This window comes from Camellia sinensis, chromosome 11 (genome assembly GCF_055761805.1).
Source record: "Camellia sinensis isolate YWXY chromosome 11, ASM5576180v1, whole genome shotgun sequence".
Taxonomy (NCBI): domain Eukaryota; kingdom Viridiplantae; phylum Streptophyta; class Magnoliopsida; order Ericales; family Theaceae; genus Camellia; species Camellia sinensis.
The window spans coordinates 46,270,957-46,343,045 of record NC_138971.1 but is presented as its reverse complement, the minus strand read 5'-3'; the positions used below and the strand labels follow the sequence as shown (position 1 = coordinate 46,343,045).

At 35.6% G+C, this 72,089-nt stretch overlaps 2 protein-coding genes across 3 annotated transcripts; one reads left to right on the top strand and one right to left on the bottom strand.

Moving 5' to 3' along the window:
- The first annotated feature begins 27,878 nt into the window (after positions 1 to 27,878).
- HSFA8 (heat shock transcription factor A8) lies at positions 27,879 to 34,675 on the top strand. Of its 2 annotated transcripts, none has more exons than XM_082893850.1 (3): positions 27,879 to 28,441; positions 33,195 to 34,284; positions 34,410 to 34,675. In XM_082893850.1, exons 1-2 carry the CDS (start codon positions 28,220 to 28,222, stop codon positions 34,137 to 34,139), a joined length of 1,167 nt encoding a protein of 388 aa, XP_082749976.1. In that variant the 5' UTR covers positions 27,879 to 28,219; the 3' UTR covers positions 34,140 to 34,284; positions 34,410 to 34,675. The 2 variants fall into 2 exon arrangements, with proteins under 2 accessions (XP_082749976.1, XP_082749977.1); XM_082893851.1 differs by lacking the exon at positions 27,879 to 28,441 and adding an exon at positions 31,768 to 33,092.
- An 8,936-nt stretch (positions 34,676 to 43,611) lies between these two features.
- LOC114280620 (vacuolar iron transporter 1) lies at positions 43,612 to 51,135 on the bottom strand. Its single transcript, XM_028223008.2, has 4 exons — positions 50,700 to 51,135; positions 50,031 to 50,116; positions 49,826 to 49,940; positions 43,612 to 44,066 (listed from the first exon to the last, which is right to left on the bottom strand). Exons 1-4 carry the CDS (start codon positions 50,933 to 50,935, stop codon positions 43,766 to 43,768), a joined length of 738 nt encoding a protein of 245 aa, XP_028078809.2. The 5' UTR covers positions 50,936 to 51,135; the 3' UTR covers positions 43,612 to 43,765.
- Positions 51,136 to 72,089: the final 20,954 nt, after the last annotated feature.

Here is a 72,089-nt window from a genome sequence, read left to right as displayed (position 1 = left end):
TTTATTACCTCATTTTAATTACCTTTCATTCCTTAATTCATTGAGTCCAAAAATGATCTTTAAGTCCTGTAGTGGAGAGAAATGCCAAACCAAATGTTATTTTAGACATGAGAGAGATGTCATGTCGTTGGTAATGAACCCCCAAAGGGATTAAAACATTAAGCACAACAACCTCAATCTCAAGCTTAAACAAACAATCAGTTTGAAACCACCCTCAAAGCAAAGGAAAAACCAAGAAATGGGGGAGGTTACAGAGATGCTTAGAGGTGAACACAATTATGGAAAGCAAGAAATAAAGGCTATCAACTCAAATAGGTTGGTGGCTAAGGCCTAAACCACCAAGCCTATGAGGACCATTACACTATAAGCATACTATACAAAGCATGAATGAAGCTAACAGATAAAAATAGTCCTAAAACAGTCCAAAAAAGTGCTGGAATGAAGACAAAAAACAACTACAACAACTAGCTAAAATATTGAAGAATTCAAAGTAGCACATAACCCCTCCACTTTTAGGACTTCAAAACATGATTCTTTTTCCTCTAAAAATCAGTGGTAAAAAGCTCCAAAAAATGTGATGAGAATGTGGGAAACACAAGGGCAAAGGCCTTAGAAGCAAGGTTCAAAGAAGGGTTGTCAACCCCTCTACCTTTAATGGCCTTAAACCACAAGTTTCAGCCCAAAAAGACAGGTAATCAATAGCTCAAAAACAGCAAGAAAATATAGAAAACAAGTAGTGTAAAGATGGTACAACAGCACTAAAAGGTATACCTCTTAAAGAAGAATAATCCCTTGAGTTACAAACCACCAATTTCACACTCTCAAGTGCCTCAAGAGCTAAAATTCAAGCCCAAATCACCTCAGCAAGTAATTCTCTAGCTTTGGTTTACAATGTATAAGCAAAGGCTATGTAAGGTGCAATAGAGAAAGAGAGAGAATTATAGAGAGAGAGAATTTTCCAAAATTTTGCTTTTTCAAAAATATTTTCTCACTCCTAAATTTTTTCAACCTCTCTAACAAAAGAGAGGTCATCTATATATAGAAAATCATGTGCCTATCTCGAAAATATCTACATACATACAACTGGAATGGTGCATGCACATAGGGGAACAGCTGGCAGAAAATATCTGATTTTTTGCACTAGTGGCTGTCAGGCCACATTAGTGGGCAGCATGCCACACTAGTGGGTCTGCAAGTCCCTGGATGCAAAGGCTTGAAAAAACACTATTTTGGTCCAAAACAAGGCACAAGGTTTATAGGTTCAACACTGAGGTTTCCTGCTGAGGAAGTCAAGCATTTGACAAGCGTACATATTCATCATTGAGTGATCAATCAGTGGTGCCCAAGTCTTAAGGGCTGTCAAAAATGGGGTGTCTATAAGAGGCAAATTGAAAATATTAGAAATTTGGAGACCAAAATGTAAATATATGAAACTTTAGGGGTAAGAATGTAATTTCAAAAAAAAATTGGGGTCAAAATGAAATTATCTTGAAATTTAGAGACCAAAATGTAATTTCTAAAAAATTTGTTGACATGGCTGTTTTGCCGACTGGTTTGTCTCGTGTCACTGACATGACTAGTGATTAGGCAACTACGTGGCGCTAACTGTGTACTGACATCATCTTTGTATTATAATGATGTCATTGGTTGTGTCATGTTTATCAACATCACCTGAAAAAACACACAGTAGCCTCCAAGGGAGATAATGAAGAATAATTTTTTGACACCAAACTTTCATGTAGCCATGTGGGTTCATCCGAAATTCGTTTGAGACATTCTTTATATCATCGAAAATATCTCGACGAGAGGAATTTCCTGAAATTCTCAAAACACGAATTCCAACAATATGATTTTTTTAGAATTTAATTAATCGAATTAAATCGAAATTGTTAACAAATCTTGCAATACAACATACGAAATAAATCCAAAATAGTTCCCTACATTAAAGTAAACACTTAAATTCACAAATATATTCAAAAATATGAAGGTCCAAAATTTTCATCCATGCTTAGATTAAGGTAATCCTATTCAAAACCAGTTAGTAGTCCAAAACTATTAATTTCAATTTGTTTCGTTCATTTGTATTTTGTTTCTTCCTTTCTCATTCGGGTAAATCTGTAGAGAAAGTTAGCTATAAAAGAAAACAAATAACAAACAAATCATATAAATTAGTAAGAACCATAAGAAATAAAATTTTTATTTTATTTTTATAAACTCCTAACAACTTAAGCACTAACAATCAAATAACTTATACAATAACAACTAATTAACATAAAATAAATTGTATGAATAAATTACTAGACATAAATAACTCAAAGCAATCCAATAATTCTAGGCAATTAAATTAATTTTAATTCCAAGAGTTATTAGAATAAATTAAAATAAAACCTAAATTGTTTTATCAAAAACTATTTATAAAAATCTATTTTAAGATTGTTGGTATTTTTCTCAATAATAGAAAACTAAATTATACAAAATAAAAAAAAAAATCAAAGATAAAACAATTTTGCTTTTAATTTTAAAGAAAACATAACATTAGAAAATAGATTACAACATTAGAATATATTACAAGATAGATTCACATGGACTTACAAAATAATATACAAGAAATAGATTAAATCTAAAAAAATTGATGAACAAAAGATAAATGATGCAAATCGAAACCTGTGGTATACACAGTTTCCTAAAAATAGATTCTCTACCTCACCAATGAGTGCTAGAGGAACACCAACGTCTATTTCCTAAGATACAACGTTCGAAACTAGCAAATCCAGAAGCACTTTTTGAATAGCTTCGACGAATTTGAAAATGAGAACACTCTCTCTCTAACAAGAACCAAAGAAAGGGCTAGCAAAAAGAAGACAAGAAAAATTTCTTTGATGTAAAAATCATCTCAAACTTTATTATTTCAAAATACCATCTATATTTTCCATCTCAAAAATCTTTTCAAAATCATCCTACCAAGTTGGAAGGAAAATGCCTCTATTTACACAAGTAGGGGAATCCCTAGTCGTGAAAGCTATGGCATTAATTGCCATTAACCAAGGCCATCAAATGTCATCAAGTCTAGCCACTAGGGCTAGAGTTAAAAAGGTACAAAACTCCAAAAGCATTATATAAATCATTATGTGTATATAATTTGTAAGTTTGAGAATTAAACCAGATGAGTTGCAAATGGATACAGGTGTGGGTCACAACCTGATCGAAGCCTAGTCTCAACCATATGCACAAGCTAACACAAAACAGCCCGGCCCAAGCTTAAGACTAAGTCCAAGTCCAAGGCCAAGACCAAACCCAGCATATGCACAAGCACAAGCCTAGGCCTAGTCAAACCAAAACTTTAAGCCCAACTTATATTGATGCCCACTTTATGAGACAATTCTCATTCAGAACATAATGGTTTTGGCTCATTATTTCTGTATTGTAATCTTCTCACTTAAGAAAATATAAATCCACTTGGACCCACCTCAATCGACAGTTGGATCTCACTTTAATCTAGATAAAGGTGTTGAAAAATCATTATTTTCCAACAACTAATTTTTGCATAATGAATAAATTAAGTTTTATGTTAATCATTTCATGACACTACAAATTTCTCTTTGTTTTTCAGTGAGATTTACTTGAATGGATAACCATTTTTAGAAGCTGAAAAACTGATTCTAGATCATGGTCTTTAGGATAAATGATGATGTGTTATTGTTTTGAAATATTTTATAGTAGAATTTTCTACATTATAAATGTTGGATTATTATTAAAATTTTCAGAGTTTCTAAAATAGAGTGGCATCTTGTTAGGCAAAAGTGTTTAATTTGAGAAATATTGCTAGACGATGAAAACCATAACACATAGTGGCTAGTTTTTTGGTCTCCTAATTATTCGAGACTATTGAATAAATACCCTTAATTTGATTCATTACTACTTTGCACTATTTGTGGCGAATGGACTCCTAACTATCTGGTTCATTACTTTGCATGATTTTGGCTCGATAAACTAAAATTGGATGATCGACAATCGGTAACAATTATACCATCCGAATGGTGTAATCTGGACCGTTAGATCTATTACTAGCGGCTAACTCTTGGTAAGAATCGCACCTTATTGCTTATAATAGAGAGCGAAATTTGAAACATAGGATTTGATCATTTCATATGGCACTCGATCCAACAAGAATTTGTCTTCCATAAATAGAGTTCCAACACTATGTTTTACATATGAGTTTATATCGATAATATTGTATTGTATTTTGAAGAAAAAAAATTTATCATTTCATTTTGTATTCATGATTCAATCCAAATGCTAGAAAATATTACCTAAAAGACAACCATCCTTGAAACATGTCTTGTAGCAAATGTTCAATCTCAATTATATTTCTTATTCTTCTATTTTATATTCGTGCTTGCGTATTTGATTCGCCATAATTGTACTAACAATGTGTTAACATCCTATAATCTTAACAAAAATTACAAATAAAAAATTAATTCATCATGATCATAAACATATCATATAACATTTATATATTGATCAGCTTAAACAATTTTTATTTGATTCATATGATCAACTTAAACTTGGAGCAAGAATGATAAAATTGATAAATTATTTGATAAAATAGATGCCATTTTTTTATATATATAAATTCATATTTTATAATGTTGGAAAAATAATAGTTTTTTCTTGACTTTAATGCAGTATTAAAATGGGTGCCAATCTTCAATTGAGGTGGAGTAAAGTGGGTTTAGATTCTTTGTAATAAGATCTTTACACCACAAAAACAATGACCAAAAACCATTAAAGTTTGAATGAGAAATTGACTCATTAAGTTGACCTCATAAAAGAGGTATTGGAAAAGATGTAAAACCTTGTATCCCACATTGATTATAGAGGAGAACATTAATGGGTATTTAAATCCCATTTTTTCTATAAGGGTGTAAGCCCTTTAGGGCATCCAAATTTTCCGAAAAAAAAAGGGAGTTATGGATGCTTCAATGATGGACTTTGGTCAAGACTATGGTCCAAGTTGGTAATGCTAAAATTGCCACACGTGCGTGCCCGCCTGCCTAGACCGGGCCAGGTCCGTGGGGGTTAGGCTTGGCCCACCCATATTAATCTTTTTAGGCCAAGTCAGGTTGTAGGCTACAGAATTATACACAGTCACATGTGTATAACACTATGTAACTCCTCTATAATGGTGATGGATTAAATCTATCAGCTTTGCAGCATTTGGTTTTTAGTTTAGCAAATTAATTCTCAGAATTAAATCATGCATTTGTAGTAGGAGGCTCCTCCTCTCTCCTCCTCAATGTGTATAAAATGAGACCCCTCTCCTTCAGTTTTCGAACCGGAAAATTGCTGCCTTTTCCTGTCTTCAAAAGTTTTCCAGTTTTTATTTTTCATGTGAGAGAGAGTGCTGCAAAGTTCTGTTCGCTGAAGCTACTCAGTCGGTGCATTGCATAGCTAGTCCAACCATCATATCCTGAAAGACAGACGTCAAACAACCTCTAGCGCCCAGCCGGTGAGGTGGCGAATCTGCTTTAAGAAGACTGTCTAGTGCAAGCTTCGGTTTGCTTTCTTTTGCTAGTTTATTTTATTATGAATTTCTGTCAATTCCAGCATGTTCTTGTTTTGAAATTCAATTTGTTTGTTCAATATGAATCTATTTGTTTTATTTAATTACACAAAATGTACAACACACTTAAAATAAATTAATGTGTTTATCATGACATAAGATATTTAGATTCATATGAAATTTGTAACAATTAGATTTCATTGTGCATGCTACTGTTTGTTTCCAAATGGGATTGCTGAGCGGAAGAATAGGGCACTTTAGGAGATGATGAATGCAATGTTGATAAGTTCTAGATTGCCACAGAACATGTTGGGGGAACCAATTCTCTCCGCGAATTACATTCTAAATAAAGTACATAGGAAGAAGGTGGACAAGACCCCGTATGAGTTATGGAAAGGCATCAAGCCTTCTTATAAATTCTTACGAATGTGGGGGTGTCTTGCAAAAGTGTCGGTGCCTATACCCAAGCGGGTTTGGATAGGACCGAAGTCAGTGGATTGTGTATTCATTGGATATGCAAATAATAGCAGTGTATATCGATTTCTTGTGTATAGGTATGTTATTCCAGATATACACAAGAATACTATTATGGAATCAAGAAATGCATCTTTCTTTGAAAATGTATTTCTGTGTCTTCTCCAAGAAGGGATTCAGAGTTCCATGAAATGATTACATAGCTGATCAAACAGATGATCACTTAGATGATCAAGTTGATGATCAAGTTGAGGATGTAGATGAGCCAAGAAGAAGTAAGAGGGCTAGGACTGCAAATTTTTTTGGTCTAGACTTCTTGACTTATATGTTAGAGGGAGAACCTCAAACTTTCCATGAAGCTGTGACTTCACCTAAAAGTCCTTTGTGGAAAAAACCAATTAAGAGTGAGATTGACTTTATCTTGCAGAATCATACATGGGAGTTGGTTGATCTACCCCCAGATAGTAAGGCCTTGGGGAGTAAGTGGATCTTTAGAAGAAAGATGAAAGCTGATGGGTCAATTGATAAGTATAAAGCTAGAGTAGTTATCAAAGGATACAGCAATGCGAAGGCTTGGATTATTTTGATACGTATTCACTTGTGACGAGGATTACATCCATCCGCATGGTGATTGTGATAGCAGCTTTACGTGGTCTGGAGATATATCAAATGGATGTAAAGAAAACTTTCTTAAATGGAGATTTAGATGAGGAAATCTACATGGAGCAACCCGAGGGGTTCTCAGCTCCAAGACAAAATAAGAAAGTATGTGAGCTTGTCAAATCATTGTATGGTTTGAAGCAAGCTCCCAAGCAAGGACATGAGAAGTTTGATAATGCTGTGTTGTCAAATGGGTTCAGAATCAATGAGTGTGACAAATGCGTGTATATCAAAGACACTGACAAAGGTTATGTCATTTTGTGTCTATACGTAGATGGCATACTCATTGTTGGTAGTAATGATGAGATGATTTGAACTATCAAGAGATTGCTAAATTCTAAGTTTGACATGAAAGATATGGGCCTTGCAGATGTAATTCTAGGTATTAAAATTACCAAAACATCTGATGGTATTGTACTTTCTCAATCTCACTATGTTGAGAAGATACTTGAGAAATTTGGTAAATCAAATACAAGTGTGTCTAGGACACTGGTAGACGTGAGTCTACATTTGACCAAGAATAATGATGAGAGTGTTTCTCAGCTAGAATATTCTCAAATCATTGGAAGTTTGATGTATCTAATGAGCTGTACAAAGCTGGATATAGCCTACTCTGTTAGCTGGCATAGTAGATACACAAATAATCTGAATGTTACTCATTAAAGGGGCATTATGCGGGTGTTAGGTTATCTATGCTACACCCGGGGTTATGGGCTACATTATACCAGATACGAAGTGGTACTAGAAGAATATAGTGACACTAATTGGATATCTGATATAAAATACTCCAAATCCACTAGTGGTTATGTGTTTAGCCTCAAAGAGACAGCAATGTCTTGAAAATCTTCCAAGAAAACGTGTATATTGAGATCAACGATGGAATCTGAGTTTATTGCTTTGGATTAGTCAACTAAACAAGCTGAATGGCTTCGCAAGTTCATTAAGGATATTCTACGTTGGTCGAGACCTGTGTCACGACCCAAACCCGCCCCCGTGGGTTAAGGACGTAACCGGCCAATAATCATGATATTACCTACGGCCTCAAACCAAACCAAACGTATTTTAACAGAGTTAATGGGGGCCAAACGGAAGCAATTTAAAACTTTGTCCATAGAGCTGTGCTTATATGCACGTCATAACATTCCAGACATATGTACGTTAATAACTCACGACAGAAACATAGTGACATAAGTTCTGTACAAATAGGATCATTCAAAACTAAGTCAACCCATCACAGCTATGTATAGATATACACAAGTCGTCGCCAACGTGACAAAATATAAATACATAACAAAGGACGAAGACAGGTCTCGTACGTGAGACACAAGGGCTGACTCTCCAAAACCTTTGTTGCTCCTCACAGACTTCACTAAGGCTGGGTTTGGGCTTCTCTTGGCTCACCTACAAACACATGAATGAGCGTGAACGAAAGCCTAGTGAATAATATCAAATCAAATACATAAGTTACGTAACAATGTAGAACAACATGTTCCAAACGGCCTTGGGCCCAATTCATATTTCTATTTAACAGATATATAACTATACGAAATTCAAATCAAGTGACTGTAGTTCCAAACATTCTGGCCTTTGGCCCATTCAGATTTCCATTCATATCAGAACGGCCTTCGGCCCATTCATTTCTGTCAAAACGGCCTTCGGCCCATTCATTTCTGTCAAAACGGCTTTTGGCCCATTCATTTCTGTCAAAACGGCCTTCGACCCATACATTCGTGTCAAAATGGCCTTCGGCCCACTCATTCATGTCAAAACGACCTTAGGTCCATTCATATATGTCAAAACGACCTTCGGTCCACTCATTTCTATCAAAACGACCTTCGGTCCATTCATTTTTGTCAAAATGACCTTCGGTCCATTCGTTTATGTCAAAACGACCTTCGGTTCATTCATATATGTCAAAACGACCTTCGGTCCGTTCATATAGGTCAAAACGACCTTTGGTCCGTTTATTTTTATCAAAACGACCTTCGGTCCATTTATGTTTATTAAAACGACCTTTGGTCCATTTATGTTTATTCCTGTCAGACTTTTGTCCACAATCCCAATTAGCAACTCATAAAGCTTATAAGGGAATAATAATTGGACATTCACAATCATTCAAATATCGATATTACTCACAGTGATCGGCTTGTGGATTTGCCCTGGAGCTTGACCCTACATATTTCATGAATACAAAAAGGGTCACTAATAGTTCAATCCGTTCTTTAATTCACATATTCCTCTTTAGGCTTTATTCTTATCTCATTAACTCATTTACAATGCTTAACATATGCCTAAGAGTGCTTACAAGTGAAAGAGAACAGAAAAAAAATAACACAGAATGCATTTTCAGAATTTCAGAAAACAGGGTCCCCACTCGAGCGGACCCTTAAGCCTGCAAAAATGCTGGTTACCTCAAATTCCCGCTCGAGCGTGAACTTGGCCGCTCGAGCGGACTCATGTCTACATAGCTTCCCGCTCGAGCGTCAATTCACCCGCTCGAGCGGGCACCATATCTGCCAAAAGTGCTGGGAGCACGATTTTCCCGCTCGAGCGACACTTCCCCCGCTCAAGCAGACGTAAAAAATCTGGGATTTCCAGATTAAGTTCTTGAGCTCCAACACGATTTTCCAGCCAATTTTTCATGCACTCTAAGGCTCAAAGTTCACATATAATCATACTAACATGACACCAATGCAAGATTATAACACTATGAAGCTCAATTTCTTGATTCATCTACATGCATGCCCCAAAATGTGTCAAACTCAACACTAACATAACAAATTCATGCATTCAAGCTCATATCTTCTCAAATTGTACATGCATGATATGAATTAGCCACATTCTCAACTTAGATAGCACAAATGATGATTATAACATGAGCTTCAATTAAAATTGTACATGGATTATACATTTTCATGCTCAAACATGCAAATTCAAGGTACTTTCTTACATGCATGCACATAATGGCCTTTAATTCAACAAAACCAATTCAATTTTCTTATAATCAGCTAACTCATGTTCTTGGCCATTAATAAATCTTGAATTTATAATTTACAAACTAAAATCCATGAGTTTACTTACCCAAGAGTTCAATCTCCCAAACTATAACAAAATCTTGGGCTTAATCTTGAAGTTCCCCAAATCTTGAGCCAAAATCACCCAAATTCTCTCCCTCTCTCTCTAACAGCCGGCCCTCTCTTTTCTTTTCTTAGAGTTTGATCAGCCTAAATCATCTAAGGGAGAGAAATGAGGTGTAATGCTAAAACACAACAAATCCCACTAAGTCAATATAATAAGAATAAAATAATTGGGCACTAATTCATCACTTAACTCAGCTTAATCTGGTCCGAATTAATTTTTCAATTAAATTTCACCGTAGGCTCTAAAAATTATGCCAATCACAATGGCGAAATCAATTTCGGGTTCTGTAGCCGATAAGGCCCTCAATTTAATTTCCAAAAAGATTATTCAAACAGATATTCCTACGGTGAACAGATAGAACTTCAAAATCACATATATTCACATAATTGGCACACAAAATTATATCAAACACATAATCATATTTAAATTAAGGACCGATTAGCATATTACGGAACAGGGGTATCACAACAGTGAGAACAAAATGATGGTTAGAGTAATTCTTGTGTGAGGTCTGTTGTCTTGGTTTACGTAAACAGTAGAATAGACGAAGACTTCGTGTTCACTGGACAGCCAGTAAATCCAATAGACTTCACTATGAGGGGTTCAAAGCCAAAGGCTACCTTTTCTGATGCCGGGGTTATTCCACTGCACTCTCTCCGAGTCTTTGCTATTAAGCGTTGTCCGTTTGTTATTATTCGGTCAATTTTTATTCGTGTGGGAGATTGTTGTAAAGATAATGATTTTTTGGTGACTTTAATGCAATATTAAAGTGGGTGTTAATGTTCAATTAAGGTGGAGTAAAGTGGGTTTAGATTCTTTGTAGTAAGATCTTTACACCACAAAAAGATTGCCAAAAACCATTAAGTTTTGAATGAGAAATTGACTCATTAAGTTGGCCTCATGAAAGAAGTGTTGAGAAATGTGTAAAACCTTGTATCCCACATTGATTGTAGAGAAGAACATTAATGGGTATTTAAATCCCATTTTTTTTAGGGTATCCAAATTTTTCAAAGAGAGTTATGGATGCTTCAAGGATGGACTTGGGCCAAGACTATGGTCTAAGTTGGTTATGCTAAAATTGTTACACGTGTGCACCGCCCATCCTACCAAACTATGCCGGGTCTGAGTCCGTGGTCCATGGGTCATGGGTTGAGGATCATGGATCTTAGATTTTGGACTTGGGCTTGGGCTTGAGGCTTGCTGAAATGGATAAAGTGTGAGGGTTAGGCTTGGCCCACCAATATTAATCTTTTTAGGCCAAGCCAGGTTGTAGGCTACAGAATTACATACAGTCACATGTGTATAACACTATGTAACTCCTCTATAATGATGATGGATTAAATCCATCAGTTTTGCAACATTTGGTTTTCAGATTTGCAGATTAATTCTCATAATTAAATCCTACATTTGCTGCAGGAGGCTCCACCTCTCTCCTCCTCCATGTGTATAAAATGAGACCCCTCTTCTTCAGTTTTCGAACCAGAAAATTACTGCATCTTCCTGTCTTCAAAAGTTTTCCAGTTTTTATTCTTCCTGTGAGAGAAAGCGCTGCAAAGTTTTGTTCGCCGAAGCTACTCAGTCAGTGCACTGCGTAGTTGGTCCAACTGTCGTATCTTGGGAGACAAGCGTCGAACAACCTCCAACACCCAACCAGTGAGGCGGCAAATCTGTTTTAAGGAGACTGTCAAGTGCAGGTTTAGTTTGCTCCCTTTTGCTAGTTTATTTTCTTATGAATTTCTATAAATTCTAGCATGTTCTTGTTTTGAAATTCAATTTGTTTGTTTAATATGAATCTATTTGTTTTATTTAATTACACAAAATGTGCAACATATAAACTTGATGGTTTGATTACATTAAATGTTTCTTCCATATATTCTCATCATGGGTATTATTTACCAAGTGCTTTCTCTCTATATAAAAATAATAAATTAATAGACAATTAAAATTAAAGGATATTTATCAATAAATCCCATCTCACAAACAAGTACTCCAATTAGTTCCAAGTTTTTTTATTGATCTATTAAGTCCTATTAGTGGAGAGTTTCTTTCCATGTGGTCCTATTTTTTATTTTGGTAGTGTTTTGATGGACAGCTATACCCCTTTATTAATATGACAGGTATTATGTGATAATCCAATATGACAGGTATTAATGTGACACTCCAAAATATTTAAAAACTCCTCAGTGTACTTTTCCTAAATGTGACAACGTGACAAGTATGATGTGACACTTCAAAACTTTTACTCCAAAAAAAATAAAAATTTCTTAGTGTACTTTTTCCAAATCTGACAACGTGGCGGGTATTATGTAACACTTCAAAAAAAATAAAAACTCCCTAGTGTACTTTTCTCAAACATGACAATGTGATGGGTATGATGTAACACTCTAAAAAACATAAAAACTTCTTAGTTTACTTTTTCCAAATGTAACAACGTGGCGGGTATGATATGACACTTCAAAAAAAATAAAACTCTTTAGTGTACTTTTTTCAAACGTAACAATGTGGCGGGTATGATGTAACACTCTAAAAAAAATTAAAAACTCCTTAGTGTACTTTTTCCAAACGTAACAACGTGGCAGGTATGATGTGACACTCAAAAAAAATTAAAAGCTCCTTAGTATACGTTTCCCAGACGTGACATGTGACACTCTAACATGACAGGTATGATGTGACACTCTAAAACTCCAATACTAATTCTTCTTAGTCTCATCACTTTTTTTGCCCTAATTTTGACTCACGTATGTATGGCTCAATGTCATCATTTCAATGATGCTTTCGACCTCTATGGTTTGCTTACACGTTGCGATTAGGTTTCTCGACGATGTCAATGATTAAGAATAGTCGTATGGCCGTTGCTTTCGATAGTGGATAATCTGAGAAGGTCTTATAGCCAGGTTTGAATTCAATTTTAGATTTGGGGGTTCACAATGTCTAGAATTGAAAAATAATTATTTGGATATGTATGTACCTGTAGAGTTAGGTGTAATTGTTGGATTGATATAGTTTTTGATTATATACAGATTCCTAGTTTTCTTTTTTACTACGATTGTTTATTTCTAGTTGGGTTTAATAAGGAACAAAATAAAAATTTCACAGATAGGAAAAACACAACTTTGTTGAAATTTAACAGATTAGAAAAATCAAGTTGGTTAATTTCAACAGATAGGAAAAATTAGTACAAGAATTTCAATAGATAGAATTTCACACAGATGAATAAAAAGTTAGAATAAAAAATTTCAACAGATTAGATGTTAATAAAAACTAAAAGGCTAAATTAGAAACAAAATGTCCTAAAAAATAACAAAATGTATTTCTCACCACAATAGTTTACAAAGAGTGTACTTCTCATCAAAATAAATAAATAAATACCCAGCAGACTTAATGCCTTATACCCTTTTTAAATTATATTTTTCACCAATTTTCTCAATTAAAAAATAACGTTACTTAATGCATAAATAAATATTATTAAAAGACAATCTAATTGCACATGTGTGCATGAGAGAAAGTTAAGATTTTATTAATAAAGGAAGGATTTGTGTGTTCATAAAAAATGGTAAATTAAACTTATTATGAGGCCTCAAAATGTAACAACAGAATAACACATAATATATACCATATACGCGGAAAACTAATAAGGTAACGGTCTTTCACTAATTCTCTAGTAAACATTACAAAAGGTGTCACATGCATTATACATTCATAAACCATAAATTCGGAATCTATAGCGTATGACACATAGAGCAAAAATAGAAATGAATGGAAATACAAACAAGTTTATGCCTTAATGGTTACATATTTCCAAGACGATACTTGGTTACAACAAAACTGGGTCAAGCCCAAAACAAATAAACAGCCAGAGACTTGTACAAAAGATATTTACAATGCAAAAACATATAACTCTTCAGCTTCAAGATCCTTCCAAACTAAGTCCTTGGCGGAGGCATACCATCAACACCTGAAAGTTTGTTTCCACATAAGGTGAGTTAAGGCCAATAGAGAATAACTTAACACACTGTATGATACTTAGCAAAGTCATATGGTGAATGCATATGCATGCCATTTACCAAGACATTACATTTTCTCTTTCAAAATAATGCAATGCCATGATTATAAATCAATTCGTAAAACTTAAATAAAAAAACAAGATAGTGGATACACAACATTGGAAATCTCTAGGTACATGTCTGCCAGTAGACTATACAAGCACTACTAAAGCCATTTTACTAGTACTAACCCGAAGGATCGACACCTAACCGCACGGATTTTTGGACTTTTATCAAGGACATATAGACCAATATAGATAACACCACAATCACACCCCCTAACCAGATTCACCAATGTGTTCACCCATTTTTCTCAAAATAATATATTTTCAATGTATAAATATGAAACAACGTTCAATGCAAAATGTATGAGTAATTGGTCTCAATTAACCTATTCCTCATGTAATTTCAACAACAATCAAAGTTATTCTCTACTGATAGCCCAAAACAAACATCTTTATACAAAAGATAAATCTCTTCAATAGAGGAGTGATAATACATATTTAACTCCATTCTTATCATCAAAAGGTATATTCATATTATTATTGCAAAAACTCAACATATTTCCCTTATTTCCTTAGTTCAAAACTAATGATTTCCCAGATTTCCAAAAAAACACATATTCCTTTCAAAACACATTTAATGGAGAGATTTTCAAGATTTCACCCCAATTTAATAATATGCTCATTTCCACAACATTTCTCATAAACCCATTTGAAAACCCATCTTTTATACTCTCAAAACCAAACCCAAATCAAACCCACAACTCCCAAATCACTATACTTTCAAGGAAAACATAAGAAGGTTAAGAATCATAAAAAGAGGTTGAAGAAAATCCTTACTTCGAGATTAGAAGGAGAGAAGAACACGATCCAAAGTTTGACGGAGCCGAAAACTAGAACTTTTCTGATTAGAATGTTCACCTCTACGAGCTCTACATTTTTTTCCAAAGCACTACGGTGGCGAGACCAACGGATTTGATTATATAAAGGTGTTTAGACAAGAACTAGAGAGAGAGAGAGAGAGAGAGAGAAAAGATCTGATAAAGTTACCTTTTAGAGAGAGAGAAAGAGATAAAAAAAAAGTGAAAGAAAATATCTTTTTTTTCCGTATCGATAGATGCACAGGTAGCTCGAGCGATTAAAACACCGCTCGAGCGTCAGATTCAAAGAACTGCTCATGAGACCAAATCATGGCTCGAGTGCACACTAACATCCTCCCAGTAGTTTAGACCTACAAAGAGATCGCTTAAGCTAAAGAAATACCGCTCGAGCGTTAGACACAGAATACTGCTCGAGCGACCAACCCATGGCTTGAACGAAGAACACCTTCACTCCCAAAAGTTCAAACTGCAAACACAAATACTAGGAGGAACCAAAGACCGCTCAAGCGAACTTAACAACAAACAGACAGAAATTCATTTGAAATTGTAATTCCCAAATTGTTCAAAACATGACCAACAACAGCAAACAACCAATCCCACATTACAACAAGGAGACAAGAAATATAAACAACATCCATGTGTACCAGATCCCAAACCAAAGAATATAAAAAGGTCGGTCTTAACCCGAGCCACTATAATCTCCCCTCCTTAGGAAATTCCGTCCACAAAATTGAACTAATACAATGATAATGCAATAACCATCAACAATAACGATAAATCATGCTAACAAACAATATAAAAGACATAACAATCCATCCCGATCATATTGACCTCAAATTTCCAAAACATTCATAATGTTTATATATATTACAACACAAGTGACATTTAGTACAAAAGATTCAAATATCAACAAACAGGTCTAGGTACTTCTCAAGGACTTCAACCTCACACTCCTAAGTTGCCTCCTTGACTCGATTGTGTTGTCACAACACCTTGACCAATGGAATACTCTTGCCTCTCAAGACTTGATCCCATGTATCTAATACCCAAACCGATCTCTCTTCATACGAGACATCCTCATCTATCTCTAAATCAGTCCAATCCAACATGTGTAAAGGATCAGGCTCGTACTTTCAGAGCATACATATATGAAACACATGAGGCGACAACGCTAAACGATAAGCTACTTCCCCAATCCACTCTAGAATCTTAAAGGGTCCAATGAATCTAGGAGATAACTTCTCACTCTTCCTAAATCTCATCAAATCCCGTCTCAATAAGATTTTAAGAAACACGTGATCCCCCACCTCAAAAGACAAGTGTCTCCTCCTTCGGTCGATATAACTCTTCTCTCGACTTTGAACCGAAACCAACCTTTTATGGATAAGCGTGACCTTCTCTATCACTTCTTGGACTAATTCCTAACCTAACATATATGTGTCACCCACCTTAACCTAACACACAAGAGATACACAGTTGATGTAGGCCGAAAGGTACCACATTAAGGCCTCTTCCTGGACTATAAGTTACATTTATAGTCTTTGAATTTTGTTTATTTGGCGAACATGATGTGTTTTGTGCACTTGCACAAATTTGGCAAACAACATGCAAATTCAGGCAAAAAGTGACACAAAAGTAGATTCTCCGCACAAGTAGTGAAAATTCTCAGCCTGCCAGTTCACCGTACGTGTGGCCCACCACCATTCGAGTGGAAATTATGGGTGCACGAGCAGCCCACCTAGAGGCATGTGCCCAAAATTTCGAGCTCATTCTACTGAGAATAAAAATAAATAAATTAAATAAAAATAAAAAATAGGGTGCTCTATGGTTCCGAGATATTTCAAAAAAGAGGGGGGCTGGGGTTTGGAAATGAGGGTTCTCAAGCTTCAACAACATTTTTCATGGGGATTTCTTCTTCTTCTACCTCTTTCCACTCCTCCATGAGTGGCTAGACTTCTATTTCTAAGGTTTTGATGAAACCCTAGCCAAGTAAATAGGGTTTTCTTTTTGGTTTTGACTGTGTAATGGTTTGAACAAGTTGTATGGTAGTCAAGAAGTTTTTAAATATATTTTCCATTATTTCTTTCAAGTGTTCTACTTTCTGTGATTGTTGAATGCTTTCCATACAATGGTTTTATTTTCTTTCATATTCAAGGTAAGAGATGAGCCATACTACAAGGGATAAGTCGTATTGCTACCCTAGTTTAGAGCGAATGACTCATGCTACTTGAAATGGTTCATGCCTATACATTGAACATGATAATTGTCTTGATCAATGCTTTGGACTTGTAGTTGCGAAGTATTATATGATTTGAACCATAACATAATTGGTTTTCAAATTGAGACATTATTTATGTAACTAGTGGTGAATTCATTACCCTAGGTTTTTTCCAAAATCAGTAACTTCATCTTTACTTTTAATTACTAGTTTAATCTCTTAGTTATTTTAATTATCATTAGTTTATGAACAATTATCTCTTTGATTAAAATTAATTTAGGAATTTAACAATTAAATTAGTTTAATTTCACATTTGTCCTTGTGAATTGATATCTGGACTTACCATTATTCTAAGAAATTTGGTATAGTTTAGTGTTTATTTTTTATGTGTAAAATGACCAATCAATGATTGGCCATACAGGGCCTCAAAAGGTGCCATTCCAATACTAACTTGAAAGCTATTATTATAGGCAAACTCTACCAAAGGAAAATGCCTCTCCCACAACCCCTTAAAATCGAGAACGCAAGCCCGAAGCATGTCTTGTAAAATCTGAATGGTGTGCTCACACTACACGTTAGTTTGAGGATGATAAGCAATGCTAAAAGTTAACTTAGTGCCTAAGGCACTCTGTATGCTCTACCACAATTGAGTCGTAAAATGTGGGCCCCTATCCAATGCGATAGTCACCAGGACCTCATGAAGCCGCACTATGTCTCTAACATATAGATCGACAAGATAGTCTACCGAGTCACTCGTGCACATAGGTATAAGTGTGTAGATTTGGTTAACCAGTCGACTACCATCCACACGGCATCATTACCCCGTTGGGTCCTCAGAAGACCCACAACAAAACCCATTGTGATATGCTCCAACTTTCACTTGGCTATAAGTACAGGTTACAACAAACCCGCTCGCCTATGTTGCATGGCCTTCATTTGCTGACAAGTAAGACACCTCGATACAAACAAGGCTACGTCTCTCTTCATCCCCCTCCACCAAAACTAGCGGCTAAGGTCATGATACATCTTTGTGCCTCCTGGCTATACCGCAAGGCATGAATAGTGGAACTCTCAGAGTATCTCCTCCTTACACGACTCTAACACAAAAAGATGGTCAAGGTATCTAACACTCGAGTCAGAATACACGTTCAAGCCCTTCTCTAGCTTCCCATAAGATATCTTCCCCTAGATGGACTTTACCTTGTAATCACCCTGTTGTGCTTCTATAATTCAGCTCACAAGCGTAGGTTGTGCAACTATGGTAAACATGGTTGCCGACTTAACGGACTCGCTAAGATACAAGTCAAACTCGCCAATAGCACCTAACATCTCGCATTCCTAGATGGCAATACTAGCTACACTACTAATGAACTTCCTACTCAAGGCATCGGCCACTACAATGGCCTTCTCCAGATGATAGTGCAACTCAAAGTCATAATCCTCCATAAATTTCATCCACTTTCTCTACCTCATATTCAAATTTTTCTGTGAAAACAGATACTTCAGACTTTTATGATCGGAAAATACCTCAAATCTCTCACTATAAAGATAATGTCTCTAGATTTTCAAAGCAAAAATCACTGCTACTAACTGTAGGTCATGAGTATAATTGTTTTTCTTGTGTGGTTTCAATTGACGTGAGCCATATGCCACTACCTTCCCCTCTTGCATCAAGACACAACCCAAACCTTCCCGAGATGTATCATAATACACTAAGTAACCCAAACAACTCTCTGGAATAATCAACACTGCAGCAATGGTAAGTCTAACCTTGAGCTCTTGAAATGACTTCTCAAAAGTCTCATTTCGCACAAATTTAATTCCTCTTCTTGTCAGTCTACTCAACGGGTAAGGCTAATCTAGAAAAATCCTTCACAAAACGACGGTAATACCCGGCTAACCCCAAGAAACTCTAGATCTCAAAGGCATTCTTAGGTTATTCCCAATCTTGCACAGCCTCTATCTTAGAAGAGTCTACAGTCACCCATTTCCCAGATATGACATGGCCTAAGAATTTCACCTCCTTCAACCAAAACTCAGATTTCCCAAACTTAGCATACAATTTGTGGGCTCTAAGCAACTCAAGTACAATCCGCAAGTGTTTCTTGTGTTCCTCCTCAGAAGGTGAGTAAATCAAGATGTCATCAACAAAGACAACCACAAAACGATCTAAGAACTCACAGAATGTTCAGTTCATCAAATCCATAAACAAGGCCAGTGTGTTAGTTAGCCCAAAAGGCATCACTAGGAATTCATAATGGTCATACCACGTACGAAATGTCGTTTTCTAGATAACCTCCTCTTTTACTCTCAACTGGTGATAATCCGATCTCAAGTCTATCTTAGAAAAACAACAAGACCCCTTCAACTAGTTAAACAAGTCATCTATACAAGGTAGTGGGTACTTATTCTTAACAGCTACCCGGTTCAACTTCCGGTAATCAATACAAAGTCGCGATGTGCCATCCTTCTTCTTGGCAAAGAGAGTTGGTGTTCCCTAAGGTGAAGTACTAAGGCAGATAAAGCCTTTATCTAATAATTCTTAGAGTTTAATCTTTAACTCACTCAACTCGGTGGGTGTAAATCTATACGGTACCATGGAAATTGGTGTCATGCCGTGCCAGGTACTAAATCAATAGAGAACACAATCTCACGGTGAGGTGGTAAACTAGTGAGATCCTCGGGAAAGACGTCCGAATATTCACAAACTACCCTCGGTAACTCTACTCAGACCACATCACTCTCAACACCCAAGAAAGTACCAAGAAGGAGGCTAAGCTTGCCCCGACCATGCAAATCATACACTGGCAACAAGGCTCTATCAACTCGGTTCCCTAGGAAATAAAAACAATCACCACTTGAGGTGCACACCGTGACTCTCTGATGGTAACAGTCTATAATGGCCCATAGGATGACAACCAATCCATGCCCAAAATGACATCAAAGCTCAACATATCAATCAACACAAAAGCAAAAGGAAGTCGGCGACCAGCAACCTCTATCTCACAACCCCGACACCCCTAGTCCAACACAATCTTACCGCCAATAGGTGACTCTACCCTGAATGGAGATGCTAACTGAGCCACTTCTAACCCCAATGCTGATGTGAATGCAGATAAAATGAAAGAATGTGATGCACCAGTATCAATCAACTACACAACAAAAAGTTACCTCTCACTACCGAAAGGTGCTGGCAACAAATTTGGCATGCTAATAGCATACATACGCCTTGTAGGTCTCTACTCTTCCTGCTCACTCCTCAGAGCATAAGTCTAATACACTAACTGAGCCGAAGAGGCTCCCTGATTGGCCCTTGATGCCTGTGTTGACGATGTAGGCTGATGGCTTTATGTTTGCCTCGAACCAGATGCACTAAATATGTCACTCGACTGAGAGCAAAACCTCTTCACGTACCCTGACTGCCCACACTGATAACAGGTAGGTGGTTGCCCTCTCCCTTAACTTTGGCTCTGAGGACAAGCCACAGACAGTGTAGATTGTTGCCTTCCTCCTTTCTACGAGCAAACTAAAGACTTATGGCCCAACTGACCACACTTGAAACAAGTGATCCCACTCTGACCACCTATCCCTAACCCATAACTCAATACAGGAAAAATGGATCTAGAATGTACTCTCTAAGACTGCTGTGGAGTAGAACCCCTCTGCCTCTTAATGTCTTGAGTCTCTTCCTAAACCTCCTGACCCCTCTGTCCAGAACCCCTCTTCAACTCCTCCTCCGACTGAACCACGGCCTTTAGATGAGTCGTTGTCTCCACAAGGCGTCTGCAGTCCCTAATCATGGACCTAACCACTTTGAAAAGAAGTCCAATCCTCAACCTCTTCTCGAACTTAATGCAACGACGTTCTGCTTAAGCTTCAGAAACTGCTCTCTCAACTTCTCCCTAGCAGTGGGGGTAAGAACTTGTCCTAGAAGGCGTTGACAAAGGCCTCCCAAGTCACCCCAATGTGCTCGCGCGCATACTTCCACCACTGACTCGTATCTCCCTTCAACTGGAAGGATGCGAAGGTCACTCTCAACCCGTCATCCTCGATGCCAAGCATCTCGAACATCTTCACCATCTACTCTAGCTACTCATCTGCCTTCAATGGCTCCTTCGAATGGCCCAAAAACTCATCAGAATTAGACCGGAAGAACTCCTTCTTTAGAAAAGATGGCTCTGTCTCAGCAACATGGCCTAGACTTGATTCTCAGCTCCTAGAATGTCCATGGATTCCCTTAAAGCTTCGTCCATCTCATTGGCTAAAGCACCCATGGCCTGCTGCCAACTAGTTCGACCACATTGGCCTAGCCAACTCCTTTCTCCTACGGTGGAATATCGTCCGATAACGACACCTCTTGCCGTCTTGGCCTGCCACGCCTACCACCACCACGTCTACGTCCTGACATCCTAATTAAGGTAACACAAGAGATTAGCACATTTACAAATGTGCCGAAGCTAATTCACTTGCGTTCTAATGCGATAGACAACAATTAATTCACTACACATAAACACGTAGTCACTTAAACACATATCAATTTCCTTTCTACATAATGATCGTCCTATGACATTGCCAGAGTTTCAGTTAGAAATAGCAATGATCAAGTGCTCTTCTAACAGAACTTCTAAAAACTTGTAGACTCAATCAATATCTTAGAAATTAAATCCCATACCCATCTAGTTACATAAGCATGTTATCACATAGTATATCAGGTTTACTTTTAACACAAACTAGCGAGATAACCCATTAAGGTAAAAACCACATCCCACAATCCCAAAGTATTCAAATCCGGTAACTTTGATACCAAGTTGTAACACCCCGAAATAATAGTCACAATTCATCACATTACAATTATTAAATAGCAATAATACCATCTCATGATAATTAACAATACATATCTGAATCTGATCACTTTATATTCACATGATTCAATTTTGTAAAAGATGGCACATGCAACTATAAATTCATAAGCCCTAACCCTAAATCTACAGCATGTGACACAATTTAATGGTATGAAATAAAAGTTAAACAAATATATATATATATATATATATGTAAATGCCCTAATGGCTACAACTTTCCAAGACGATACTTAGTTACAACAAAAATGAGTTTTAACTCAATACAGTTTAAGCTCTAGGCTTGTACAAAGCATAATTACAACAATAACAAAAAAGAAGCTCTTGGTTCTAAGTCCTCCCAAGCTATGGCCTTGGCGGAGGTATATCATCAATACCTAAAAATGGTTTTCCACATAGGGTGAGCCAAAGCCCAGTAGAGATCCTCTAACACAACGTATGAATCTTAACAAGGTTATAAAGTGAATACATATGCATTGCTCGTGCCAAAACATTTTATATCTCTTTCCAAAAACCATGTAATGCCAGATTATATCACATTTCATGAAATCATTTCCTTTACAATAGAAGACAGGGCAATGGATACAACATTAGGAATCTCTAAGTATGTGTCTACAAGTAGGTTATATAAGCACTAACAATTGTCATTTTTACCAGTACTAACCGGAAGGCTCAACACCTAACCGCGCGGGTTTTTGGACTTTCACCAAGGACACACTGGCCAACAATAATATCACAACCACACCTCATACCCAGATTCACCAAGGTATTCACCTATTTTTCTTGAAACAATATACATTTTCAATGTGTCAAGTATACAACAATGCTTAATGCAAATGGATGAGAAATTAGTTTCAATTCTCTTAATTCTCATGCAATTTCTACAACAATCATAGATATCCTCCACCGATAGCCCAAAATAGATATCTCTAAACATATAGATAATTTCCAATAAAGATAAACTTTCCAAAATTTCAAGATGAGAGTGATAATGTGTATCCAACTCCACCACCATCATCATCATCATCATTATCATCATCATCATTATCATCATCATCATCATTCAAATTTCATAAAATCCGTCATTATTTCCATTTCTTCATTTCATAAAATCCGTCATTATTTCCATTTCTTCTTTCCAAAATCAAATATTCACATTTTAGGGCAAGATCCCTTTTTATTTATAAATCAATTCCAATGATAAAAATCCACCATTTTATCACAACTCAACCACATTTACAATCCCATAATCATATTCAAGAATCCCTTTGAAAACCCTTCTTTTGATTTTTTTTTTTTTTTTTTATTACCAAAACCCTAGATTTTTGTTCAAAAATCCTCAAATCACAATATCGTTTAGAAAGGCAAATAACCAAGTTAAAAACCACACAAACGTGTGGAGAAATGCCTACCTCAAAGCTAGAAGACACGGGAGAGAGTGAAGAAACTTTGACAAAGCCGAAAATCAACTTTGCTCCGATCAAAAGGAAGCTATAGGCAAGCTCTGCCCTTTTTCCTAAAGGACAATGGATGATAGTGTATTTGAGGTTTAAAGATGGTTTTCTAGAGAGTGTGTAGATCTAGGTTTCAGAATGTTTAGAAAGAGAGAGAGGTGAGAAAATGACTAAAAAGTGACTTTCTCAGACTGATATACGCGCAGACCGCTTGAGTGCAGAAATGGTCGCTCGAGCAACCAGACACAACGAAGACACCGCTCAAGCATAGGAATGGTCGTTCGAGCGCACAATGCACCCTTCCCAATAGTTCAGACCTATAAAAGTTCATTCGAGTGCAAGAAGCGTCGCTCAAGCGCAGATATCAAACTCTCAGTAGTTTTTTAAACTGTAAAAGACCGCTTGAGCAAATAAACAAAATTTTGGGCAAAGACTCCTTTGAAAGACAAACCCCTAACCTGTTCCAGATGCATCCACAAGGCTTACACAACCCAATTTAACAAGGAATAAGATAAATAAGAAAATGAACAACTATTAAGGATAAGGAAACCCGGATCCAACATAATAAACGGGTCTGGTCTAAACCAACATCGTTTTATATATACATCAAGAATAAACTTTAAAAATAAGTTTAATCAAAAAGAGAGAAAAAAAAAATCCCAGTTATGTGTCTTGTTTCCTAGAAAGAGATTGATTACATGAACATTGAATAACTTGTTTTCATTGGTATAAGCTTGACAGCAATTGAACTTTAATTTTGTTAAAAGTAGGATCACTGACCTTGGTGCTTTACCATTAAAGTGCCATTAGATCTTTACTTATAGTAATATGTAACAATAACCGAAGAATCTTGAGTGTGTTGTTTGTTATCTTCTTCGTTGAATTCTTTCAATCTTTCCCACAAATGGCACCAGTTGTAAGACCTAAAAAATTCTCTCACATGGATTGTCGAAGAGATCTAACAAAGAGATGAGCTTTGCCTTGTAGATCTGCAAAAATAAACACGGTTGATGCCACCCAACCTAGGTTACTGACTGGGGACACTCCAATGATAAAGTTAGTTCTCATTTATGAAACAGAAGCAAAATAATCTGAAATGTGAAATGTGTGGTGTAATATGGGGAATCAAGCATACCTCTTTTCTATGGTGATGCTTTCCTTTCATAGAGGTGGGTGTGGCTTGCCCTAGACATTTGCTTGATAGGCCTCCTTGCTTGGACTGGGCCCCTTGTTAGGACTAATTTAGGTTACCCCCATTAAGTTGGAATTTTTTTTTTTTTTTTACCACATATGTCACCCATAAGAATTATTGGAACATTGAAAAATAATTTGGATTAAGTAGAACATAAGTGGATGAAGAGAGATTTATGAATAAATGCCCTTAAAAAAAATGAATCACATATTTTAAAAAATACACTTGTTCATTTTTTCAGAGACAAGCACGATAAATGAAAAATTATGATTATCAGTTCAATCCAGTTTTTTTCATAGATGATATTCATTGAGGGGTTTACAAAATAAACAATTTAAATTATCAAAATAAAACCCATGGTGGGCTCCATAAGTCTCTCAAATTCTCACACTTGAGATAAACCTAACCCAATTTGTTTTTTTTTTTTTTTAAAGAATTTACAAATCAGTGGTTACTAGCTTAAAATAATTACATATTCATAAAAAAAATTATGACTTCAATCTAAAGTATATAAAGTTTAAAGTTATAACGGTTCTAGTTTAGACTCGACCTTTCTCATGTTCTTAGACCCGGAATCCTATATATTTAATTGTTGTTTATAACCTTTTCACCTTGTTGTTAGATGAGTTTGGTCGTTGGGAGTTGTTGGTTATGTTTGAAACAGGTTGGAAGTTGGTTTTTCAAAAAAGTTGCTATCCAATCCATATCTTCTTTGCTCGAGCGGTGTTTTGGTTGCTCGAGCGGTCTTTGAGATCTCCCAGTATTTTTGTAGGTCTACAAATTTTCTAGGAGTAGGGTGATCTTCGCTTGAACAGTATTTCCTGCGCTCAAGCGGTCTTCTGCAGTTTGTAAAATTTTTGTGAGGGGGATATTGTGCACTTCAGCTGTGTTTTCAGTTGCTCAAGCGGTGTCACTTATTGTGTCTGATGCTCAAGCGGTAGTTTGGTCACTCGAGTGGTTTGTGCATATATCAATTCAGGGAAAATGAATTTTTGTCACTTTTTTATTTCCTCTCTCTCTCTCTAAAACCTTTCAAAACCTAATTTCTTCTCATTCTCTCCCTAGTTCTTACTTAAAACCTTCCTATACACCCTCATCCATTGATTTCATCACCACTGTGCTTTGGAGTACAACTTAGAGCTCTTTGAAGGGGTCAATCTAATCGGAATAGATTTCATTTTCGGCTTCACTGAACTTTGACACTTGCTCTTTTCTTCTTCTAATCTTGAAGTTGAGATTTCTTCAACCTTCTAGTATGATTCTTAACTTAGTTATGTGTTTCTTGTCATGTATTGAGATTTGGGAAATGGGGATTTTGATTTAAGGTTTAAATTTTAAAATGTAAAAGAGGGGTTTTCAAACGAGTTCTTGAGAAAGGTTGTGGGGACGTGTTTACTGCTGAGTTATGTTGAAATGTTAGAAATACCTTCTTTAAAAGTGTTTTTGAAAGTAAAGGGTGTGTGATTTGAAAATCATAAATGTTTGATTTATGAAAGAAAAATGAATGATGTTGGGTTTTTAAAAGGATGAAACGAATATATATGTTGATAATGAGGGTGGAGTTGGATATATGTATCACTCCCATTTGAAATATTATGAGATTATACTTGTGGAAATTTATATATTGAGTGGATATATCTGTTTTGAGCCATCGGTGGAGGATAGTTTTGATTGTTGTAAAAATTGCTTGAGGATTAGTTTAATTGAAACTAATTACTCATACATCTTGCATTGAGCATTGTTTCATTATTAAACATTGAAAATGTATTGTTTTGAAAAAAAATAGATGCATACCTTGGTAAATCTGGTTAGGGGTGTGGTTGTGGTTATTATGTTGGCCTGTATATCCTTAGTAAAAGTCCAGAAACCCACATGATTAGGTGTCAATCCTTCCGATTAGTCTTGTAAAATAGCTTTGGTAGTGCTTGTATGGCCTACTAAGCAGACACGTACATAGAGATTCCTAGTATTTTGCATCCACTGCCTGTTTTTTAAACTGAAAAAGTATTGTTTATTGAATTGAATCATATATAATAGAGTCATGGCACTGTTTTGAAAAATGAAGCACGATATTTTGGAAAAATGGCATGGCATTGCATTGTAATCACCATATGATTTTGTTAAGATTTAAATGTTGTGTTCGAGTATCTCTACTGAGTTTTAGCTCACCCTATGTGGAAAACAACTTTCAGGTACTGATGATATGTCTCTACTAAAGACTTAACTTGGAAGGACCATGGAGCTAAAGGCTCTTTTTTGTTCCTATTATTGTAATTATCTTTTATACAAGTCTCGGGCATTTAATTATTTTGGACTTGATCCACTTTATTATAACCGAGCAATGTCTTGAAAAGATGTAGCCATTAGGACATAAACTTATCTGTATTCCATTTTATTTTTAATTCGCTCATACATGGCATATGCTATAGATTCATGATCTAGGATTTATGAATGTATTTATACATATGTCATCCTTTGTACGATAAAGAAATATAAATAAAAGGTTAATATTTCCCAAGCTGGTGTTTTCTATTGAACATCATAAGATAGTCATCGTTATTTTTTTGGGGCGTTACAAGAGTAATGGTAGAGACCTACATTTGAGACCCTCAAATACACCATCAATGATGTGGCAATGAAGTAAAACCCTATATAATTGAGTATGTGACAAATCAAAAGTTGACATTTATCATTTCACATTATTGTGGGTGAAATTATGAGGATTTTACTAGGGATCTCAAACTTTTTTCTAAAATTTATCATTAATCTGTAATTATTTTTCCAAAATAACACTAATTTGTTATTTCTCTCTCTTTCTTTTTTTTTTTTTTTAAGGCTAAACTATCAATAGGTCCTAATAGTTAGACTTAATTCCCATAAGCTTTTATTGAAAACAAGTCTTAGGAAAATCGTCACAAAAAATAACTTTTTGTAACGATATTTTGCATATATCGTTAAAAATTGATAATTAGTAACTTTCATGATTTTTATAAATTGTCACTAAAATTTATAATTAGTAACATTTTTCTGTGACGAATTTTTCAAACTGTTATTGGAAGTTAAAAATTAGTATCTTTTTTTTAAACTATTGCTAATACTTATAATTGTGACAATTTTTGTGACAAAATTTTTGAACTGACGCTGAAAATTAGTAATTAGTGATATTTTTAATAATATTTGATAAAAAAATACCAATAATTGTTATAAGATTGGATAATAAACTTACCTATTATTAAGACTTGCACGCAAGTCTCATTTTTTAAAATTTGAGTTGGGTCGGGCCATCCAGCCCAGTTTCACATATTAGGCCCAGTCAAGACCTGCTCAGAGGCACGGGTTCGGGATAAACCCGGCCCAATAACAGCCCAAGATATTTTCTCTCTCAAGTCTCCACACACACAAGAACAAAAAAAAAAAAAAAAAAAAATATCTCTCTCTCTCTATAAATATCCAAAACTTGCCGTGTTTACAATTGCGAAGTAGCTTCTTGGAGACTTTCAAGTCTCTCTTCGTCTCCTTCCTCCCATTTTCCCTCTCAATTCTCTCTCTTTTCATAACCATACACATTTCTATATCTACAAACACAGATCTCTTTCGTTTTAGTTTTCACCGAAACACATCCATTTTGCTGACAAATTGAGTTGATAAGATCGTAAAACCCTAAGCAGCTTTTGATTATTTTTTCTAATTGAATTGGATAGAGTTAGGTTGGAATCGATTGATCGGTGAATTATGGTGAAATCGGCCGAGAATAATGGATCTGTGGTACCGCCTTTTCTGTTGAAATGCTATGAGATGGTGGATGATCAGTCCACGGACTCAGTGATTTCGTGGAGTTCTTTGACTGGTGATAGCTTCGTCATATCGGATGTCACCGAGTTTGAAACCGAATTGCTTCCTAAGTACTTCAAGCACAAGAATTTCTCTAGCTTCATTAGGCAACTCAATATCTATGTGAGCTTTCTCTTCCTTGTACTTTTATTTTTGGGCTTTTTTATATGGGTTAAAGTTATTGATTGTGATCATGCTCACTTTCAAGTTTCGATTGTCGATTTTTGGTTCTGTAATTGCTTATTGAATGTTATAATTGGGAAATAATGTGGTTTACTGCAAAACTTGTTTTAGGGGGCTTCACTTGCTACATGGTCCCCACGCTTGTAATTAGCCTAGCCATAGGTGGAGATATAGTCGGTGACAGTTTTCTGGTGACATGTTAATTTGTCTTCTTTTTAGTTGTTATTGGGTGTTTTTGTGCTATTAGTTACTTTGTGTGGTAGATAATTCATGAAATTTTGATAATTACTTTGATATTTAGCTCAACAATGGGAGTGTGTGTGACTTGGTATTATATAGTGGAAAGAGATGCAATGTACAAGGTTCATAGTTGCTAATATTAGAATTATTTCTTAGGTTGGGGACATTGATGTGTTGCTAATGTCATGGGAAACTGAAGGAGTAAGGATAGATTCTAAGTTACTTGGTAATGCACCTTCTATAATACTTGTTTTGTTATCTTAAAACTTGAGAGCTTTCAAGGGTCCTAGACTATTTTTCATATTAAATGTGGGATTGGTCCAAATTACTTCCAAATATATGAAGGAAAACATCTCCATATTACTAGCAAACACCTTATGTGGAAAAGGAATCGGTGGCACAACCTCATAGCGCGGATCTAAATGTTCCAAGTAATTGGTAAGCGTGCACATAGCTGAGGGCAATGTGGTAGATATGTAATGAAATGAGTAGGAGTTGCTAGTTTTAGTGTTAATCAAATAAGGGAATTGATGTCTTTTCCCCACATCAAATTTGAAGGGACATGGTTGATTTTCGTGCCACAATGCTCAAGGCTTATCCTTTCTGTCAATTTGGACGGAAAGTGTGATGTTTGCATTTCATTCCAAAATCATTTAGCCAAAATCAGATGATGGTGACTTCTCCATTTGTAAAAGTCAGGTACGTAAAGCGGTTAAAGGAAAAATAAATAAATGTAAATAAAAATAAATGAGTATATAAACAAATGTAAACTACTAATCAATAGTAGTTTTGCAATTTCATTTTTCTACTGTTATGCTATTTCAAACTTAGAACATACACCTACGGAAACCCCAGTCTTTTACCACTTGGGCATGAAGAATAAATTTCACCTTTTCTTTTCCTTTGAAACAACTGAAACATTTTCATTTTCTAGGAAACAAAAACAAAACATTAGTGGGATACCGAAATTCAAGTGTTTTCACCGAAACATATTGAAATGCACCAAAACATATCGAAATAATGAGTTCTTTTGACATCTATTAAGAATATTTAACAATGCTAGTTTCTATTTCCTCTTTTTGCCAAAATAAAATTTGAGAATAAAGAAAAATATTAAATTTATTAGAGAATCTGAGAAACTAAAAAGGAGAAGAGGTGAGATAGAATGGAGTAGATGAAACAAGAATGATTAAGTCATTTGTTCTCTTTCTTTGTTACTGAAAAGTACTTTTTCTTTTCTTTTTTTTCCCCATCAATATTACTACTAGAATTTTGCATTTAATCTTTTTTTTTCTTACAATGTTCAACCTAATTCCCCACCTAAGCCTTTCAACCTTTTGTATATAAGCTTCTAATATTTATAGACCTCAACATGTTCAATTAATTAATTATTGAGAATCTATTAACATTTATATAGGTTTTAGTTTTTGTTTCTAAACATTTTTCAAACGTTTTCAATTTTTTTTCATTTCTGTTACATTTCTGAAATGATTCCAAAACGTTTCCATCCGAAAAGATTATGAAACATCTTTGTTTCCAAGATAATCGAAACAACATACTGAAATGAATTTATGATCCTTGCTTGGGCCAACGTTTAATAGATTAAAATACTGATTAGTAATAATTTTAATATCTAGTGAGAGCTCATGCTCCACCAAAACTAATAGAATACATAACATATAAGCAAAACATTTTATCATGATGGACTAAATGCTCAAAAAATATTCAATGAAATACCAAATAATGAGCTCGTTTGGTAAGTTAGTTATTTTAGTTGACTTCATGGTTATTTTAGCCTAGCTAAAAAAGTTGTATTTGGGAAGTTGATTGGCTTTTTTTATAGTTGATTTGATGGTTGTGAGAGAAAAGTGAAATGATTATGGTTTGGATGTGACATTTTGTCTTATTGGCTATTTTAGCCTATTTTGTCTTTATTGGTTATTTTAGCCAAAAAACACATTGCCAAACAGGGCCAATAAAAGAAAAAGAAGATGAAGGAGAAGAGACCACTGAAGCAGTTATCTATTCTATAACGCAAGCAAAAATGTAGAATTGCGAGAAAATATAGGAACGACCTTCTTCATAACCTAATTCTTACATGTATTAGAGAGCTTTGTCTTTATCACTCCCAAAAAACATTTCAGCTTTTGATCTCAAATTAATTTAAAAGGGATGATATAAAGGAAGAGTTACATAAAAGATTGTCACATGAAGGGAACTTAACTTAAACGTGAAAAACAATGCAATATATTTTTGAGTGAAATCAAAGAACCATCAAATACTCTTTGTAAAAGGCAGGTTAAGCCTCATGACGTGAGCTAGTACTGGTTGAAAGCAGTCTATGGAAAATTGTGTACACTCCTATAAACAACTGAACATAATTGAAAATTTTTCCCCCCTGGCTCGTAAGTCATGTTAATCTGTTAGCTGGTAATCGATATTGTGTGTTGTATCTGGTTTATGGAGAACTGGTTGTTTACGGGTGTCTATTTTTAATAAAGTTCTTATCAATTCTCTTAATAAAATAGCAAACTTGCATGAATATCTTACACAAATGAGAAACCACACACACTGTAAAACACATTTTCCATTAATTAGAGCAAATTTAATTGAGTCAAGCCAGGTTTACTTGAACTTGGTTTGTTTACTAAATGAGCGAATGTTTGTGGGCGCAGTGAACTTGAATGATCTGAGCTCGAGTGATCGTGAAGAACTCAGTTTGTTTGTAGCCTTGGGCATTTCAAAAAAAAAAAAATACTTAATAAAAGCTTTTCAAAAAGCGCATTCTCCACTTAGAATGAATACTGGGCAAGCACTTATTGGGTGCAGTAAACTTGCACTTGAGAAAGTGGCTAGGAATTTCTTAGCTCAGCTCGGCTCCTAATGCAAATAAGACTTCATTTACCACAACTGTAATATGATTACGACCTTTGGGTTCAAGAGCTATTACCTTCCCTTGAATCTTTTTTTTTTTTTTTTTTGGATAAATACCTCCCCTTGAATCTTATGAGATTGCTAGCATATTTTGTTTTGATGACAATGCTCATATCTGTAGACTGTAGTCACGATATTTTGCAATTGAACATGGAAATAAAATTACCAACTCTTCTTTTGGCTTTGTTAATGCTAATCAGTTTGTTGCTTTGATAATAAGAAGGTGAATACAATATTGTATTGGCTTTAAGACACAGTTTCAAATGCATTGACTAGTAAAATGCACTCCTCCAGATGACATTTCGCTCTAAGCAAGTTGATACAACTCTATTTTAGATCTAATCTCTGTCGCAGTTAAAGGACAAAAGGCTTTTGCACTGACCATCGTAACAATATTATAAATAAGAAACTCATTCCTCGTTTTGATCCCTTAGAATTCCCTTTTCACATTTTTATCTCATCATGTAAGCCTTTTTATTTTCACGACCCTAATGAGTTCACATCAAATTGTACATTGAATAGCATTAATAAATTCATTCATTATTCAATCCTCTAAATCCCTTGATTCTTATGCTTCACTTGCTTCAATGTAAAACATTTACTATTGTGAAATATTTTTCATGTAAAATTTGCTTGCCTAGTGTTTGCCAAAGCTACTCAACAAAACTCATGTAGGAGAGATGTTTTATCAAACAGTTCAAAGACGTTGAAAGTACTATTTCAGAACCTCAAAATTTTCCCATGCAAAACAAAGAAGTGAAATAATAAAATCCGCCAAAAACTGATTCAAAGAATAATTGCTTTCATTGAAAATGTTCCATTGAGATTAGAGAACAGAAGGGGTGTGGAAGGCTAACATTCAATTCTTTTGTTCATGAATGAGAATAGAGGCATTTATACTATTTAGCAAAACAGCATATGGAAGTTGCATCTGCAAGTTATTTTTTTGGGTTATGGGAGGTAGAATGTTGTACAAATAAATTATTTTACTGATTTTAAAACTCAATCAAAAAAACATTTGTTTCAGGAAATGTTTTACATCTAAACAAGTAGAGCGTTGTGTTACAAGATTTTTCTTGGTTGCCAGTTGAAGGAATTTCCATTTAGCAAAGCAAATGCTTTTTCTAGCCTCAAACAATCATAGTTGTGTCATGATCATTGTTTTTTTTCTCTTCTTCTATGTTCTATATGAACTCTCTCTTGAATGGAAAAAGACTCCGTGTGCCGTGGAAATACTAGCCTTTCAACACATCATCGACTCATCACAATTTCACTCATTGATGCCTTTTAAGGTTTTTCTCACTTGGTTGTACTCCTCTTTTGGAGACAAATCGTTTAAAATCCACAATACATAAAAAGGGAGACAAATGTGCCTTTGATAGAGTCAAGGTTGACAATGAAATTATGTATACAAAAGGTATACAAAAGGCAGACGATCAATTTTACATGTTTTGATTATTATGTATGACATTTTCTGAAGTTCCATTATGAGCTTATAGACATTTTCCTAAATATGCAGGGCTTCAGAAAAATTGATACTGATCACTGGGAATTTGCGAACGATCAATTTGTCAAAGGCCAAAAGCAGTTGTTGAACAATATCTGTAGAAGGAAACAGTCTCAGGTCATGGCTCAGCGGAAATCATCTCAGCAAAAGGACAAGAGTGTTGGAGCATGTGAGAAATCGTCTGAGCATAAGGACAAGAGTGTTGAAGCACATGAAGAAGACAAGTATGTCAGGTTGTGGAAAGAAGTTGAGAGTCTCAAGACTGGTAAGAACGCTCTCATGCAGGAGCTCATTAAGCTCAGGCAGCACCAGCAGACCTCGCAGAGCAAGCTGGTAGTCCTTGGAGAGCAACTTAAAGGTATGGAAAAAAATCAACAGCAAATGCTCTCATTTATAGTGATGGCCATGCAAAGTCCTGGGCTTTTGATTAAGCTGCTTCAGCCAAAAGAAAATAATTGGCGAATGGCTGAATCAAACATGAGTGTACTCAAGCGAGTTACGGATGATCACGTAACGGTTCCTTCTGATGGAACAATAGTGAGGTATCAGCCGCCAATGGATCAATCTCCCGAACCACTATGCACGCCAACTTTAGATTCAGAAACATCATTGGAATCAGAGCTTTCTTCCGATGAACTGAGAGATTTTTTTATGAATATTGATTTCCCCTCAGGACTGTTGGATGAAAAATTACTTTCCTCGGAAAGTCACGGGCCGATTTCTCTTCCATATCTGTCTGATGACGACTCTATTTTGGAACAGCTTCTTTTGTCTAGTCCAGTGACAGAGAATAAGGAAGAAGATGAGCATGACAATGCAGAACTTGATTCTGGAATGGAAATTGAAGAGATGGAAAGAATGGTGTTTGGAACTCAACTGGGTGAAAACCAAAATTTGGAAATTCTAACCGATCAAATGGGACTTCTAGCTTCTGAATGCGACCTCCAAACACCATAACGTGTTTTACTTTGACAGTGAAGAATATTAGGAAAGTTTCTGAAGCTTTTTGGTACTTCTATAGCCACTATGGCACAAATCATAATCGAAAAAAACATATTTTGACTGCACGACCATGGCTTTATGCGATTGTTATCAGATTGAAGTAAGTTTGTTTTCTTCAACTTGTTATTAAAAATGTTTGTGAACTATTCTTTATCCTTGCTGATGGAGATCGGGATTATTGCTTCTTCTGCTTTACTGACGGTTGCTTTGTTTCTTGTGTGCCAGTTTCAGATATAAGCACGTGGCGGGATTCTCTCTCTTACATTCGTTTTTGGGGATCAGCATAGTAGTAAGTTTTCCTTTTTCTTTTGTGATTTGTCATTTCTCTACAGCTCTTTGAAGAAACTGAATTCAAGGAAGGAGTTATAAATGCTCTTTGTAATTTCCCTTTTTTCCTTCGAGGGGAAAAAAAAAATGTTGCTATATCAGTTGGATAGTTCCTCAGTATTATGGAACTTACAGTACATATATACATGTTCTATGGTTGTTTACAGACCTTCTCAACAGTTGTTCCCATATGCCAAGTACAATTGAATTCGTTTTGGGTAAACTTTCCCGCTTCTTGCTGAAAACAAGTTGACATGCTGGATTACTAATCAAATTATATATATATATATATATATTGAAAAAAAGAAAGATGAAAAACTAGAAACTTGTGGTTTTATTTGGTATGTCTAAGCTCTCAATTGAAGGGTATTGTTGTACTTGTGAAATGGCTTTTTAGGCATTCACCACAATGTGTGAAATTTTTTGTAGCATATTGTTTAGTACAACAGAATCATCTTATGATATATATATATATACTAACGTATGCCCGTGCCATGAGGTACAGTGTAAATAATATTAAGATTAGAAAATAATTGTAATCTTAACACTATTTAAATTTATTTTTTAATTTGATAAAATCACAAATTTATTATAAAATTTTGAAATTCTCACAAAATTCCTCACGAAAACTCATTTTTTTTATAATATATAGCTAGATAAATAGATGTGCTTGACATACATATAATTTTCATAGGCATATATATAATATTGCTTTTGCTTATATAATTATATTGAAATTGTATGTGTGTGTTTGATTGGAGGGATAAGAGGGGGGACTATTTATTGTGTGGATTGTAATCCAGGGGAAGCATACAATTCGCCGTTTGTTTTTATTTTTAATCCGCTGGACATGGAGTCTGGACGGATTCCTTATCCCCCATATGGGGGACTATTGTATCCTAAGGGAGGTATGGGACAATTTTTCGGGGATTATTCAATGTTGGGATTAGGTGGCAAAATGATCATTTTGACCATTTACTATTTAATTATGTATTATATTTAATAAAATTTAATAAAATTTAAATGTCTCAATTTAAAAATAAAATAATTTTATTTAACTTTTTATTAATATTTTATTTATTTAATTGTTTTAAAATAATTTTTTATAGATATTTTATTGATGTTTTATTTTAAAATTTTGTATATATTTTATTTAATTTCATTATTTAAATTTAATAGATGTTTTATTTAATTTCATTGTTTAATTATTATTATTTTTAAAAACAAATTTATTTAAAATTTTAATTAAAAAAATAACATATATTCTTATTGATATTTTATTTATTTAATTTAAAAAAAATAAATTTATTTGATTGTGTAAAAAATAAAATAAAATAAATTTTTATTTAATCTAGCTAAAAATAATTAAAATATTAAAGATATGTTTAATATTGCTATTACTTAGTAAAATGACCATTGAAAAAGGGTAAAATAGTTTTTTGTTCATTTATCATATCCAGTCCGTCCAACTAAATGTTGGATTCACTTAAAATATCTAATCTAATGAAAAAACAAACACAAGATACATATCCAATCCAACCAAATATTCTGGGGGATTCACAGTCTCAGGACTCAAGTCCGATGGATTCTAATCCTTCCTTATCCAATCCATCCAATCAAACACACCCATAATGTCTTAGTGTATTATGGGCATACATACTTTCTATGGAAATATGTGTAAAATATATTATACAAAAAGAAGAAAATAAAAAAATAAACAAATAGAGAGAAAAATAAAAACAATAGAAAATAAAAAAATAAAAAGAAAAAAAGAGAAAGATGGGATCATGAGATTATAGAAGAGTGGGTGAGAAAAGGAAAAAGTAAGAGAGAGAGAGAAGCGAGAAAGTATAAAATGTATATGTAAAATATTTTTTGAGAAAATATATTTCAGTGATTGTTTTATAATTTAAATAGATTTAAGCCATCTAAATATCTTAGTAGGGTGTATAGAATAAATTCAAAAATCATCCTGCTTTATTTTATATATATATATTTATCAGTAGACAAGTCATATTTAAAATCTTGACCAAAGCAGAGCAATTTATTGGAAGATTACTTGAGGCTTATGTTCTTTTGATAGGGATTGAATTCTTGGGGGGCTTTTGATGCAATTTGGTCCATTTTGGTTTTAGTTTTGAAAAATCCCCTATGGAATGATGAGTGTAACATGGTATGGCTTTTTCAAAACTATAATAATGGGGTGAATGTAGTGTTCTCAATTAATTTTCAAAATGTTCCTTATTGTTAACTTGTCAAACTCTTTCACCTCACTAAAAATCAAGAGTTCGAGTCTTGTCAGTCCCATATTCTACTATGTCCAATATACGTTTTTTAGGTAAGTTTGAAATCACTGTAATATCTCATTTCTATTTTAAAATATCACTTGCCCGGTCATCCATTCTATGCACGGGATAAAATAATATATTATTTAAATAATTATTTTAATTTTTTGTATTTTATCTCTCGTAAATAAAATTTTATATATAATTTTAAAAGTTTTGTTTTAAATATTCATTTACTATAATATATAGTATAGATAATTTAAAATTGTCATATTGACAATTAACAATTAAAATTATATTTTTTTATAATAAAAAAAAATGATATAGTTCTAATACTTCATTATTTTTAGAATAAAAATATATGAATTTTAAAAAATTGTTATATTGGTTTTTGTTAAAAACTTAATGAGTAAGAAAGAATTATCGTAACATGTAATGACATGTAATTTAAAATATATAAAAAAAAAGTTAAAAAATGAATAAAGATTTTAAAAAGATGTGGTTGCAATTAAAATTAATGTCATATTTATTAATGAGTATAATTTTATTTAGATATCTGTTTATACTTTAACGTGCTTATTTAAAACAAAAATAAAAATAAATAAAATTATTAATAATTTTGAGTTTTAAAATATGATTTTGTAGACTTGCTATATTAACTTTTGGAAGGAATATATTTGAATATTTTTACAAAAATTGAATATTAGTCATTGAACAAATCTTATAAGATTTAAAATAAAATTTATAATAGTAAGAAATTAATGATATTGCAACATTTACATTTTAACAATTTTAAATTTTGGAAAAAAAATAGATTAGGATTTTGAATTTCAATTATCGTACAACATTTTTATTTATATAATAATATAAATAAGGATAGGTAATTGTTTGATTAAAATTATTTATAATTATAGCTATATTTAAAAATGATATGGTTTTGCATAGCTATATTTTAAATTGTAAAATTTATTTTTTAACTTTCTATATAAAAAAATTCAAAATTTTGAATTACATATGATTTTTTTCTAAAAACATATGAACTCATAGTGGAGTAGAGAGAAAAGTATCATAAAAGAATAGAGGAGCTGAACATATTAAAAGGAAATAATTAAATAATTGACTAATACTTTTAACAGTTTTGAAAAAATTAATTAAAATTAATATTTTCTTTTCATAGCTTTAAAAAACTATTATATACATTTGAAGTAATGTTGTGCACTAACTGTCAATTAACACATATCATGATATCAAAAAAATATTAAAGTAAATTTTTTTTAAAGAAGTAATCATATATAAATATAAAATCAATACAAAAAACTTATTAATAATGATTTTGTTTGGATTTTGATTTATCACTTTATAATGAGTGACATATTTTTTATTATACAAATGACTCTATTACGCCATTTTAATATAAAAATTCTGGTAAAACAATGTTAACTAACAAAAAATAGTTATAAACAAAAAATAGATAATGGTTGGTATAGAGAATGGAGAAATGACACACAAAATATAAAATTTAAAAAGTGGTCATAGATAAAAAATAAATAATTAAAATAAGAAGCAAAAAAAATGGTGTACCTAAAAGATAAAAGAGTCTATTTAAATAATACAATAGATTAAAGAATGGGTTTCATTGTTTCATGAATATAATATTTATAGGACGAGAAAAACATGAATGACTTGGAAAAAAATATAATGTATGATGGCTAGGATTTTTGGATAGAAAAAAGAATTGGTTAGAAAAAAAAAATGCACAAGAATAATTTTTTTTATCTTTCCTTTTCGAAATTATAAATCATGGAATTATAAAAAATAATAAATTATGAGATTTAAAAAAAAAAATTATATATAGTATAGATATGCTTAAATTTATTTGGGAATAAAATTGTGTTTAATTATGGAATAGAGAGAGAATCTACATATAAGGTTTAATTTTTATTTTATGTTAGGTTTAATTTTATGTTTATATAGATCAGACTAATTATGAAAGATATTAATAATATACATTTTATGGGAGGTGAGAGAGATTCTTTTTCATTAGATTTATTTTAGGAGAGAGAAGATTGTATGAGATTTATATTTTTTTTAACTAAAAGCTTGATTTATTTTGAGAAGGAGTGGGAGGTTGAGAATTATATATTTTTTTTCTTTCTTTCTTTCTTTTTATCGGCAATATATTTGAATTAAATATTTTTGAAGGTTAATATTTATATAAGTGGAATAGCCAATAGATGGTTTAATTTTTTTTTTTATAAAAATCAAAAATTCAAAAAATTAGATTTAAGGTTTTGAAACACTTAGGGCCTTTAACATGAAAAGTCACTTTGGTATAATATATAGCATAGATAGATAGATTATGAGATTTAGGAAAGAAATAAATATTATGAGAGAGTTTTTTGGAACTTGTAATTCAATTATTATTTTTTAAATCTATATTTACTTTGTTAGCAAATAATATTATTTTTAAATATTTTCAAAATTACAAAAATTAGCAATTTTAGTTTTTTTTTTAATCTATAGTTATTTTGTTAGCCAATGATACTGTTTTTAAATATTTTTAAAATTACAAAAATTAACAATTGTGGTTTTGCGTTTTTTTTAATTTATAATTTATAATTATTTATTTTTTTTGGTAATTTGTGTTTTTTTCTTTTAATGTATAGTTACTTTTGTAACGCCCTCAAAAATAAACCCATTATATATATATATATATATCATTGACATGCATTATTTAAAGAAAACAATTTATCAATTCATTCATCAGAGTATTACTAAATAGAAGCATTACATGTAACATCGAATAAAATGCCTTACAAGCTTACATCCTTCCAAGCCAACACTTGGATACAAAATATGAGTTCTAACTCAATACAAGAAAAGCCCTAGGTTTGAATGTTTACATGTACTAATTAATAAAGACAATTAACTAAAGATAGTCTTCTTCAAAATCCAGAAACTGAACCCTCCCAAGCTAAGTCCTTGGAGGTAGCTTATCACCTGAACCTGAAAATGATGTTCCCATAAAGGGTGAGCCACAGCCCAGTAGAGATATACTAAACCACATATAAGCAATGAATAAAGCAATAGCATTCAACAGATGGTTAACCAAGATAATCAATTACTTCATTTTACAGTCTCATGACACTATTGTCTAACACATGTTTTACTTTCCAATTTTATCAACATGGCTCAGAACCTGGCCAAACTTACAACAAACATATGAGACTCAAGCTCAGATCAAAACACTTCATACTTCCAGATTGATACACATTTTAGTGCTGTATCAATAAAACACTTCAATATAGATAAGCACACATAAAAGTGATGCTAATGGAGTCCATCCCCTATCTCCTCCCAAACAAAATCCGGTTTAGAGGTCCATCCCCTATCTTCCCCTAAACCGTGGAGTACATCCCCTATCTCCTCCAACACAAAACAATGTATGCAAATGCAATGCTCAATCAATACACGTATTTTCTGTATCAATGCAATAGTCAAAATTAATGACTTAACCAATGTGATTAGTTTCAGTTATTCCTAATCCACATGCAATGTCTACAACAATCACGACTATCTTCCACCGATAGCCCAAAACAGTTATTTCTAAACTGAAAATAACTATGTCAACAATTCAATAGACATATGACTCAAATTATCCAACTACGCCATTTAATCAATGAATTCCCCAATTCCATGAATTTAACCATCTTTTCCCAATTCCATGAATTAATTATACAAATTAATTTAATAATACAACTAGGGTTTTTCCCAAAATTACCAAAGTATCCCCAACATATCAAAATACCAAAACTTAGATCAAAACTTATAAAATGGAGTAGGAAATCCCTACCTCGAAGAGAACAACCCAAATGGAGAAGAAAGAGATGAATACCCAAAAATCAAAGTGCTCCAAATCGCCAAATGTTCAGATTAAATGGAAGCCCTCGACTCACTTTATCTTTTTAATGAAGGATCTAGGGTAGAAACACACCCTAAGAAGATCAATCCTAAGAGAGAAGGTGTGTATAGGGAGAGAAAACTCGTAACTAGGGTTTTGGAATATGAAAGTGTATGAAAAACAGATCTGAAACACGCTGCTGCCTATTTAAACCTGACAGGCTCGCTCGAGCGAAGACTTGGTCGCTCGAGCGACCAGACACAGAAAAGATACGCTCGAGCCAAGAAAACCTTGCTCGAGCCAACAACTCAAAAGCTCGCTCGAGCGAAAGAAAACTCGATCGAGCGAAGAACTCAAACCCTCAGGTCTGTAACCCGACTCACGCTCGAGCGAAAGAACTAATGCTCGAGCGAAGAACGAACTAACTCGCTCGAGCGAAGAAAAGCTCGCTCGAGCCAAGAATGCACAGCTATAGGTCCAAATCAGACGCAACCTCTCGCTCGAGCTACCAAACCCCGGCTCGAGCGAAGAACCAAAAATAACATCTCACTCGAGCGACAAACTCCTCGCTCGAGCGAAGATCCAAAATTCTGGACAGCAACACTTGGTTTCTAAACCCAACCAACCTGAAACAAACCTGCCCAACACATCCTATAAGTCCAAATGAGCAAATAAGGGACAACAACAACAATTATACAATGACAGAGTCTACGGAACCTAAGTCCGGATACAATAATCAAATGGGAAAAGACCGAGGTCGCTATAACTTTGTTATGAGATGAGATTTAGGAAAGTTAAAAATATTAGAGAGAGAAATTTTAGAAATTTGTAATTCAAAATTTTAAATGTTTTTTTTTTATCTATAATTAGTTTGTTGGCGAATAAAATTATTTTTAAATATTTTTAAAATCACAAAAATTAATAATCTGAGATTTCAAAACTTTCACAAACCTTCTTATTAAAAATCTCATTCCCCTTATATAATACATAGATAGATTTGTAGATGGGTTCACCTTCTCCTTCGTAAACTTCACAGAAAAGCAAAGACATTACTTAAAATTCCAATTTTGCCCTTGTAACATAAAACAAAAACATTATCAAAATAAACTCCAAATGCATCTCTCTCATCCTAATCACTACCTACCATTACACTCTACTTTGAACCACCATTCCCTGTGTCCTCCATCCCCAAACACTCCCACATAGTTCCAAAACAACCAATATGCATTTTTTTTAACCTAACACAGTCATGCTACACTCACCTCCACCAACACCAAACGCCTTTCAAACCATCTCCCAATCGCACACGAAACAGAATGCAATAAATGCAAAAAAATCACCACCACAATCGAACACAATTGCCACCACAGCTCACCCAAGTCACCATGGTCTTTGAAACCTGCAACAAACCCTAATAAACACTCAAATCCACAAACACAAACAAAACCTAATAAACACCCAAATCCACAAACACAAACATAGAATTGAGAGTTCAAACTTACTATTAAGACCCCTAAATTCATGTAACACAACACCCAAATCAAGAGAGAGATAGAAAGAGACAAAAATTGACAATTTCATGGTTATAGGGCATGGGCATCAATGCGACCACCTACCAACCCCATTCTTCACAACGCTTCATTTCACTGTCTGATCACCTATCATACTGCTATGCGCCACCGCTCCAACCTTGATGACTTCTACAACCACCAATAGAACTTAGTAGCTACAAATGATGGGTCTAAGTTCGTGAAGGATGGAGATGAGATGTTGCAATTGCAAGGGTCATTGCAGGGAAAATTGTTGGTGGATTTGGGTTGTCTCATAGGTATTTGGGGGTTAGAAGGGTGAGATTATAGGGGTGGATGGCGTGGAGGATTGAGGAGCCATGACATGGTAGGAATGGTGGTGGAAGGAATGCATCGGCCATGTGGGGGACTACGATATGACAATCCCATGGAAGGACTCAGGATTGTTGCGGGTTATCTAGTGAACATGGGGGTGGAGAGATGTTGGAATAAAGGTTTAGGGATGTTGTTGTCGCCAGGGTTGAAAACAAACTGAGTTGAGCCGATTAGTAAGTTGTTCAATCTTGACTTAAAAACTTAATAAACTTCAAAATATATTTAAACTTGACTTGTTTACAAAACGAGCTGATCTCGAACGAGTTTTTAATGAGTCAAACACGAGTTGTGCTCGAATAACTTGATTTTTTTTATAATGTATATAAACTTATCAACCCATGCATTAAGTTGTTTAAGTTTGGTTTAAAAACTTAACGATGTTAAAGTTATATTCAAGTTTGACTTATTTACATAACAAGCAGATCTCAAATGAGTTTTTAGTCGAATGCGAGTCGAGTTTAAGTAATTTGATTCGTTTAACAATTCTAATTTTCACATTGCGAGAGAGTATTGAAAAGAACGAGAAGAAGAGAGACGTTGTAAATGTGTGGGATATAATGGGGTATTATGGTAAATTTACCCTTACATTGGACGGTGTTAGCTGGCAAGAGAGGTCAATGTGCTTTCAGAAAAAACAGGGGGTGCAAGTGTGATTTTAGACTTATACAGGGGGCTAGTGTAATTTACCATCATAAATTGAGTGAAACCAACTTTTTGTGATTACAAAAATTTACTAAATTTTGTAAATTGTATACAACTTCTTGAAAATAAGTAGACAACAAACGAATTTTTCTTTACAATTTTCAAAATTCTATAAATATACAAAGAAAACTATAAATATAAACATTACTAAACAACTGCCAAGTGATCATGGCTTAGCCAATTTGGATTTTTATTTCTTTTTTTTCTGTATCCTTTTTCACTTTTCTTCATTTTGTTTTGCTTTGTTTTCTTTCTTTTTTGGGTCATAATTCAATCAACATTTTACCAGCCAGGACTAGACCTGTGCCTGCCTCATAAATCTGCTTCAAACATGATTAAAAATAAACCTAACAACAAAGCACACTGAAAGCAGTTCTGGAGTTCAATACAAAGCTAGAATAGAATTTATAACTTTGCTAAAAGAGCTATTTATTCAGGCATTCACTTTGTGAGGGGGACTAACTATCCTCTTTGGACAGCCTTGGCCATGCCAAATGCAGCTGCAGATGCAACCGCTCCGATCAACGCTGTTTGCAGTGCACTCTTGATGGGTTTATTTCCGGTGAAGTAACCCTTCGCATAGCCAAAAATTAGCAACGCGATTAGAGTTAAGATTACTGATGCGATCACAGCCTTTCTGGCGATTGGAATGAACATGTATGGGATTAGGGGGACTATTCCACCCACGATGTATGCAATCGCAATCGTGAGCGCGCTGTGTACTGCTCTCCTTGGATCCGGTTTCTCCAATCCCAGCTCAAACCTGCACTTGTCATGGAAAATTTTTGGTATGGTCACCAGTTTTTTTTTAGTCAATGCAAGCATTAAAACCATTGCTTGTTTTTGGTTTTTCAAAAACACTTTTCAAAAAATTCTATTTTCTTGTTTTTTTTTTTTTTTGTGTTTTTTTTTTATTGAAATTTTTTTAATATTTTAAGTAATTTTTTTTAAATTTTTAAACACACCTAACATAAATACACAAAAAGTATAATTTTTGTAAAAAAAATCTTTTAAAAATTCACTAATTACTAAAAATATTTTTTTTAAAAATACGAGAATTCAATATATTTTTCATATTTTTATGTATTTATTAATTTTTTAAAATATACTTTCACAAATTTTTTACTTTTTAGATATATCTAAGTAAGATCCATCTAAAAAAGTTAAAAAAAAATACTTAAAATTTTAAAAATATTCACTAAAAACAAAACAACACGAAAAATAAAAAATTTAATTTTCAAAAAACTTAATCTAAAAACCTCAAATCAAACATACACATTGGAATTGGAAAAACAGGAACAAATGGAATATGGAAGGAATATTAGGGATACAAATATCAACCATGCTACATCACTCGAAAAAACAGGGCTCGAATGGCACGATTTTTTTTTCTTTTTCTTTTTCCTCTCTCTTCCTTGAAAAATGCGTGGGAGCTCGAAATTACAGTGGCTCGAATGCCCCGAGGCACTTTTTTTTTTTTTTCTTTTTTTCTTTTTCCTTCTTCCTCGAAACTGGTTTGAGAGAAAGAGAGAGAAACAAAGAGGCCAGAGGAAGAGAAGAGAAGCCAAAACTTGATCTTCGGTTGAACCACAACCCAACCCACCGCCATGGACCGAGAGACCGAAGCTTGATCTTCGACTGTGGGGCTGTGGATCTTCAGCTGAATCTTCGCCATGATCTTCTTCTTCTTCCTTGGGTTTGGTTTTGATTTTGGATTTGATTTTTTTTTTCGATCTCAAACTTTGACAAGGTTGTCTCTGAACAACAACCTTCAAAGAACAATTTCTACATAGCCTTTCTCTTGTTTTCAAACTCACTCACTCTCTCTCTCTCTCTTAAATATGTTTCTCTTGTTTTCATCTCTTTCTGCTTCAATTCTTTCAAACCCATGTCAAAACTCAAACCCAATTCGAATAACACATGTTTTAGATAGACAAGAAGAAAAATAAGTGGAATAATAGGTGCTAAAATTTGGGTTTTCAAATAACCCATGTCAAAACTCAAACCCAATTTTTTCAAACCCATATCAATAGTTAAAACATGCTGGTATGTTGTCAAAACTCAAACCCAATTCAAATAACCCATGTCAAAACTTTTCCAACATGCTGGTATGTTGTTGTTGAAGAAAGGTTGGAACTTCACGAAACGGATAGGTGGGTTGGGAGGCTACCAGTGTAGAGGAGGAAGGTTGGAAATTCTGTGACTTGGTCATGTTTGAAAAAGAGAGAGAGAGACAAGAAACTGTGTAAAAGGAAAAACTGTTGTGTGTTTGAGAGAGAGGGGCAAAGAAGAGCAACCGTGCTACGTCGCTCGAAAAAACAGGGCTCGAATGGCCTGAATTTTTTTTTTCCTTTCTCTTTCTTGCCCCTCTTTCTCAAACACACAACAGTTTTTGCCTTTTACACAGTTTCCCCCCTCTCTCTTTCTCTCTTTCTCTCTCTCTCTCTCTCAAACATGACCCAGTCACAGAATTTCCAACCTTCCTTCTCTGCACTGGCAGCCTCCCAACCCACCCATCCGTTTCGTGAAGTTCCAAACTTTCTCTAACAACAACATACCAGCACGTTGGAAAAGTTTTGACATGGGTTATTTGAATTGGGTTTGAGTTTTAACAATATACCAACATGTTTTAACTATTAATATGGGTTTGAAAAAAATTGGGTTTGAGTTTTGACATGGGTTATTTGAAAACCCAAATTCTAGCACCTATTGTTCCACTTATTTTTCTTCTTGTCTATCTAAAACAAGTGTCATATGAATTGGGTTTGAGTTTTGACATGGGTTTGAAAGAATTGAAGCAGAAAAAGATAAAAACAAGAGAAACAGAGAGAATTTAAGAGAGAGAGAGAGAGAGAGAGAGAGAAAGAGAGAGAGTTTGAAAACAAGAGAGAGGTTGTTCGAAGGTCGTCGTGAAAACAAGAGAAAGGCTGTGTGGAAATTGTTCTTCGAAGGTTGTTGTTCATAGACAACCTTGTCAAAGTTTGAGATCAAAAAAAAAAAAAAATCCAAAATCAAAACCAAACCCAAGGAAGAAGAAGAAGATCATGGCGAAGATTCAGCCGAATATCCACAGCCCCAAAGCCGAAGATCAAGCTTCGGTCTCTCCGTCCATAGCGGTGGGTTGGGTAGTGGTTCAACCGAAGATCAAGTTCCAGCTTCTCCTCTCTTTCTCTAGCCTCTTTGTTTCTCTCTCTTTCTCTCATACTAGTTTCTCGAAAAATAAAAAAAAAAAAAAAACATTTTGGCACTCAGGGCATTCAAGCCGCTGCAATTTCGAGCTCCCATGCATTTCTCTACAAATGTATAGCAGATGATGCAGAATTTTAGCCCAAAACAAAGAGGAAAGTTGGAAAGGAGAAATGAGAAACAAAGGTGACAAATTTGGTACATGGTGGGTAACCCATTGAGTTACAATGTTTTTTGTTTTTTTGTTTTAATAAGAAAATATTAAAATCAATTTATTGCTTCAGAATTGTCAACTCTATATGCATTTTATCAGAGCATACAATTGAGGCCTATATCACTGATTGAAATTTCTACTTCATAGTACCTGAAGGAAATTAGGTATAAAATTGTATAGCAACAATTATTGCTGTACACTTCGATTTAGAAAGTAAATGGCTAGGATAACCAAAATAGGAATCATTGTTGGGAAATACATAGTGGGCACGTGAGTCTAGCTAAACATATCTGAAGTTTTCTCCAACTGGTGATAAATCAAATCTTTTTCCTTAACTTATTAGTGTTTTGGAAATAATTTTTGATAACTACAATAGAAAATTAATAATTTTTTTGGTACATCAAATGTTTTAGCCTATGATGGTGGAGACTATACTTATATTATACTATGTTTGGATTGGATAATTTAGGAAGAAAATAAAATAAATGTATGTTTCTTGATTCATATCACCGGATTAGATTAGTAAAGAAGACAAAAATGAGAAGGAATTGGAAGAAACCATTTATCTTATAATTCTTATTTTAATTCTCTTCAAAAGTGAATGGATTAGAAGACAGAAAAAACCATCAAATTACTATTATGTTATTATATTACTACAATTGACCCTTTAGATATAAGCCCTTTTAGTATCACTTATAAGTTAATTTTTATCATTATAGCTTTCTAGATTGTTTGTTTAAAAGATTTTTAAAAAGTCAAAAATTTGTTTGGAGCAACTTTTTATGATCTGTTAAAAAAAAAAAAAAAAAAAAAAACTTGAACTTGTCTAGTTAAATAAACATTGCTTTTTTTTTTAATAGTGCGATATCCAATATACTTTTAAAAGTTAAAATTAAGCTGGAAAAGATGTGTCTTTTTATTTATATGTATTTAAGCATTATAAATGAGAATAATGTTTGGACCCCCTTTTGGGGAGACTTCCACCACCCCACAGTGATGTGGACCAATGATGTGTTTGTATTTTTTTTTTTTCTCTTTCTTATTTGGACTAATTATAAGTGAGTGGGGGTTGTGGAGGTGATATATTATGGGGGTTTGAATCATTACTGTATAAATAAATTGATTTATAAGTACTATCAAATGGGGTCATGAAAAAATTAACACTAAAAAAATATACTCTTGAAAGTTAAAATTAAGCTAAAAAAGATGTGTCTTTTTATCCATACGTATTTAAGCATCATAAATAAATTGATTTATAAGTGCTACTAAATGAGACCATGAAAAAATTAACACTTATGACAAGTTATTTTCATTGTATAATAGAAAATAATTTCTTCATTTTTTTAATCTAGTTTAACCAAATAAAATTGCAGAAAAATGATTCCAGCCAAATAAGAGGGAGAGAAAACAGAGAGTGTCTCCCATATTTATTTATTTATTATTATTTTTTTAATTAAAAAAAAAAAGGATATTCATAGTATCGTGTTTTGAGGAAATATCATAGTATCCATGGGTCATAGCCTTGGGATTGTCAACCAAATTTAACTCAATTCATAAAAAAAAATCCACTACTAAAATAATCAATAGACCTCATTCACACACTAGGGAAGAGACAAGTAACAATCGATATACAACAATCATAACTAGAGAGAGAGAGAGAGAGAGAGAGAGAGAGAGAGAGAGAGAGAGAGAGAGAGAGAGTACACCCCCGGTGGTAGAGTGTCTCCTATTTAGGAGCCAACTAAGTCTGAGTCGGTTAAACCAAATAAAATTTCAATCCATTTCTTACTTATTCTTGGTAATTCTAAAAATAGAAAATTATATTGAAATGTCCTTTTCCATATTTTCGGCGAAGTTTGTTTTTTTTGTTTTGTTTTTTTCTTTTATAGAAAAAATCAATGGTGTGCGCCCCATTGGATGCATATTATATGTATCTTATCATAAATTCGTATAATTTTATTATAAAATTTTATAACATTAATCAAAAAATAAATAACTTGACTACAAATTGACATAACAAAAATATTGTAACCAAATCACAAACTTTTTTTGTTACATGAATCATAAAATTTTGAATATTTTATTATGCTAATTTATGACGAAATTATGTATTTTATGATTAATATTAAAAAAAAATTGTGATAAAATTATAAGAACTTGTAATAGAATGTATATGGTATATACTCTATCCACACCATAGACTTTTTATTCTCCTCTTTTTTATTATATGATTTGGGCTAGATACTTTTGTAACTTAAAAGCTCATTTGGAAATTCACTTCCCTTCTTTGAATAAATAAGAAAAATGTTTCATCTCTTCAATTTTTTTTCTCCAAACTTCATTTTACTCCACATCCTTGGGGGAGTTTGAAAAAAAAATAAAAATAAAAATTGAAGAATGTAGCATTGCTCGTAAATATGTATAATAAAAAAAAGTAAAATGCAAGAAATTGGGAGAAATCATTTTTTTTAAATACTTATTTTCAATCTTTCCAAAAAGTGAAGAGATTGTAAGAGAGAAAAAAAACTATAACGAAATATTATTTTGTTATAATATCAAAATTATCCTTTTTAGGTATGGCACAATAAAAAGATTGCCTCCTATAAAAAGTTAATTCCATATATAACATGATATCATTTCATTTCATAATAAGATACAAGAGAAATCTTCACTTTTTTTTTTCCCCCCAACTTACATAAATCTTCAACACTTCACTAATTTTTTCATCCAAATTTATTTTAAATTTCAGTAAAAAAAAAGTTAATTTGATATGAACTAATTTAATCATTGCATCAAATTATTATTAAAATCTTTTTTAAAATTCGTCTCTTATACCGAATTTAACTTTTTATTAAATTTGATATAAAAAATAAAATTGTCTTTAATGTTTCATCTTTTAAATTTTCATTAAAATTTAAATTTGATGAAAAAAAAAAACTATTCTCTCTTAATTTGATGAATATTTAATGAAAGAATTGTAGATAATTTTTAAATAAATTAAAATTAAAATTTGATTAAAGAAAAAGTGAAATTAAAAAGATTCCAAGTCAGAAATAGAGTGTAAAGAAAGTGTGGAGAAGTTAAAATTGGAGAATGGAAAGAAGAAAAGAAGGAAAACTTACTTCATCATGAAATCAAGCCAAGCCTGGGGATTCTTCTTGAGAGCATTGACCACGGGTCTATACTCATGCTCCTCTATCCCGTATTCTGCCAGTATCTCCGCTACCTCCGCTGCCTCTGCACATGCATGCATTTCTCTCCACATTCGTCATCCCGATCCCCATACCAATACCAATACCAATACCATACATGCATACTCATACGCACCTGTATCAGGGACGGTCACGATCTCTTCCTGCTCTCTCCTCAGCTCCCTCACGTAGTGATCTGCCTCGCTCTTTGCCGCCAGATACCTGCACAATTTGACGAGATCTTTGATTAGAGGATTTGAGGACGAAAATAGAAATAGAAATGAAAAGGCGAATAACAAGAAAAAGAGAAATAATTAATAAGATTCGAATTTGAAGTTACGTTTGATTGAGTTGAGAAATAAATAAAATAAAATAAAAATAAAAAAAAAGTTTAACGACGTGTTTAGTTTATAAATTTAAAAAGAAATTTAAAAAGATAAAAAATAAAAATATATAAAATGTAAAAGAAATATAACTATATTTTACACTTTTTTTTTCTTTCTATTGTCAAATCTCTTTATAAATTTATAAATCAAACACAATCTAACTTACTCAAAAAATAAAATAAAATAAAATAAAAATAAAAAATTCATTTTATTCTCACTTTCTTTTTCTTTATATTTTTTTATTATAACTAAAAAAAATTAAAAAAAAAAGAAAAAGAAAAGTGTGAGTGCATTTTTTCCTTTCTATTCTTTATCAAGCACTTTCATCAAAAGGCAGATCCTCTGCATCACAGACTCATCATCATGACAATTCTTCAACATTTTGGCCAAAATAGAAGAGAAATGAGTGTTAACGATACCCGCCGAGTCCCATGGAGATGGCGCCGGCGGCCACCTCGGCGATGCCGGCGGTAAGTATGATGGAGGAGGAAGCGTTGGCACCGGAGAGACCGGCGGCGAGAGCGAAGGGGACGGTGAGGCCATCAGAGACACCGATGATGATATCGCGGACGATCTCGCCGGCCGTGAAGTGCTTCTCGGCGTGTTGCTTCAGAAGCAACTTCTCTGATTCTGCGGTCCGATGATTTTCCTCCATTGAATCGATCGCACCAATTGAAGATGAACAAACACAGACTAAATTTCCAAAGCCTTTATTTATTTATTATTATTATTAATTTTTTTTCTGTGAGAGTCTGGAAGAGTTTTTGGTATTTGGAAGGAGGAAGATGAGAGAGGAGTCTGAAGCCAAGCGCTCTACTTGAACAAGGGGGGAACCGGTGTGTGGACGTATATTATGCGTGATGGTGGTATATATAATAATTAATATATTAGTTAATGTGTTAATATTAATTATAATATTATTATTGATTTCATTTATTTATAAATTATAAATATCAAAATTTTTAAATTATATCACATTATAAATTAATACACTAATTAATACATATAATATCACTCTATTACAATAGATTGGGGGGTTTGCTGTCATGCTTGGGAGAAGTTTTTATTTATTTTTTTATTTTTTAAGGTAAAATATTTTTTATTAACTGTTGTTATTAACACACCATCAATTACTCATTACTTGTGGTCTTCTGATCCTATCAAATTTTTTACAGGAAAATGAGTTGGACCCCCAGTGGGGGTGCTGGGGTCAACTCTGATTGGCTGAAAAACTGTTTTTTTTTTTTTTTTTTTTTTTTTTTTTTGGTTTGAGCCAGTGGACAGTTGCCACCTGTCACTGGGGTTGCTGGGGGTCGCCCCCCACTGGGGGTCCCCAGCATTGCCCGTAAGAATTCTAAATTCTCAAATTAAAATTCTTCAATTTCTATTGACTCATACTTTTTTTTATTCAAAAAAATATATATATATATAAATAACCAACCAGATAAATCCAAATAAATCTTAGCACATATCATAAAATTATTTACAATGATCCTACACATACTAATTAATAAGAGAAATTACCCATAAATCCTATTTGGGAGAAAGTTGTACCATTTGGTCCTAGAACTTTTCTTTCAATCCAATTAATCCTTTTTATTTTTGGTATATTATATTTATCTCATATGGGGGTTTGGAGTTTACTTAATTGCCCTTTTAAGTGATGTTGTTTGAATTTTTTTGGTGATGTTGCCTTTGTGGGGATATGGTATGTTACATACGGTGCTAATTTTGTGGGATTTTTTATGGTCGTCTGGTATTTTTTGATGTGGGAGCACTATATTTTCAATTATTTTCGATCACTGGAGTTCTAGGTGTTAGGTTTTTATTCTTGGCAATCCCGTTTGACAAAACTCCTTTCAGATGTATTTATTTTCGCACTTTTATTTCAGTGAGGCTATGAGTTTTTTAGATGCGAATCCAAACCCAAATCGAACCATGCAGAGAAGTTTGTGATGTTAATGCTTTCAAGATTGCCACTTCGCTGATTATTACGGGGGTCGAGCTGCCCGGTCAGCTCGTGGCCGAAGCAAAATGCAAAATTGCATTCAAAATTGCATGTCCGTCGTTGCTCGCTCGAGCCAAGGAGTTCTCGCTCGAGTGAAGGCTTGCTCGCTCGAGCCAAAGAATGCGTGCTCGAACCAAGGATTGCATCCATACTAAAACCTGAAAGAGTGTATTCCTCGCTCGAGCCAAGGATTCGTCGCTCGAGCCAAGGCACTAGTAGAAATCATGAAAAATACACTCCTCGCTCGAGCCAGCAAATCGTCGCTCGAGCGAGCCTCAGAATCCGGATTTCTCAAGGAGTTTGTTTTCTTCCCAATCTAGGATTACTTTTGGTTCTCTATAAAAACTTGGTTTTCTCCCAAAACTAAGGTATTGATTGAACTCCTCCAGATCTTCTTTTTGGTTCTTAAGGATTATATCTGGGGATATTTTGTTAGTTTTCTTTGATGTTTTATTGAGTATTCAACTCATGGTTTAAAGAGAGTACATCAAAGGTTGTGTTTTGTTCTACAAAAGAGAGAGTTGTTCTTCGGTAGATTCTGAAGAATTCGAGCCTGAAGCTTTGGTGGATTCCGGGGTGGCTCATCGTAAAGACAATTCCGAGGTGAAGACGGGGTTGGAAGAGACACATAGAGGTTGGTTCAATTAGGCGTGGATTCGCTAGGTAATTGAGAGTATACCTGTGTAATTCCTTTAAATCTTCTTAGTGGATTGTTTTGTGGCTGTTGCCCGTGGTTTTTTGATCACAGTTGGAGGTGTCCAATTGTGGTTTTTTCCACGTTAAATCGTTGTGTCTCTTTGTCTTGATTGTTTGATTGGGATTGTTATATTCTGCTTAAAATTGATACATAATCACAAATCAACATCTAGGGGATTTCTAGATTTTTCACTAGGTTTGTCATTTTCATTGTCGTTGCTGCTACGTGGGAGAGGTTTCAAGTGCTCTGGTTTTTTGTGTGGTAAGTTTTCCTTGTCCTATAATTTTGTATTCAATTTTTGTTGATTGGTGTTTCATTTCCTTGGGGAAGGGTTGGTGTTGTTAACATTACGGGTGTGGGGTTGTGTGTGGGGTGATGTTTTATTCTGTCTCATTGATGGGATTCCTTTTGGGAGGGGTTCTGGTGTTAACATTACGGCCGTGGGGTTGTGTGTGGGGTGAGGTTTTGTTTTGTCTCATTGATGGGCCTTGTGTATGGGGCTGTTCTTCTAGTGAGGTTTCAACTACTTTGTTTTTTTGTATGGTAAGTTTTCCTTGTCCTATAATTTTGTATTCAATTTTTGTTGATTAGTGTTTCATTTCCTTGTTGGAGGGGTTGTGTTGTTAACATTACAGGCTAGGAAGCACGGATACGGGTACGATACGATACGGATACGACGATATGACAAAATTTTAAAAAGTAGGATACGGATACGGCGGGGATATGTTCATAAAAAATATTATTTTTACAATTTTTAGTAATTTAGCATATATAAAAATAAAACTTCAACAATTTTTAGTAATGTAGCATACATAAAATAATATAGCATCACCCATAACAACCATAATGCAATTCAAATTAAGGGGGAAAAAATTTACAAAGTTCATTTATTTATCAATAAGTTTATTTATTTGTTGATGGCCAAGATTAAGTTTACAAAGTTTATTAATAAGTTGATTTATTTATTTATTAATAAGTTTTTTTTACCTTATTTGATTTATTAATAAGTTTACAAAGTTTATAATTTTATAAGTTTACAAAGTTTATTAATAAGTTTATTTATTTATTTATTAATAAGTCTTTTTACCTTATTTGATTTATTTTGTTTTATCAGGTAATACCGAATACATACAAAGTTTTTTTTTTTTAATATCTTATTTGATTTATTTTATTTTATTTACAGAGTATACATACAAAAAATAAAAAATAAAAATAAATATGTGACTGCAAAGACAAACGATATAGAATAAAGGGAGAGGGAGAGAGAGAGATCGACCGAGAGGGAGGGGAGATGAGATCGAGATCTGTCCATCTCCACCCAAACCAGACAGATCGAGCGAGAGGGAAAGGGAAAGAGAGAGAGAGTGAGATCGAGCGAGAGGCAGACAAAGAGGGAGCAAAAGGGAGAGAGAGAGGGACAAACCTGATCGACGACCGTGGAGCTGTTGTTCGCGAATTAATCGACGACCATCAAGCTGCTGTTCGAGACGAGAGACGACGACGAACTTCTCCTCCTTCGCGGCTGGATGCTGTTCGACCTAGGTTTAGGTAAGTTGGGTTGATTATTATTATTTTTTTTTTGTGTTTTATTTTATCTTATTTTGATATTTTATACTTTGACCCCATTTTAAGTTTTTGAAATTATTTTTTTGCCCTGCCGTATCCCGAAAGTATCCCTACCATATCCCGACCGTATCCTCGCGTATCCTAGACGTATCCGAAATTCAAAAATTAAAAAAAAAAAAAAAATTGGATACTTTTTTCCTGTATCTGATACGTACCCCGCCGTATCGGGTACGTATCCGTATCCGATACGTATCCAATACGCGTATGGGGACCATTTTGGAGTATCCGTGCCTCATAGATTACGGCCGTGGGGTTGTGTGTGGGGTGATGTTTTGTTTTGTCTCATTGATGGGGTTCCTTTATGGGGCTGTTTTTCTGGTTCCTAATATTGGTATTGTTTACGTTATATGTGTTTCTATATGCAGGTATGGAGGCTATGTTGTTTCTAATGTGCACGTACAGACAGACTAACGCGGTTGTTCGTATTCATGATGCTTTTACGTTTGCTGGGTTGGTCGATGTTGTTTGTGTGAAGTTTGGTATTTCATCGCCGGCATTGGTGTTTTTTTTGTTCGTCATCCCTGGTTACAATAAATTCAAGGTTGATTGTAACGACGATGTTCATAACATGGTATGCCTTGCAAAGTCATTTGGTCTTCATCATGTTGATGTGCTAATCCAGACACGAAATAGTGGGTCCAATATTGAAGAAGGGGTTGCGGATTGTAATAGTGTTGATGCGTTTGACATTGACGATAGGCTAGCCTATGGCATGGAAGACCAAACCGATTTGTTGCCGTTATACTGTCCTCACAACTCCAAGATGTTTCTTTTTGCTGGATGGGCATATGGTATTACTCATGTTGGTCAAATTTTTATGGCTGGTGCTAACGAAATTTCGGACGATCTTATGCAAGCTTGCCATCGAATGTGGGTTTCAATTTAAGTATGTCAAGAATGACTCGGTGTAGATCACAGCTGTGTAAAAGTTCGCCACGTCAATTGGGTGTGCATGGTTGGTACACGCAATGGTGTCGGCGTCTAATGGGGTGTTTTGCTTGAAGAGGTTTGTAAATTTACATTCGTGTGGTGCTGCGGTACGCACCTACAGGAACCTGCGTACTTAGTCCGATTTGGTGTCAGATGTCTTTGCGAATCGCATACGTAAACAGCCACTCACCCGCCCTACGGCCGTTGTGTTTGGTATGAAAAACGACTTTGGACTGGACATTAGTTACCGAGTTGCATGGTTGGGCATTGAGAAAGCTAGGGGTGAAGTGTATGAAGACTATGCTATGTCATTTGACCAACTTAGGTAGTATAATAACGTTGTCATTGAGAACAACCCACGAAGTTACATCAACCTGGATTTTGATCAACAAACTGGCAGGTTCGTACACTATTTTATTTCATTTCGTCCATGCATTGATGGATTCAAGCATTGCCACCCACTCTTGTTTCTCGATGGTACGTTTCTGAAGAGGAGGTTTAAGGGCAATATCCTCGCGGCTACCACTAAGGATGGCAATCAAGGTATGGGTTAAACATCAACAAAATGTTGCTACCGTTTTACCAAATTCATACGACTCTTGCGTGATTTGTTTATTGTATATAAAATATATTTCATTGGTCTCATTTCATGTGAGGATGTATGTTTTGTTATTCAACTAACATGCATTTCTTCACATTCAATTTCGTCAGGTTTGTTTCCTGTTGCTTTTGCCATTGTTGATTCCAAAAATGCATGTAACTGGGAGTGGTTCTTGCGGCAGTTATCGAAAATTGTAGACGGGGACAGGACGTTGACCTTCATATCTGACCGCAACGTTGGTCTACTTCAAGCTATGCCTACTGTTTTCCCATCGTCTCATGACGCATTTTGCTTGTTACATCTTCAAATGAATTTGAGGGATCCGATGAAATATGTTAGCGCGGAGAAAAAAATAGGCCTCATGCGTAAGTTACGAGAATGCGCGTATGCACCTACAATTTCGTGCTTCAATCACAAGATCGAAATATTAAAACAGTGTAGCCCAGTTGTAATTGGCAATTTTTTAAAAGATTTGGACCCGAAACATTGGGCAAATGCATATTTCAGGTATCGTACGGTCAATGTAATTTCCAACATTTAAAAAATAAATGTTTGTTTGATTAACACTTGACCTATCTTTCCCTTGTGCAGTGGTTGCAGATATGGTGAGATGTGTTCCAACGCTGCGGAGTCGTTCAACAATTGGATACGCACAGCTCGTCATCTCCCCATCATGTAGTTGGTGGATGCCATACGGGGTCAACTCATGGAACAAATGACAAAACGTAAAGCTAAATGCAACATATGGCGTGGGGAGTTGTGCCCGAAGATGGCAACAATTTTGGAATTGGCGTTCAAAACTAGTAGATCTTGGATCATTAGTCAAGCAGATGAAAATGTGTTCGAGGTTCGATCACGCCCATCGGTTTTGGTTGACATTGGTGCACGTACATGTTATTGTTTTCAATGGCAACTGAATGGGTTCCCATGTCCACATGCGGTCGTGGCTTTCCGGAATAATGGAAGAAATATTTACAACCACGTCGTTCCGCTTTACCATGTAATAGAATTTTGGGCAGCTTATTCTGGGACTATTTACCCAATTCCAAAAGCAGGAAAACCCAATTTCTCAATGGCAGACTACTTAATTGCTCCACCTATGGTGAAACAACCACCAGGAAGCCTAAACGTAAAAGGATTCCATCAAAGGGCGAGGTCGTACCATGCATTCGTTGCGGTCGGTGTGGCAAAATGGGCGACCATAACCGTAAAACATGCAAAGAACCTATGTAGTTCATGCATGTGTGTAGACACTCCATTTTTGACCGTCCTCAAGACTTGGACGTCATCATTTGAACACTCGATGATCATCCATGCTCGTGTTCGTTTTGAGTTTCCGGAGGCCTCAGTTGCGCACCTTGCCTCAAGATCTCTCAACTTGCCTGTTTTGTGCTTGGTTGTGAACCAAACACTTGTGTTTTTGCTTCTGAGGGAAGAGGGTGGCTTTTTGGCCATCTCTGCACCCCACCGGCCGAGGCCAGAAGCCATCGGCCCCCTTTTCTTCCCATCCGCGAAGAGTGTTGGCCGATCGGCACTATATTTAGTCAGTCGGCATTGTGTTGGTCGATCGACCAGTGGCCGAACCCTCTTCATCTACTTTATGCAGATATTTTGTGCCAGCTGGTGCAGCTGGCATCCACAATTACTCCCTCCATACATGTGTATAGAGGGATTTGAGCCTTGCTAGCTTCTCCAAGAAGCTTTGCAAAATTGAATCTCTATAAAAGGAGAGCCTCCTCTCCCTTTCTAGGGGTTCAAGAAATCTGATATATGAGTTAGATATAGCTCTCTCTCTCTCTCTATATCTCCCTCTCTCTACATTTTGTGTGTGAGTTGGAGTTCAAATGGGTGTTTTGTTCTTACTATTGCACATAAGCACCTAGAGTTACACCATCCTTGTTTGCTGAGGTACTAGGAGGTTGTTTTTAAGGTTCTTGAGCTGGTTTTGATCAGAGAGAGTTCCTGGTCTTGTGTTCTTGAAGTTGTTCTTCAAGGGTGAGTCAACTTGCTTTAGATATCCCATTTTTGCTTAAGCTTTTACACATACTTCTATATTATTTTAAGCTTGGGTCTAAACTACAAAAAGCTCAGATTTTGTATGCTTGTTATTGTTGCTTAAGGTCTTTTTTTGGTTGGGGGTTGTTTACCCCCCTCTTAGGCCTTGTTTGGCCTCATTTTGTGCCTTTACTTTTGAGCTTTGGTGTCATCTTATTTTGACCTTCCCACCACTGAAATCCAAAGGATTTTTAGTGGTGGAGAAGTGGTTTTGAATTCTTGGATAAGGGAGGGACACCCCTCTCTCCTTGTGTCTCATATGTTTGTATTAATGGCTTAGTATGGTAGCATGTATGCTTGGTTTGTTTTAGCACCATTTCAGTAGGTATTTAGTGTTATTTTAGCATGATATACCTCTGTTTTAAGATGGTTTAGTCAGCTCTTTCATGCATCATACACTTGCCTTGCAATCCTCTTATTTGTCTTAACATACATCATGCACTTGGACCATCATGCTTACATATTTTGACTTAATTTTGAGAAGTTTTTTAGTCTTGTTTTATCATGCTTAAGCTCTGTTTGGTGTTGTCTTAGCCATGTTTTCCATGCTTTGTATAGGCTCCATGCATTCTAGCTTGTTAGCTTCGGGTATGTGAGTCACTAGCATGTTTTATTTGGGCCATTTCAGTGATTTGGCATCACTTGTCATGATATTTCAGTCCATGTTCCATGCTTGTATGCTTGCATTTTCCATCCTTTTAATGCTTTGAAGAGTTGTTGTTTTGTGCTCCATGTTTGGACCATTGCATATGCCTCCATGATTAGGTCTTTGGCATGCCTTCTCATTGGGTTTTGGGGCTTGTTTTGGCGTATTATAACTCTAATTTTATTGGCCTAAGTCATGCAATGTTCGGTTGTAAGAGGTGTAGTGCATTTCCCCTTTTGGGCCTTGTATGCGTCTTGTTTTGTGCTCACCTTTATAGCATGTTTTGGCCTCATTCCATGCATGTTCTAGCCTTATTTTGGTCTGCCCTAGGACTGTTTTGAGACACCATGGCCCTTTGGGGCTTGGTTGGCATGGCCTTGAGGTAAGTCCTTTGGCTAGCTTTTAGCTTTAAGTCCATTAGTATGCTAGGCTCGTCTTGTTTAGTTGATTTGGCATCATTTCTCATGTGATTTCAGAGCATATCGTATTGTTACATTCTCATGTTTACCATGCCTTGCTCATGTTTGAGGATTGTGCATTGTTGCATAGTGTTTAGACCAATATGTATACATATTTATTTCGCATCTTGGTACCTTTTAGTTTAAGTACATTGGGCATGCTTGCATTCATGATATTTGCATGCTTGTATTGCAGCATATTTGCTTGTTTGGTATATTGCACGATGCCTAGGTAGTTGCATCACATAACATTGTTGCGTACTTGGCATGTTCATTCTATATTAGTTTGAATTGCATGCTTAGATTGTAGTCCATTTGAGCATGTTTGTCATCTTAGCCTTGTGTACATATTGGAGTCACATTACATTTTGGCATGCTCATCTTCCATTGCATTACGTTTCTATATCGTGTTGTATTTGGCATACATACATTGCATTGTGTTTGGATTGGGGTGTCAAACCAAACATGAGGAGTGAGGGACGTTCATACTTAAAGTGACGAAACGTGCCTCAATCCTTAGTCACCGACACTCTTGATTCAACATAATAGAGTGTGTAGCATTCATTTGTTTTGTGCATTCATTCCACATTGATGCGCATAATTGGCAACTTTGGCCATCACGCATCGAAATGCGCGATTGATGGCCCGAGGGTCGAGAGTCATGCTCCATTGAGTTTATAGCATGATAGGAGGAGTGGCCATGCACACATTGTCTTGTAAATACCTTGCCATGCACTGTCTATCCTCTGTTGCAGCAAAAACAGGATTCTGCATGAATACTTGGCCGGTCGACCAACTTCAGTGCTGGCCGGCCACCAATATCTAGCTGATGACTCTACAAATAGTCGATAACCATTTTTCAGTGGCCAGTGTTCTCCCACCTCGGCCGGTGACATCCCACGGTGTTCAGGGATTGGTTTGGAAGCACACTTGGGACTTGTGCAGTCTTCAGAGGAGGAAAACAGTGCAAATAGAGGCAACATGTGGCATGGCAACGGATTTCCGAGCGAAACTGACCGAGCATGCATTTGTCCCTTTTCTCGAGGCCTCTTTACTATTTTTGTAGCTTAATTAATTTGGTTAATTAGTTAAGTGTTTTGTAATAATTAATTAGTTAGTTAATTAGTTAATTTGTATTATTCTTTCGGTCTCTCCTTCGAGAGAGCCAATTGTTGTAATAAGCGTGCGTGTGTGTGATGCATGTCTTCCAAACCTCCATTTCTTTCTCTCTTTTATTTAACCGCTTACGATGGTTAGATTTATGGCATATTTCAGTTAGCATCCTTATACTATGCATGTTTGCATCATTCATCTGTATTGCATGCACTGGGCTCGGCGTATCATACTAACTGCATCGTATTTCAATTCCAACTTGAATACATGTATCAATTGTTGCATCTCATGTGCCATCTTAGAATAGCCGAGCCTATTTCTAGTTGTGTTTTGCATGTGTTGCATTAGTCATCTTAACATAGCTAGGATCATGCATTGATTTCTAACTAACTATTGTTTTGGCTCGGAGTACTAGGTAAGCTTTTATGCTTTAGCATCTTGCATGAGTGTAAGTGATGTCATGATAGCATGCTTATCATGAGGCTAATTGCTTATATGATATAACTGTCTGAATGCCTGTGGGTGAAGGTTGGATTGCTTGAATTAGAACAATTCATTGAAATCCGTGTTTTAGCCTACTTGCGAGTAGCAAACTTCAAACCATTTTCCAAACAAATGGGTATGCGATGCTTTGTTCCAAATTGGCGATCTAGTCTATACTTGTGTGTTGTGCGCATCACATAGTAATTCCAGCTAATTAATCGGAATAAGAACACATATGTTTTCAAAACAAAATATCATGCTTAGTACAGGTCGATCTTCGGATCGGGCGAACGGGGGTGCTCATAGATGACCTTCACCAATTGTACCCAAGTTTCCGAGCCGAGGCAACTTTGGTGATGACGGACATGTGGCCTTAGGCAACGAGTCAGGGTTTCCTAAATTCCCTCAAAATAAATATTTAGGTGGCGACTCTATATCTGGCAAAGCAGTCCATGTTTGGCACTTCTTTCTTAAAAATCTATTTTCCAAAAACAATTTGCCGAATTTGGACTCTTTGGTGATTTATCAGTCTTGCATTGCACTTTGCAAGGTCAGATTAAGAACCGTGACTAATGAGTCTGAACTGTGGTAGCATAAGCCCAAGGGCGCGTCCACAATGTGTTCATTTATGTTATTTACGTACAATATTTGTTGCGTAATAGATATCGAACCAATCCTTCTCCATTAATAAATTGTGACGCATTTTCATTACTACATTGTGACTGTCTCGTCTTTTTTCCGGATTTATATTTAAGTTGTGTTTCTGTTTCGTACCAGGTTTATGATGTGTAATACAGTTCTTTTACAAATTATACATTCGGTGTTAATCACGTTTGGGTTATGCCAATGTCTTTGCAAATATATATGCAAGTCACGGACCCACATACAACTATTTACAGATCTTACTTACATATGCACACTATGGCTGCATCCTGCGAATGCCTATGTGTGACTAATACAAAACAACTACAGCATTGGTGTGGTATTCCACATAACTTTACACCTAAACACCCGTCTCATTTTTTACAATGACCTTTTTACTCACGTGGTAGTAATTTCGCTTAAAGAAAATCTAATGCCTCACAAATATTGTTTTCACAATTTTTTTATATGGCTGCCTATTATGCAATAGCAACAACATTACAATCAAGCGAGGCAAAAGTATACCATTCACATTATTCCTTTACTTCCGAAGGGTGGTGTTTAATAATGTTTTCAACGTCATCAGTGCTGTCGGATGGTACCGATTGTATTTTCTGGCCTAAACACCACATAACACTTTCTTACTACCAAACCACTCATCAGCAAACATCATTTTGCACTTCGATCATTTAACCATGCACCAAAACACATCCGCAGTCCACTGTACAAACATTAGCTAAAATTTCTCAAAACTTCATAACATCAAACTAATTTATATTTATTACTTTCATCCCACTGTAGCTGTTCAATGTGTCGGATTGACTACAGCAGTATCATATAATAACAACACCCAATTTTATCCAAAAAACCAAAAAACGTTCAACGATATCACCAAGTGCTAAGTTAAAACAAACCCCAATAACTATAACAATGTTTTTCCAAAAACAATTTACTATCAAAAAAATGATGCATGATATCAACAGCCAAACGGTGACGTGCTGTCTTTATACATTTCGTAGTGCATTACATGTTCCTTGCCCGCAACCCTCTTCTAGGGTCGTTCAAGAACATCTTTACCATCGCTGCTTGAAACACGGATGGTGTAAGCCCGTCCATTGTCCTATCGATATCAACCCCATGAACGTGTTGCCGGATAATGAAACGCACATAAATAGCACAATCTGATCTGCAAGCGACACACACAGAAAAACATGTTAATCTCAATTCCCAAACATTGCACACCAATAACATCAAACAACACATCAACACCACTTACGATTTGGCCGCCTGCTTGGGGTTTTCCAAGACCTGCACAAGAGTGCCATCAAACTCTGCGTTGCCTGCAACACTAGTCGTAACCCTTGGTTTCACAAACTGGTTGTGATGGTCCACCACCCACTGTTTCTGCAAATTGTTCATTCACGAGGTAACACTTACAATCATGGCCAAGTAATACTAACAATCAAACCATATGACGTTTTAGTTACCCTTGAAATTATGGAGGGGTTTCCATCTTCATGGAGCTCCCTTGCGACAAGTATGTAGTATGGCTGACAGGCTAGTTGGAGGAGAGATTGGAGGAGTTCTAAGAGTTATTCTTTTGGGCATGGGCATTGTGGGTAGGTGAGGAAAACATTCTTGGCATAAAAACGAAAAGAGGCTTGGCGAGGCATTATTTAGCTTATTTAGTGATTAACACTTAACTTATACAGGTGTGAATGTTGTTTGTCGAGACTTTATATAGGGGGAGGTCACACCAGATGGGGGCGGGCCGCTATATATAATATTACTAGCGCCCTCCCTGTTGAAATTGTACCCGTTAGGCAATTTCATCCATTGATGGACGTACGGATGGTGATGTGTAAGGCGGAGATTAAATCTGTACTCACACCAAATAGTAATCACTATTTGGTGTGAGTAGCCGGGGCTTGGTGTGAGTAGACGTGGCCATCTCCTGTCCACCCACGTGTCACGGTCGTGGTGGTTTTGCTTGGATATAAAGCAAAGGTGCACAGAATTCCGCGTGAATGAACAGTAATGGGCGGGAATTCAAATTTTAAATTCTGAATCTCCGTATTTGCAGCTGTCTATATATCTAGGTGCAGCCTCAGATATTTGTCGGTGGAGAGAGATAAGAGAGGTACGCTTTTGCAGTTGGAGAGTTATTACACTGAGGTGATTTTCTGGTACCTTGTTTCGTCCCTCCTTTTCTTTCTGCCATTTTTGTCGATTTATTTGGTATACAATGTTGTACTCCTTAGAAGAGTATCCCAAGAATTACGGGCAGTTCACTCAAATGTGTGTAGATCGCTTTTTGACGTGGCAACTAGAACTGTGGGAATAGAGCCGGCGGAGAGCTCCGGTGAAGTTTGTTCTTGTGTACGAAAAGCAGAGGGCAAAAATATCAAAGCTAAGGTGTCTGAACATAAGGGTTAGTAGAGGTAACAGATCCTGTAGGAGTGTTCGTATAAAAGATTTGGAGTTATTTATAAAAAATAGAAGGAATAAGAAGCAGCCATTACCGGATCCGCCTTGCGTACTGAAGGTCAAGGACACCGGCGGCCAGTGGATATAAGCGTAGTTACCGTAGTCGTGCACCTTTTAAGACCCAGTATGTTCGCAGACGGTACGTTCAGAATATTCCCCGATTTATTAAGAAGACTAAGAGGGGAGTAAGGAAATTATAGCTATACGATGAACAATTAAGGGACGTTAAGTTTGATAATAAAGGCGTGGCGAGATTACTTAATGGTATTGAGTTGGGTAATAAGAGATCTGACCGTCAATCAGACAAGATCGTGGTTAAGGGTATCAAATTCATTGGTAATGTTCAATTGGGACAGGATGCTAAGGGCGAAGCTGTGGTCCACCACGTGTTGTTTTTTGTCATCAGTGATAATAGTCCGTCAAATTTCGTCCCTACACCTGACAAGATATTTATTGGAGTTGGCGAGGGTAATCCTAAGACCTGGATTGTTGATCCTGACGAGTCCAACCATTTTCGGATGCTAAAGAAAATGAGATTCAAGCTCGTTGGTGGCAAGGACAAAGAGTACGTTTGTCACGGGATAGAAGTTGTAGACCGGTTCTTCCCAGTTGATGTTTGGACGGACTACAAAGATACGCTGTTGGGAAATGTTGGAAGCATTCAAAAGGGTGCCATATATTTAGTGGCTGCTACTGTTAGTGGAAAGGAATGCAAAATTACTTTAAGGAGTCAAATGTACTATTTGATGTATTTTTATTTTTAATGTTTAGGTTAATGCAGGTGGACGATATAAAAACTAGGGTTGTTGAAGGTGTTTCGGCAAGTGATTTCAGTTGTATTGAACTTGCGTTGCCTAATTTATTTTCTCAATTGAGGTTAAGATACAAACAAAAAAGTATTAAGGTTGATAAAATATTGATAAAATATTCCTCCCTTTGCGCACCCAATGCTAGTGGGTTGGTCAGAATAAATGTTTACGATCAGAGGTTAGACGGTAATGACAGTTTGCAGGCATGGTTTATTTTCCCAGTAGATTGTCAATGCGAGTTAGTCTATTATGGGAATGGTTATTGTTCAATTAATGACAAAAATAATATAAACAATTTATATACTGACGAAGACGGTCGAACTGGTCAGGATCAACCATTCCCATGGGAAGAACCGATCTCGCAGAAAATAATATTTTGTTTGTAAGTCGAAATTGCGTTCAGTATGAGTTATGTCAAAATTGCTGTCTCTCCGTTTAGAGGGAAGACGATTTCCTTAGATTAGGGATACACAAAAATAATATAAACAATTTATATACTGACGAAGAACTCTCCTCCTCCTCTGATAACAGGAACCAGAGCAGAGGCCCATCCGCCCAATCTCCCTCTACCTCGAAGGACCCTCAAGAATAGGCAAAACTTCCTCGGCCAGAAGCCTCGGACGACACAATTACTTCTCCGGTAGAATAAGCTTCACGGACTATGACCAAGACGCCGTCTACAACGTCATAGACGACATCAAATACTCGACAGTCCCTACCGAATTAATGAAGAATTTAGTAGGCTACCAGAGAGATTTCCATGTATTTGTTAAGTTCCAACCAGATCTCACTATTAGAGAAGGAATTCCTTGTATTTTATTAACAAATGGGGACAGTAGTTGGTTAGATGCAATGTTCCAAAAAATGAGAGAATGGTTTGATGTTAATGTAACCACTGTCATGATTAATGAAAAATTTTATTAATTTTATTTATGAAACCACTCAAAATTTTATTTACTTACTACATTTCCCTTATCATCAACTATTACATCTTGAGTCACATCACTATTTTTTACACTGATGATTACATTTCGTAAAACATTAGAAAATTCTGTTGCATCCATAATAACTGATCCTCTACGATCAACTTCCTCTTTGCTAACAGCAACCTCTGAAATCGACGGACCAGGATCAACATCACTAGTGTCATCACCACCTCTGCGTACATCAATCTCTGACAAACTCAGACGACCTCTGCGTTCATGAATAACTGAACCACTTTCCCCAAAACCTCCTAACAACAAATCTCTTCGCCTCTCCGGTAAACCAACAGACTTAGTCCGTGTCAAAATCGGAATGGCCTTCGTTGGAGGACAATGCCAGACATCAACATTATCATTAGTATATTTTTTAGATAACACAACAATAGAGGGGGCCCTCATTTGCGAATCTTCTGGCATGTCACTCGTAGAATACTTCAGATACCCCTTCATTTTACAATACGTAACCCCCCTTTTAATATTGGAATTTTCAAGTCGATACTTCACCATCCATGGCACCTGTTTGTCATTAATTAAACAATAACCATTCCCATAATAGACTAACTCGCATTGACAATCTACTGGGAAAATAAACCATGCCTGCAAACTGTCATTACCGTCTAACCTTCGATCATAAACATTTACTCTGACCAACCCACTAGCATTGGGTGCGCAAAGGGGGAAATATTTTATCAATATTTTATCAACCTTAATACTTTTTTGTTTGCATCTTAACCTCAATTGAGAAAATAAATTAGGCAACGCAAGTTCAATACAACTGAAATCACTTGCCGAAACACCTTCAACAACCCTAGTTTTTATATCGTCCACCTCTAGTAACCTGAACATTAAAAATAAAAATACATTAAATTACAATTCTAAACAGTTTTAAAGTACATTTGACTTCTTAAAGTAATTTTGCATTCCTTTCCACTAACAGTAGCAGCCACTAAATATATGGCACCCTTTTGAATGCTTCCAACATTTCCCAACAGCGTATCTTTGTAGTCCGTCCAAACATTAACTGGGAAGAACCGGTCTACAACTTCTATCCTATGACGAACGTACTCTTTGTCCTTGCCACCAACGAGCTTGAATCTCATTTTCTTTAGCATCCGAAAACGGTCGGACTGGTCAGGATCAATAATCCAGGTCTCAGGATTACCCTCACCAACTCCAATAAATATCTTGTCAGGTGTAGGGACGGAATCTGATGGACTATTATCACTGATGACAAAAAACAACACGTGGTGGACCACAGCTTCGTCCTTAGCATCCTGTCCCAATTGAACATTACCAATGAATTTGATACCCTTAACCACGATCTTGTCTGATTGACAGTCAGATCTCTTATTACCCAACTCAATACCATTAAGTAATCTCGCCACGCCTTTATTATCAAACGTAACGTCTCTTAATTGTTCATCATATAGCTGTAATTTCCGTACTCCCCTCTAAGTCTTCTTAATAAATCGGGGAAAATTCTGAACGTACCGTCTGCGAACATATTGGGTCTTAAAAGGTGCACGACTACGGTAACTACGCCTATATCCACTGGCCACCGGTGTCCTTGACCTCCGGTACGCAAGAGGGGTCCGGTAATGGATGCTTCCTATTCCTTCTATTTTTTATAAATAACTCCAAATCTTTTATACGAACACTCCTACAGGATCTGTTACCTCTGCTAACCCTTTTGTTCAGACACCTTAGCTTTGATATTTTTTCCCTCTACTCTTCGTACACCGGAACAAACTTCACCGGAGCTCTCCGCCGGCTCTCTTCCCACAATCCTAGTTGCCACGTCAAAAAGCGATCTACACACATTTGAGTGAACTGCTCGTAATTCTTGGGATACTCTTCTAAGGAGTACAACATTGTATACCAAATAAATCGACAAAAATGACAGAAAGAAAAGGAGGGACGAAACAAGGTACCAGAAAATCACCTTAGTGTAATAACTCTCCAACTGCAAAAGCATATCTCTCTTATCTCTCTCCACCGACAAATATCTGAGGCTGCACCTAGATATATAGACAGCTGTAAATACGGAGATTCAGAATTTAAAATTTGAATTCTCGCCCATTACTGTTCATTCACGTGGAATTCTGTGCACCTTTGCTTTATATCCAAGCAAAACCACCATATCGTGACACGTGGGTGGACAGGAGATGGCCACGTCTACTCACACCAAGCCCCGGCTACTCACACCAAATAGTGATTACTATTTGGTGTGAGTACGGATTTAATCTCCACCTTACACGTCACCATCCGTATGTCCATCAACGGATGAAATTGCCTAACGGGTACAATTTCAACAGGGGGCGCTAGTAATATTATATATAGCGCCCCCCCCAGCTGGTGTGACCTCCCCCTATATAAAGCCTCGGCAAACAACATTCACACCTGTGTAAGTTAAGTGTTAATCACTAAATAAGCTAAATAAGGCCTCGCCAAGCCTCTTTCCGTTTTTATGCCAAGAATGTTTTCCTCACCTACCCACAATGCCCATGCCCAAAAGAACAACTCTTAGAACTCCTCCAATCTCTCCTCCAACTAGCCTGTCAGCCATACTACATACTTGTCGCAAGGGAGCTCCATGAAGATGGAAACCCTCACCTTCATGCCATGGTTCAATGCACGAAGAAGATCCAAACCTCCAACCCGAGATTTTTCGATCTCACTGGAACCAATGGGAGGATCTACCATCCAAATATAGAAAAACTCCACTCGCCAACAGCAAGTCGACAGTATATACAGAAAGGGGGTGAGTTCGTCGAATTGGGAGAATTTTCATCTAAGGGGAAAAGTCTTTCGAAAAACAAAGACGAGCTCTGGAGGGGAATACTTGGCGAAGCAGAAACGGAGGAACAATTCTTTGCTCTCTGTAAAGAAAGATATCCCACCGATTACGTCACAAAATACCCCTAATTAAAAACATTTTCTAGAGATCATTACAAAAGAGAGAGGCCCCCATATACTAGCCCTTTTCATTCATTTCCTTTCTTAAATGAAGAAGTAAAAAAAATGGACAAAAAATAATATTTTGTTTATAAGTCGAAATTGCGTTCAGTACGAGTTATGTCAAAATTGTTGTCTCTCCGTTTGGAGGGAAGACGATTTCCTTAGATTAGGGATACACAAAAATAATATAAACAATTTATGTACTGACGAAGAACTCTCCTCCTCCTCTGATAACAGGAGCCAGAGTAGAGGCCCATCCGCCCAATCTCCCTCTACCTCGAAGGACCCTCAAGAATAGGCAAAACTGCCTGGGCCAGAAGCCTCGGAGGACATGTCAGCATATGCGTCAATCACCTTAAAAACAAAAACAACAAACCAACCAATCCAGCACTTAAAATTACAGTATTACGTACATTACAAGACACTTTAACTGATCAAATTTATGCGGAAGGGCACATACATTTCCATTAATTGAACTCTGTCAAACCAAATCCTGGACATCCTTAAAATGCACTTGAATCCCGTTGTCACCACCGTCCCATATTATGGCCCTGCAACCCATTAGTAAACGTTATTAACAGTTACTTACATTAAAGTAACCCCTGTAACATAGAATACATGCAAAAATTAAAAATTAACAAAATTTACCCGTCACCCTCGAAGCTATAAACATCCTCTAACAGCTTCATCTCGTCCTCCTTCATCATATTCCACACCACAAACTTTCTGTTCATGCCAAACCCACTCCACATTTCACGTTCCACATCAACGTCGTCAACGTTACAGATCACTCCGGGCTCCAACCCAACTGCATATGACATGTTAACCCCTTGTTTACTACGTCCAACAACTCCTGTGTATTCGTAGTCTAAAAGTTTGAATTCGCGTCTTACTTTGCTTTTAACCCGCCTAACCATAAACGTAATCTTACGCCCAGGACTTGCCCTGACTGCCTGCTCTACCTCCACACTATTGCCGCCGTCCACATCAACTAATTCTCCCCTCATCGTGTGCTCAAGGGGGCCAATGTTTTTGCTTTCCAACCCAGTCTCAATTGTACGTACATTACCACCACCAATGTGTACAGCATTTACATCTTCCACCACATCCATGACGTCCACTAAAACTGCCACGTCATCCGCAACATGGTGTTCACATGTTTCAATAGCTAACCTACCTTGTCCACTATTCCTACTACGTAAATTCCCTGAACCAATACTTCCACCAGACTTACTTTCCGAAAGTGTTTGCTGTGTTGGGTTACTAGTCATAACGGATTGCGTGACAACGTGTGCCTCATGGTCGTTGACTTGGTCCTCCAGTCGTGTTATTGTTTCCCTTAATTGTCCTACCACCTTATTAAGCCGTAAAATTTCAGCATCTTTACCCCCAAGAACACAGTCAAATCCAAAATACAAGTTGGTTTCCTGCGCTCCAACCATTCCTTCCATCTTTCTGACACAATTCTCCAACTCACTTACACGTTCGGCCTTCAAACGGACCTCATTCTTTAACTCATTCACTTGTTCTAAAGCTTCACTCAGCTGCTCCTTCGTATAGTTTACATCATCACAAATTTTTGCACCTTCCGGTGTGCATGACAGATTCAACAAATCAGGGAACAAAACTGGCCATACTTCACCCGCAACAAACATCTTATCATCAGTTTCCTTTGCAAGGCATGATGTTCCGTTGTCCTTTTCACTTTTGTCTGTTACTTCTTTACATTCGAACACAACGACATTAGGCGAATCTGGCTTCCAACAGTCAAAGCTAGTTTCCATATTACACACCTCCTCTACATCCACTCCACCCACACGCTCATTCCAAACATTAACCGGCTCAATTTCCAACACCACCCCCTCCGCCTCCTTCGGTACCTTACTAACATGGCCCGCCTGTACAAAGTAGCGCTCTATTATAGACGCACTTAGTTTGTCACAGTTCATCTACAACATTATACCATTGACAAACAAATTAGCATATACCAAACCAAAATATGCACATACTAGTAACGATAATTAGTTTCCCGTACCTCTATCCCACTTTTTACCGACAATTCCACTGCTTTAAGCTTTCCAACTAATGCACCAACGTTCCATCTGCAAAACCTTGGCAACACATTTGGCTTGTTCGGTTCCACGATTGCAGCGTGCTCGCAAATTAAAAACTGCACCGCACCATACACATAATCAGTTCACAAATTCACATAAACAAATAACATAATTTTTACATACTACCACCAGATTTAAGGCCGGCGTAACGTACCAACAAAGCAACAACACAGCCAGTAACCCTCTCTGGCTTGCCATGCATCTCATTCAACGAATCAATCAACGTGTTACGGATTGTTGCAACCCAGTCATACAATCGTAATGTATCCAGTTTGTCAATTACGCTCACAAACGCCCACCTTATTGACTTAGCAGTGGTAGCAAAAAAAAGCTTTGCACAAATGTACAAACATAGTAGTTTCGCAACATCTTCCTCATCACGACTACTAGTCCCACGTGTAGCATCTACCAACAAGTCTTTGATGACTTTCGAGGAGATCCTACTAACACTCCCACAACGCCGCTGTATAAAATCTGATGGACCTTTACCCCCTGGCATCAAATCCATCTTATCCTTCCCATATTGGACCCCAAAAAGCAATCGAATGTCACTGTTCCTAGGTGGCAGTCCACTACCCCCAATGTGAAACTTCTCGTCGTTCGGACTGTATGTTTGGATAATCCGGCAAACAGTTGCGTCACATTTTTTATATGCTTTAGGATCTAACTTATGTACACGAATGGCTCAATCATAAGCCAGAACGGTGTCTTTTGAAACTGCATGATATGTTCATCGCGTAGCTGCAGCTCTAAAATAGTTGTAATCACTCCAGCAATGTTTGACCGATACATCAGTCTTGATGTGTCCATAACAGGTTTTCTGTCACTCCCTTCAACTTTCTTTTTCCCCTAAAATGGAAACTGATTTTGTTTTTTCGATGCCAATCTTGTAGACGTTTGAACTGCCAACTTTGAACGTGATGTTTTCCCACCATCACTACGTTTCACTGACAGTCGTTGTAGACACCCCATTTTTGACCGACCTTGAGACTCAGACGTCACCATTTGAGCGCTCAGTGATGTTGCATATTGTGCTCGTTCAGAAGTTTCAGAGTCTCGGCTACGAGCCTTGCCTCCGGACTTCCGGACTCTTTTGTGCTTTGCCTCGGTTTGCGAACCAGGCTCTGTTTTCTCTGTTTCTCTTCCCAAAGGGAGGGAGAGGTCTCGTAGATCATCTCACAATGGCCGTAGGCTACGTT

Coding starts and splice junctions, on each gene's coding strand:
- LOC114280620 (XM_028223008.2), bottom strand. CDS start 50,935: ATGGAGGAAAATCATCGGACCGCAGAATCAGAGAAGTTGCTTCTGAAG. Junction 50,117..50,699: donor ATCTCCATGGGACTCGGCGG/GTATCGTTAACA, acceptor CAAATTGTGCAG/GTATCTGGCGGCAAAGAGCG. Junction 49,941..50,030: donor CGTGACCGTCCCTGATACAG/GTGCGTATGAGT, acceptor ATGCATGTGCAG/AGGCAGCGGAGGTAGCGGAG.
- HSFA8 (XM_082893850.1), top strand. CDS start 28,220: ATGGTGAAATCGGCCGAGAATAATGGATCTGTGGTACCGCCTTTTCTG. Junction 28,442..33,194: donor TTAGGCAACTCAATATCTAT/GTGAGCTTTCTC, acceptor CTAAATATGCAG/GGCTTCAGAAAAATTGATAC.